The sequence below is a fragment of the Xiphophorus maculatus genome, chromosome 16, assembly GCF_002775205.1.
Source record: "Xiphophorus maculatus strain JP 163 A chromosome 16, X_maculatus-5.0-male, whole genome shotgun sequence".
Classification (NCBI taxonomy): Eukaryota; Metazoa; Chordata; class Actinopteri; order Cyprinodontiformes; family Poeciliidae; genus Xiphophorus; species Xiphophorus maculatus.
In genome coordinates, this window is record NC_036458.1 from 4986136 (window position 1) to 5058224 (window position 72089).

General features: G+C 37.6%; 1 protein-coding gene across 1 annotated transcript; it reads right to left on the reverse strand.

The window, feature by feature from the left end:
- Positions 1-10243: 10243 nt before the first annotated feature.
- LOC102235380 (neurexophilin-1) lies at positions 10244-33308 on the reverse strand. Its single transcript, XM_005796736.3, has 2 exons — positions 32757-33308; positions 10244-13510 (listed from the first exon to the last, which is right to left on the reverse strand). The coding sequence occupies exons 1-2, from the start codon at positions 32811-32813 to the stop codon at positions 12737-12739; spliced, it is 831 nt and encodes a 276-aa protein (XP_005796793.2). The 5' UTR covers positions 32814-33308; the 3' UTR covers positions 10244-12736.
- Positions 33309-72089: the final 38781 nt, after the last annotated feature.

Consider the following 72089-nt stretch of genomic DNA (forward strand, 5'->3'; position numbering starts at 1 on the left):
GCTCAACAACTCTTTCGCACTAATACCTAATTGGGAGTTTATTGCAAATTTTACTCAAAAACTTTCTTAATTGTTTTAAACAGCTGCCTCAGCCTTAATTGATGTTAGATTATAGTCCATAAATAACAAAATGTCGCATTTACCGTCATAAATGAGCGCAAATATCGCAAATATTTCCAAAATAGTACCACAAAATAAGGAGGGACTGAAAAGACGTTCAGTAATATTATTTAAGTTTAAGATTTCATTGATATTTTAAGTTTGTGAACAGGTTTTATAATACATTCTGGCACATCCGGCCCTTTAAGAGCATTCAGGATCTTGATTTGGCCCAAAACAAAAATTATTTTGACACCGCTGGATTACTGCGTTGTGTATTGTCTGCTGCTGAGTCGGCACATCCTTACGATGAACCCGAGCAGCAGATGATGACGAGAGGCCGACGCTCTGGAACAGCAGAGGAGAGATGCAAGGAAGGATAACGAAAGCGCTGGAGCCCCTGGCTGTGTGTTCGACTTCTCAAGCTCCAGCCCTGCAGTGTGTGGACTGGAGTGTCAGCAGAAACAAACCTGCAGAAACGTGTGTGAGTTGGGGCTTGGAGGAGACGAAGAGAAATGCAGCACAGAAGCAAAATTAGCACAAAAAAGAAAGAAGAAGAAACCCAACCGGCTGTGTTTCTGAGAGACAGTTTTTCATCATCCAATCAGCCCTGTGGTTGGTCCTGAGGAGAGAGCTGCTCTCTCAAAGAAATCACAGCCTCTGATTGAAGGCTATAAACACTAAAAATTAAATTGATGTAAGGAGACAAGCTGAGGCGGTGATGGAGCGGTGGAAGCCTAACCTTTCTCGTCTTTTGTTTTCCGTCCTCACAGCCTCACTGAACATCTTTGCTCTCCTCCGAAGACTTTGGCACGCTTACTTCTCAGTTACACGAACGCAGAGAAAAAAGTGTAGCATTTCACACCTCCTGCTCAGCCTCCCTGTTCTCTCTCTCTCTCTCTCTTTCTCTCTCTCTCTCTCTCACACGCGTGCGTGTGCCGATGCCGATGCGGTTCTGGCAAACACGCTCGTGCACGGCCACACGTCCGCACCTGATCGTCTTCTGATGCAGTGAATAATTACTTTGCCAAAGGGCACAACTGTGATCCCTGGCTGGTATTTAAAGCCTTGTCAAAGAGTTTAAATCATCCCTCCTTTCCATCACATCACCTAGATAAGGCCAATACAGAGATTGCAGCCCTTATGTCTGCATAATCTCCATCATAGCCTCCAGCTAGAACCGTAGCTTGAATTTCCATGTCGACATTAACTGATATGCAAACCTTTTCAGCTACCAACTACAATCTAAATACTGTGCTCCAGAAAGCATAAAATGCTACAATTTAGCCACGCTATTTACCTCTTAAAGGGAATATACTATGCATAAAATCACATTTTACATGTTTTTATACTTCTATTTAGGTTTATTTTTGCCAAAACAGTTGGGTTTTTTCAATAAGTTCATGTTTTTTTGGGTCTGGAAAATTTGCCATTTCAAAAACTTCAGGAATGTAATGTCACAAATCACCAGGCACAGCCTGTTACCTAGCAACCCCAGCGGTTTGGTCAGCTGGTTTTACCGCTGTATGTGCTGTACAATGGCTGCTGGAAAAGGCAACAGTCTTGCTGACGACTTTCCATCCAGAAACCACTTTCTACATTCTTGTTGGTCGTGCAGGATTCTCCACTACACTGTAAAACATCTGAAGGTAATGATTTAACTTGAAAATGAAAGTCCACCTGCTGCCTTGAAAATGCAATTAAAGTCAACAGGAAAATTCTTTTGGTTTTAACTGAGAAATTAAAGTTCATGAAGCTGATTTAACAAGCGACAAGTTGTCTAAACGTTGTTTTTTAAGTTCATTAATCTTGAAATATGAGTTTTGACTTAATGCTGGAATTTAAACCAAATAATTATTTAATATGCAAGAAAAGACTGCAATAAACTAGTTAAAGAGCCACATTTCTCTGTTATTTTTACTCATAATATCAAGTTAAAATAACTACTGGTCTAATAATGAATTTTATTAAACATCACAATGAATTCAACTCAAAAACATTTGGTGTAAAAAGGACATAAAAATGAACATTTGCCTTAATAAAATCAAGAGTCAGATCAATGTAACGCATTTCCATACAAAAACATGCCGCTAAGCATTCTGGGAAATAGTTCCCACTTCTGTCTTTTTCTTCTTTCGGTTTTTTAAGTGGACAGACGCCCTAAAACACAAATATCAAATCATTTTGTGTAAAAAATGTGTAAACATGTTTTGTTTTAATCGCCTATAGACGTTTCCTAACCGGTTCTAGGAACATTTAAAGCTTCCCGTTCTCCACACAGTAATGATTTATGCTTTCCAAGAGTTTGTGCTGGCCTAATGGAGGTGAAATTCTGCCTTTCTAATTAGTTTATTCAGCTATTTCTTCCTCTCCCCAACATGTTGTAGCCTAAGGCCATCTGTGCTATTTTCCCCCCAGATTGTTCCCTGAGCCTCTTCAGTGCACAGTAATTTTTCCAGCATCTTTCTGGGTTTCTGTCAATGATTTGTATTCGTTTCGCGCTGAGAATCACAGATCTGGGTTGTAGTTCTCCGTCGTGGAGGAGTCGACAGTCTGATCCTGTATTTGTCCTCGTGTGAGGCAGCACAGACCCGGCCCAGACGCTCGTCCACTCCGGTCCACTCTGGGCCCGGTTCAGGGAAAAGCGTGCAAGCATTAAGATGCTGGAGCATGAAAGTGCTTCAGGTGAAAGTGTGTGTTTCTTTTCATGTGTGCATTTGCATTTATATTTATGAAAGCATGAACTCAGCGTGCTGCATAATATCCAGGAACATGGCTTGAATGCCCTGAAATAATAAACTGCATCAGGATGGAAGCAGCACAGCTGAAAAAATCAGTTTCTAAAACAGCTGCATTGTCCAACACTAATGGGTTTCATCACACACAAAAAACTGAAGCAGATCCTTTATAAAGCTGGAAATGCATTTTGTTCATTTCTCTTTCATTCCTGTTAAGCAACTGAGAAAATAAAATGGATTTAAAATACTAGAGTGCTGCCTTAGTGGAATTTAAACACCAGATACAGCCAATCAAATGCATTGATTAGCTGATCATTGGCAGCATGACCACCTCGCTAATAACAGCTCTACACTCACCGGACAAATTATGAGGTACACCTGTCCAACTGCTCATTAATAAAAGTCAAATCAGCCAATCAGATGGCAGCAACTCGATGCATTTTGGCATGTAGACATGGCCAAGGTGACCTGCTGCACTTCAAACTGAGCATCAGAACGGGGAAGAAACGTGATTTAAGTGACTTTGAATGTGGCGTGGTTGTTGGTGCTGGTCTGAGTATTTCAGAAACTGCTGATCTACTGGGAGAATGGCCGGACTGGTTCAAGCTGATAGAACGGCAACAGTAACTCAAATCGTTACAACCGAGGTCTGCAGAAGAGCATCTCTGAACACACAACACGTTGGACCTTAAGGTGGATGGGCTACACAGGGTGCCAGTCCTGGCAGCTAAGAACAGGAAACTGAGGCTACAATTCACACAGACTCACCAAAACTGAACAATAGAAGATTAGAAAAACGTTGCTTGGTCTGATGAGTCTCGATTTCTGCTGCGACATTTGGACGGTCGGGTCAGAATTTGGCAACAACAACATGAAAGAATGGATCCATCCTGCCTCGTATCAACAGTTCAGGCTGGTGGGGGATATTTTCCTGGCACATTTTGGGCCCATTAGTACCAACTTAGCAGCCTACCTGAGTATTGTTGCTGACCATGTCCATCCCTTCATGGTCACAGTGAACCCATCCTCTCATGGCTACTCCCAGCAGGATAATGTGACTCCCTCGTGAACAACATCAGTTTTCTCAGCAGATATGACTTAGCTTCCTCCGATCATACAAGTTATCCTGGCATTGTTTTGTTTCTTCTGAAATCTTCAGTTTTCCTTTTGTGTGACGCATTTTAAGCCTTTTATTCATTAATATATTTAACAACAATCCTTTGGTAAGCTAACTGTAGCTGCTAATTTAACAAAGCTGTTCTGCAGTACCTTCAGGAATACTAGAGGGCGCCTGCAGACCACAGTTTAAGAGAAAACAAGACATAAAATTTACTAAAAAAGCTGTTGGTGTTATGATGGTTTAGTCAAAGTTCAAGTCATAACTTGAAGCAATAATGTAAAAGGAAATCAGCTATGATTTCTGCTATTATTCTATTTTTCTGTATTTAATTAACCATTTTGGCTTCATTGGAAACAGTTTTCTGCACACTTGAGGTTAGATCTAAGAAGATACATTTTACATACAACAGTAGAACTGAAAGAGGGTTAACTTCTCACCAAGATTTCAATTTGAAGCTTTTCTACTGGTGTGAATCCTCCATTTCCACAATATAGTCATCAAAATTTATAAAACCTTTTCAAAGGATTCCCATTTAGATCTAGCAAAGCTACACCACATGAAAGAAGATTTAAGGACATTTTAAGAAATTATTTACAAAAGGCAAATTTAAAAACAGAAAGACGTCAAGAAGATTAGCCTGATTTCTCTGCTTCGTGAAGCAGAGACCTGGTTCATGCCAGGTAATGAAACCAGACTTTTAATAGAACCTCAGTTGTGAATCAACAAACAGATCCAAGAACCTAATCCCCACTGATGAGTTCAAAGTGTGAAGAAATGAGAGCGCCCTGCTTTTGTTTTGTCTTTGTCAACACTGTCAGTGTGGGATGATGGTGAAGGGTGCAACAAGCTAGAAAACACTCCTCTGTGTGGCGCAGCGTGTCATAAAGGAAAACGGCTGATGATTATTACCCTGCAGGATGGAAACTAATAATCCTGATGTCCAAAACAAAGAGGCGACAAGCATTTTCTGTCATCAACTGATCCCGCTTCTCATTAAACACGGATGAAACCAGATATTTACTGACGTGTCACATCAGTTTTTAACTTTCTGACAGAGAATCAGACTCAATCTGATCTGTATCTTTATTTGATATGTATCAGAATAATAAGAAAAACAGAATTATTTTTAGTTAAAACTTGCTAAATTTATTTGACTAAAAGAGTAGAAGATAGTAGACCACATGTGTCAAACTCGAGGCCCGCGGGCCAAATCCGGCCCGCCGTAGCTTTTTATTTGGCCCTCTAGATTCTAGACTAAACACTAAATGTGCTTAAATATCACGTTATCAATCAAATCAGTGCAGTTTCTATCTGTTTACTGCCAAATTATATCAATCAGTCCCTCCAGTTTCATGAGATTTATCATGGAAATTCACGTAAAATCAAAAAATCCCTGCACTTTTTTGCACTAATACCTAATTGGGAGTTTATTGCATATTTTTCTCAAAAATTTTCTTACTTTTACTAAACAGCTGCCTCAGCCTTAATTGAGGTCAGATTTTAGTCCATGATCTGTATAAAAAGTCGCATTTACCGTCATAAATAACTGAAAACATTGCAAATAATTCCAAATTAGTACCACAAACACTTTGATTTTTATTGCAAAAAATCACAAAAAGTATCACAAAATTGTGGAGAAACTGAAAAGATGTTCAATAGTATTTAAGTTTAAGAATTTGTTGATATTTTAACAGTTTGTGAACAAGTTTTATCAATGCATTTTGGCACAACCGGCCCTTTAAGAGCATTCAGGATCTGGATTTGGCCCAAAACAAAAATGAGTTGACGCTGCTGGTTGAGCAAATTTATTTTCAAAATGTCAAATTGCATAAGTGGATATGTAGCAAACATCTGGAAACTTTCAGAATGACAAAATTTAAATTGTATTTAATATTTTAGCTTATGAGTCTAACTAAAAGAAGAATAGTTTATTTGTTTTTAATAAAAACAAATCATGTTGCACATTTTTGTTTAAAATGTCTGTGTACGTATGAAAAAATCATAAGAGTTTCACTTTTACTCAGGACTCAACTTCTCCAGTCTAAGGTCAGCTGGGGTTAAAGAGCTGCTATTATGTGCTTTCCAGGCACAAAGTGCTCAATTTATATTCAACTGAAATTACAGCCATTATAGGAAAAATCTCTTAGCACTCATCACTCAAAACGACATGTCTTTAAAATTTAAAGCCTCGTTCCTAAGTTCATTTGCACACTGTAATAGGGATTTTCATGGTAAAACGTTCTTCCTTGCTGAGTGACCTTTCAGGTCACACCGGGACTTGACTCATTTCACAGTGAGACGATGATGATGCCCTCTTACAGCTTCAGCTGGTGTGGAGATTTCTTGATTTTACGTGAATTTCTACGATAATTCTCAAGAAACTGGAGGGACTGATTGATATAATTTGGAGGTAAACAGATAAAAACTGCATTGATTTGATTGATAATATAATATTTAAGCACACTTAGTGTTTAGTCTAGAATCCAGAGGGCCACATAAAAAGCTACGGCGGGCCAGATTTGGCCCTCGGGCCTCGAGTTTGACACATGTGGCTCAATAGAAACATGGCAATTTAAAGAAAAATCCTCAATTGTGGTAAAAAGTTTTGGCCCATCTTTCAAAATACTGACAGGCAGCACAGCAATAGGTGGGGGAAGGGCTACACTGCTCCTTCAAGCTAAGAAAACTGTCGTAACTTTTCTACTTTCTCCAGAATGTCATAAAAAATATTATTTTCCTGCATGTTTATTTAAACTTTTGCACCCATATAAGTTAATTTTATCACTCTTTTTAAAAAAAAACAGCACATTTAAATATTTTTGCGCCTCTGTGTGTGACCCAGCACGCTGCTCCCACATATTATTTTAACCTCAATTCTCCTTTATTCTAAATAAAGTTCCATGTCTTTCCCCATTTTGACTCATTTGCTTCCCTTTCATCATCCCAGGCAAGGTTATCCCGAGGCAGGCGAAGCTTTTACGGGAACAAAGCGAGGGTGGAGGTGATGGGGTGGAGGCCCTAGCTTTGCCGCTAGCCATGCCTTAATCGATCGCCTTTAAAGGGAATGTTGTGAGCTGAATGTTTGAACTCATTGCCCCACCTTAGCAGTTGTCTGGGATTTAATTAAAACGTAAAATTAATTTATTGCCAGTTGCATTTGAGAAATAAAAGACGCTGAGAAGTAGCACAACAAAGAAGGAGGGGAGAGGAGAAAAAGGAGGCTAATTAGCATCACTCCACTTGAAACGTTTTCTGTTTCTCTTTCTTTCTCAGCCGTGTTTTCTTCCTCTCTCTCCTCACGTATATCTGCAGCAGCCCTAAGCTAAATTTCCGTCACATCTTTTCTTTGCCACCGGCGCCTGGCACACACAGCATAGCTATGCAAATACCAGAAAACAGAGACTGCAGTGTTGTTGACACACTTCACCTGCACAGGGAGTGAAGCCAGATAGAAGACGGCGGCTCGTTTCTCCGTAGTTTAAGTGTTGTAAGTTCCTCTGCGTACTTTATTGGTTTGTTTTAAATCCATCATTTCATCCGTACAGTTCATCATTCACAGAGAAGCAAAACCATAAGGAACAAAAACATAAAACAGACGACCTTCACAGCATGACCCACATTTAAATACAACTTTATTCAGATCTCAGGACTCTTAGCTTTTATATATATATATATATGTATATATATATATTATTTATATATGTATATTCATGTTTAAACAGTCTTATTTTTGTAATTATTCTGTTCTGAATGGACCACTGCTGCTTGCAGCCTTTAAGGCCAAATGTTCACATGTCTGTTGGCACCAGATGGGTAAATAGTAAGGCTGCTGCTCTAACAACACCTTCCATCCCACAGCAACATGTCCGCCTGCTAACTGCAGTTCAGCAGCCTTTTCTGTTCCCCAGAGAGGCAAGGAGGGTGGCGTCTCACTGAGAGTATTGCTGTATACTTGAGGGGATCAGTAAGGAGAAGAGGACGGAGCTTCTTGTCAACATTTGTCCTTTTTGTCTTTTGTTTTTCTCTATTGTCAGAGTTGCCGAGGGCTTGTGGTTTCCAAGCTTTGATTCGGTGGTGCTTGAGTTTCCAGACGCCCTGCGGGACGGGGATGGGTGGGATGCGGTGTGGTTTTAAGGTTACTGGGGCGTGTTAACATGCTCTCCGGGACGGCGAATGTCCTCCCGATCCAGGAGCTTATGCAAGATGGTTGAACAGGAGGGAGGAAGAAACTAAACAAATACATCTTAAGACTGTGTGTGAACATGATGTTCTATGAAATACAGATGTAGAAATGAATTGTGGGGAGAGATTCGCCGGCTTAAATCGGGAACGTGTGCTGAGGAGGGGGCAACACTGCAAAAACACAAAAAATTACCCAGAATTTTTTGTCTGAGAAATAAGACAAAACTAACTTATGAGTAACTTTTCAGTACAACAGAAGAGCTTGCTTTAAAGCTGCAATATAAAACTTTTATCAAAAAAATATATTTTCCAAGCTATCACTTTGGTGGCTCTTAGTGCTGTCAATCATGCCTGTGTCAGTCATGAATGCTAAGGCTACTTAGCGTAGCCACCTATGAAAATAAATGAAAATTTTTTTTCCTGTAAAAGTGAGTTGTTCCTCCATCATTAGCACATTTAGCAGCACATTTACGAGGATGATTGGCAGCGCTAAGACCCTCCTTCTGGCTCTGATTGGTTGTTTTTGACCGGGAGCGACGCATTTGTTCAGACCGTGATAGTAGATCAGGGAGGAGGTGAAGGTTGATCTTTTTACAGATTATTTTTCTCATGGTGACAGTTTTAGCAAATATGTAAGAAGTATTTTTTTTAAATAAAAGTTACATACTGCACCTTTATGTCAATGATTTCTTATTATTGATGAAAAATTACAAGTTCTACTGACAGATTTTTTCTTTTATAACAAGACAAAACACACCCTGCCTGTGGAACGAGTTCTTTTAAGGAATTATTGACTTAAAACAAGCTCCTGTATCTTGCTGAATAGTTACTTATAAGTCTTATTTTGAGTGTACTAAGAAACTAGACCAAAATAATTTCATAACATTTTGTATTTTTGCAGTGAAAGCAGCGGTGAGGAACTTCACACGGCTGGGTTTGGTTCCAGCAGGATGGAGGTAGAGCGGGTCAAACGTAAACACCAGACTAACATGCAGAAATAAGCCAGAGGACGAGGTTACTAAAGTAAGGAAGAAAGATGCAGTTCAGTCATGCTGGTTGATGCTTTTGAAACACGTAAAACTTTGTATTCAATCCAGCAGTTCAGGAAAAGATCCTTCAAACAGGCATCAGAGATTCAGTTTGAGCTGTTGCCTAACCTGTAATGTTTGCTCCACGAAGACTCTGCGTTTATTTATTATTTCTGAGACGTGAAGCCAGCCAATCTGGTGTTTTCAGATTCCTGTCGCTAATCTTAGTTTGAGGATGAAGAGGCAGACAGATTCACGTGTCAACAAATGATTAAAATACTGTTTCATAAAATCAGCGCCCAGCTAAGAGAGGGCAGAAAAACAACATTCATGATGTCTGCAGGTGAATTTGCTGCGTTGTTCCCTGCAGATATCTTTGTGAACTGCTTATATTTGCTGTAGGGACTCAGAGTGACGAAGATAAGCTTTTTTCCAGTTTTATAAACAATTTAAAAACTTTGATGTGCAGATTTCCATGTCTTTGTTGTTTAAAACTATTCATACCTATTGAGCATTCACACACTCTGTCTTGTTAGAACTTAAATGTAATTTCTTTGGGTTTTGTTTACTATTGACCCTTTGCACATGACGTCACGCTCTCCGAAACTCCGCCCACTCCGCCAATACGCTCCTGGTTATTGTAAAGCCCATCAAAAACACACATCTGGTATCCTCATATTGCGTTTATGCGGTTGATTTCGCAGTAAAAATGGTAACAGGAGGCTGGGCGGTCGGCTGCACAAACAGACAAGGATGGAAACCAAACGTGTAATTTTATTTTATAACTTAATGAGGAAAGTGGCGGTGGCGATGATAGCAGCTGTTAATGACAATGACTGACAGCTCTCGGTGTAACCGCGGATTTGCAGCGATCGCTTTTTACAAAGGTAAGATGATTAACTTTTGCTTAGTAAGTATGCTTATAAACATATCAAATATTTTACTATGGCGAATGTGGTGTCTAACGGTTGGTAACCATGGAGACAGTGTCGCCCCTCATGTAGCCTAGCATGTAAGGAATAAACTGGTTAGCATCTCATCTTTTGTACGTTTTTAATGCTGCCTCGGTTTAAGGGGAAACGCTGTTCATGGAATAGTGACATAAATCATGTGGTGTGAATTCAAGCAAAGTCGGTAATTTGATCAACACGTCAGGAGAGAGAAGGTATGGGTCGGTTTTTAAGCTAGCTAATTCAAACGTCTGTAAATGCCAGCGACTGTGAGCCACAACCAGGTGTGTTACGTTCACAGACAAATTAGCTCGACTCGAACAAGTACAAGCCACGAATAAACGGGAAAAAACAACTTCAGTCGCTCTGTTCAGTACTCCGTCCCTCACTTCCGACGTCCATCATGGCGCCTCGATTTGCAAAGGGTCAATATTTTGTCCAAATGTTGGTATTTGTGCTACGGAGCCTCTAAAGGACATGGAGGATTTGTTTTTCTATTGCATTCTCTCACAATAATGTACTGATCATTTCATCAGTTCAGTTTTGCACCACAGAGTTAAGTATATATAAAGATGTTTTCACTGAGGCTCTCTATAAATGTGTATATATTTGCAGTTTTAACCCTTTCATGCATGAATTATGATCCCTTATGTGAGGATTGTTTCCAAAGTGTGTTTGATTTCTAAGATTTTTTTCATGTGATCAGTTGTAGGTTATTTGGAACATAGGTAAGAAGTATTTTTTTAAAATAAAAGTTACATACTGCACCTTTATGTCAATGAAGGTGCAGTAATACTAATACTACTACATCAGTAGTATTAGTCTTTACTTGACTCCACAGTAGAAGGAGGGATTGGAGGCATGTCTTTTTCTGCCATATTGGATTTACTTTGCAGTAGATGGCCAGTAGTTGGCTGTGTATTGTCTGACACACTAGCGTCCACTTCAGTGGTCTGTGTGCATTAAGTACATAAAAATCCACAGGAAACACAAGGTAGCTGTCCACTGCACTGACTGTTATGCATGAAAGGGTTAAATAAAATTTGTTGTCCTACTTTTGTTTTTTGTGCTGACTCTCTGTAAGTAAAGTGGCACAAAGAAGCAGCTAATGCTCGGGCCCCCACAGGACGGCTTTACATTTCCATCTGGGAACCAGCATGCTGCTTCCGCTCATCTCTGAACTTTATCACCAATGCCACACCACATCGGCATCGAACTGGATATCTGATCTGCTCATTGGCTCCTCACACCTGTCTTGTGAATGTTTCTTGTTAATTAACCAAAAAGTCGTTGTGTCCTCATAACCTTTCAACATGGGAAGATTTAGGCAACTTGATTTATTTCTTGGCTGTGCACTGATATTGTTTGTGTGTGTAACATGAGACGGGCCAGCTAGTGGCCGTTTATCTTAATGAGAGCAGTTAACTCAGGGCTAAACTGTGGCTGCTGGCGCCGTGCGAATACACCCCAACAATCCTCACTGTATATTCTCTTATCCTCCTTCCCACTGACTCGATTTTTAGGAACACATTTTGCGCTCTCATTGAAGCCTTAATTACATCTGAAAGAGATTAAATTATATGTAATTATTATGATAATATTTTCATTTATTCAAGATAACTGGGTTTACTTTGGTGAATGCAGTATTTGTCAGGAGAGAGAGAGAGAGAGCAATCTCCTGCACACAGTCAAAGTTATCAAGGCGTGAAATCAGGAATCCTGACGGCAACAAAATGTAATCTTTTTCATACAGAAGGGACAATAGACGGCGCCGCATACCCCACGTCTCCTTCTCCACTTTAATTAAAACAGCTCTGAATCTCTGCATCTCTCACCCTGCTACCTTGTACTCTCTCTCATCAGTGTGGAGGTTCCAATTCTGCACCGCCGTACAATCTCGTTATTGCCTTCACACCGAGCTTGTCCTAAGCCCTGGACCTGAAATGCTGCAAAGCAATTTCTTTTTATTTATACATGTTATTTGGAGGGGATTTAATTGAGGGATATACTGGGATTCGCTGATGTTTGTGTCAGAAGTTTTGGCATTGTTTTGGCACGAGTTCCCATAAACGTCTGCCCTTTGAAAGGTCTGAGCGTCACTTTAATGACGCTGCGGTTGGCTACACTCCACATTCATCTGCACTTTGTGAGCAAATGAATACTTTATGTTCCCCGTGGTCTGTTTAAATCATCTTTAGAGAGCGCAATGTTAAACACGACATGATAATTATCATAAACGCTGAATCTGTCTGCAGCTCTCTTGTGAATTACCGCACCATTTAAAAGCCCACTTTCAATTCTCGCGACTTTGCAAAGGGCGATTAAGAAGGACACTCAGATAAGATTCAGAAACGACTAAATTGGTTGGATGAATGCTGCGCAGTTGTTCGAGTTTCGAAATGGGACTGAGGTAAAATGTGTTGGTGGTAGTTTCACTGCCAGTCTCGGATGTTTCCTAAATGCATACTGTAGTTTGCATATATGTTTTTACATCTTACAATAGTCAGGCTACATGTTTTATTTTGTTTTAAGGTGTCTTGCTGACATTTTCCGCCCTAGTTTCCTCCTCACATGTTCAGTCACCCCCACTTTTCCTCTCTCCTACCCCTCATGCTTCCTCTAGCCTGAAGGCAGGTAGGGCATCTCATTGTGGTAGTTGTAGTCCGGGCAAACCTTCTGCACTAGGCGGTAGTCCGTACTGTAGAAGGAAATGTAGATACAGATGACTTTGAAAGGCTTGGAGCAAATCCAGGACACGTGGCTCTGGATCTGCTCCTGAAAGCAGGTCTTGGATGGATCGTAGTTGCACTCCGAGATGCGCTTGCTCCGATCCACCTTCTCGTAGTCCACGCGGCAGTTAAATATCTTGGAGTCTTTTGGGTAGACGACACTCTGGCGCTCCAGGTCAAACTCCACGGCCTTGACGGGCGGGACCAGGCTGACTGAGATGTTGCCCTGACCCGTCGAGTTGTGGCGAAAGTATACGCTGAAAGTGCCGTTGCCGTGATCCACAATCTTGCCGCTGATGAGCAAGTTGAGCCTCACCGTTTTGATGTTGGAGTAGAAGTCTCCCCAGCCGAACATCTTCTTGAACTTGCCGGTCTTAACGATCGGCCGGCGCTTGACCCTGGAGCTGGCGGCGTCTGGTTTGAGCGGGTCGCTGCCCAACATCTCCCAGAACTCTTGTTTGGGGAACTCCTGCTTGGAGAAAGGGACTGGGGAGCGGTAAGGCAGCTCCAGGGAGGTGGAGTTAGCAGCTCTGTTTTTACTGTGCTGCATCCATCGGCTCAGAGGCGAGTGAGAGGCTTGTCCGTTCAGAAGGCCCACCGTCTTGGAGGAGGCGTCCGAGGAGCTCTTGGAGTTGGAGGAGTCATCTTCTTGACCCATCACCACCTTGTGGTAGTTGGTGAAGATGGGGAGAAAATACAGAAGCCATTAGTGATTTTAAAAGGAACATAAAAGACTGCAAATTAAGAACAGAATATATGTACTTGATTACTGTAATTAAAGGGTCAGTATTATGTGTTTTCCAGCGATATAGTGGCATTTTGTACTGCAATGACTTTGTAATTTGACACCCTAAAATTGGGCCTCTGTTTCTTTAACAACTTTGCTTTCAAAAAGTCATCACAACATGGCTCCTCTATTAACCCTTTAACAACATTTTTACCAGCGTTTCACTGAGAAGTAGCTCCTATGACGAGCTCAGCATCTGCGTAGTTCCACCAGATGTTTGCTAATTGCCCCTGGCTAGTCTGAAGGAGCACAGACCTTTATTTTTTAAGATACTTAAAGAAACATATGCCTAAGACAAATATTACCCCTTTGACTGAACTATATTTCTATGATGCTTGTCGTCACTCGTTCCTTTTGGCTTTTGTTGTCCATTGTTGCTGTTATTCTTTACCGAAACATAATTGGCCACAAGCTACGCTCCTCAAAAGGAGACCCAATCACAGTCGCCGTTCACATCTGGGATTTGGAGATGGCGGACGGCCAGAATAGAACGGAAAAGAGAAATGGTCCAAACAAAGGCGGTGTGGGATGTAAAATTCACTTTATGACGTTCTGTTATGAAATATAAACACTCAACAAGCTTCTTAAGTTTCACCTTAATAGTGGTAGAGCAGAGTCAACTTCTCTAAAAAAAATTAGGTATTTGCTACAAAGGTGAGCAAAGTATGCCAGAAAAATTTAAAAAGTTGATTTTTCTGCGTTATTTAAATTTTTCTCTTCATGGAGAAAAGTTTAAACATTTCTTCTAGAGCAACCACGGACAGTACGTCTATGATCGTCTCTGTTCACATATTTTATTATTTTTATCTCCTATTTATCTACTCAGCAACTTAAGAAGTTTCTTTTGTTACATTTTATTAAAAAACACACAATTTTCTGTTTATTCAGTCAACATTTAATACAGGTAACACTAAATAATTGTCTGTTTTTTTAATTTAAATTCAGGATATGATGAAAAATTTTTGTTACAGAAAGATATTCAGCTCTGTTGGTACATGCAAAACCTCAGGTTTTTAAGACACTTTAGATTCAGTCATTAATTAATTGATAACTTGTCATACATTCAAAAACAATAATGTATGTTTATTGTTTTTGTCTTACTAAATCTTAAGATCTTACTAAAAACACTTAGTAAGATGTTAGTAAAAAACATCTTACTAAGTGTTTTTGATCTATATTTTAGTGCAAGTATCTTGAAATAATTGACTTGAAATAAGACAAACTATTTAATAGAACATGTATTTTTCATCAATATTAAGAATTATTTACTTGAAACAAGCAATTATGTCCTGCTAAAAAGTTAGTTTGTTTTATTTCAAGTCTACTGAGATATCTGCACTAAAAACCAGACCAAAATTACTTGGTAAGAGTTTGTGTTTTTGCAGTGCACTATGAAGATGTGTGTAACTTTGTGCACTTACCCAGAACACATTGTTCTTTTTAACTATTTTTATACCCCCAATTGTTTTGCGTTGTCACACAAACCGTCGTGTGTATTTCAGTCTCTTTTTACGTCAAACCCTCAAATTTCGCCATGTACTCTGGAGAGTTTCTTCTGCTTCTTACGCACTGCGATCAGAGAATCAGAGAGTTGGAGGAAGGGGAGATGGGCTGGCAGGAGAGCCCGAGAATAAAGTGTAATGTCCAATTACGACTTCCAGTGGTCTAATTAAAGAAAAAAAAACCTATTGGCGCACAAACAAAGCTGTCAGACGTCAACATCAGCTGGGGGGAGGAGGAGAGGAGATGGTGCTGCTGCACTCAGCAGTAGCTTTGTGAGGAATGTGTAAATGTGTGAGCGACATAATGGATAATTATTCAGTGGTAATGATCTATTAGCAGGTAGCTTCAGTCTAATGTCGCAGAGACGTTCTCAGCATTGTGGCAGCCTTTTGATTTGGAGAACGAACACACACACACACACACACATGCATTGTGAATTCTGATTTGTGTAAATGCAAACAATAAGTGATGCAAATGTAATATGTGTGTGCGCTTCACTTGAGTGGATTTTACAGAGATACATAATGCATGCATCGCTGTCTGTGCTCTGATCCAGTGACTGTCTTGACTGCCAGGGCTTCCTTATACAGGCTTAGTCAGGATTATTATGTCTGACTCATTTCTATTCCATTTTCTGCAGCTTTTTCAGCCTCAGTCGTATTTGTTAACTTGCAGCACAGTCAGTCAGTAGTATTGATTTTCTGTCGCTGTAAAAACATGTATTTCTTTTCATAAAGATAGGTATCACATTTCAAGTTCCACAAAAGGATTCCTGGTGATGTGGTTGTGGTCTCGTGTTTGGACTCAACTGAGAGGATTCACGTTTTTTTTTTTTGTTTTCTTAATCTGGCTTTATTCCTGAGGGAGCTCTGCAGGCCAGACGGTCTCTGCTCTGGCTACCTGCCTGCTGCTGCTGCGCTACACTGCCGCTGGGTTCCTTCAGATTCCCCACAGAAACCTGTAACAACCCCGACAACGACTACTTCCTGTTCAGTCAGAGGGGTTTGGTGCTTTATTTGAAGAAAAGTTGTTTTTTGAGAATATTTTTAACAGAAAAAGGAGCCCAAAAAATAATACTTTGATGAAACATCATTGCCATTTATGGAAGAGGATTAGGGCCACTGAAAAAAAAAATATATATTTTTTTACTTTCACTCACTAAAAGTCTGACTAGAAAAAAAGTAAAAATTCTGAGAAAAATTTAACTTTTCCCCAAAATTCTGACTTTTTTCACAATATTCAGACTTATATATATATATATATATATATATATATATATATATATATATATATATATATATATATATATATATATATATATATATTTTAAAAATTTCTGAAAATTCTGACTTTTTTACACATTTTTTCACTTTGTTCTTCTGAGATCAAAACTCAGAATTTTGAGGAAAAAAATCAGAATTCTGAGAAAAATTTTACTTTTTTCCCCAGAATTCTCAAAATTCTGGACTTAATCTAAAAATGCAGATCAAAACTCAGAATTTTGCTAAAAAAGTCAGGATTAAAAAAAGGTGAGGATTCTGAGATTAAAGTCAGAATTCTGAGAACAATTTGACTTTTTTTCAGGATTGTGACGTTTTTCCCAAAATTCAGAATTTCTTTTCCTACATTTTTTACTTTATTCTTCTGAGATCAAAACTCAAAGTTCTGAGAAAAAAAGTACATTTTTTTCTGCAAAATACTGACTTTAATCTCAAAATTCTGGCTTTTTTCTCAATAGAAAAAAAGTCAGAATCTTTTTTTCCAGTGCCTCTAATCTTTTTTCATAGCCACGGCTTCCATTGATGCACTACTTTATGTTTGATTTGTTGTTTGCAATAACTGCACTTAACTCCTACTGTTTCCAACAAAATTTCCTTCTGCAGTCGTAGAAGCTGCTTGATTTCTCTCAAACTGACCATTACATTTTGGGCCATTTTGTAATTATCGTGTTGGCCTGCGCGGTCGCTTTCCCTTCAAGCCGTCCTCAGCGTGGAGCCGGAGGAGCTGAGGACGTGGAGCGATGCAGTGAGTGTTGTGCTGTTGCTGAACAGAAGAGACTTAAGTGTCTGGCACCACTGGAGGCGTCGGATTCAGAACGCAGCATCTTTGTAAAAGACAAATGTTATCCTGAGCTTATTACGGCTGATAGAAAACCCTGAGCTGCTGCAGTAACGATTACTGCAAAAAAAAACAACCCAAAAATATTTGTTTCTACAGTCAAATTGGATTTTATGTTTTAGCTGCATGTTTGTATGTTTATGGTGAAAGATGTGGGATTATGTGCCATTTCTGTGCAAAAACAGTTTTCTTCTGTTAATATTTTAACAAGCTCTGCTGCTTTTACTCCACTCAGGGAAAACTGCATACTGCTACAACTCTTTTGCCTCCCTGCATTTAACTAGTAAAGTATATGAGCTGTGGTATCACTATCAGCAGTCCTCCAACTTTTGCTCTGTAAGCAAATTGAGATGGTAAAGAATAACCTCAGAGTTTAGTCTTCTTTTATTAGGGCAAAAGATTAATGCATTTCTTCACTTTAACAGAATGTTTTAAAGTGCATACGCACACATTATTTTAATCATCAAACCTTAAAGTTGTCTGATTTGCAGGGCCAGCCCTAGCCTTTTTGGGGCCCCAAGCGGCCCCCTCCATACCTGCATGGTTTATCATTCCTAAGTTATTCTATGCTGTCAGTAGCATCATTTGTAATTAGCTTATATCATGACAGTATTGTTATGACTGCTGATTTTAACCTTACAAGAGCAGAAAACCTTTTTTAAAAAGTGTTACGTTTGCCATATTATTTTAATTTTTGTGAAAGTAACATCAGCTGATTTACAGAAAACACGTTAAGAAGTTTGATCTCTTATATTTCCCCAGCAGTTGCAGCAGCCAAGAACAGGAAGAGATTAATCTATTATTTCTCTACCAACAATAAAACAATATAGAAATCATTTTCAATGTTTAATAGCATTTAGTTTACATTATTCAATGTTATTTCATGTAGCATTGATATATAGTCAAATATACAGCTCTAGAAAATTTAAAACCTCATGGTCATTAATAATAATATTTCTGAACTCTTCCTGAGTTAAAACATTAGTATTATTGTTTCTAAATGAATATGAACTTGTTTTCTTTGATTTATTTCAGACCTGAAAGCGCTGCATCTTTTTCATTATTTTGACCATTTCTTAATTTCTGCAAATAAATAAAAATGTTTTGCTCTGAATTAGGAGACGTGTTCTTAGTAGTTCATAGGATAAAAGAACAATGTTCATTTTACTAAAACATAAACCTATAAAAAGTTAAATCAGAGAAACTGATCATTTTAAGTGGTCTCTTATTGTTTTCCAGAGATGTATATATAAAATCATGCTACTCATGCTAACTTGGTGTTCTTGGGGGCCCCACGGTGGTTTGAAAGGTTAACTCACATATGCCTTGGGCCGGCCCTGCTGATTTGGGTATTTATATCACTCAAACAGGACGCAGCAAGTCATCCTTCAATGACAAATCAGCCAGACACATGGTGGAATGGCACTTTGGAAATGCCAGCGCAAATTCCTGTCAGCAGCGCAAGTTTGCTGCGTTTCATGGTCTTTGCTGGTGAGACTTATCCGGGCTTTAAGTACTGCAGGCGAAGTGTGGGCGACGGGCAGTCGGGCTCAGAGCGGGGGCGGAGGTTCGGGGTGATTCTGTCATTTGTCATGTGCGCTAAGTGAGTCAGGGGAACGGCTGGAGAGGAGGGGAGGTGACTGTGGCTCCGTCGCTGTGGTAATTGTGAGTCACTCAGGCTGAGTGAGCGCGGGCCGCGGGCCTTTCTCCCAGCAGGAAGTTCAGGAGGAGAGCCATCCTCATAAGCCGTCCTGCTCCACTGGCAATGATCTGCCTGTTGAAGTGACAGGTACTCGGCTTTAACGCTTTTTCCCTTTCTCGACCGATGCACACTGTTGATATACAGTAGCGCAGAAATCAGAGGCTGAATTAACCAATATATGTCCGATTAGTTTTACAGAGTCTGGTGACAGACAGACATAAAACATAAGGGAGATTAAATGTTGTCATTTACTTATATTTTGCTTTCAAGGAAATACATTTTTTTGTTTAGCTCCTAAAAAATCCTTTTTTGCAGTTTTCTGTGTTGTAGATTCTGTGTTGTCCAGGAAGTTTAAATAAAAAATATATTTTTTATATATATATATTTCATCAGACTTTCAAGTTCTTTCAAGTTTTACAAACTTTTCAAACCCTTTCAGTTTGTATTTAGCAAATTATGCATTGCTAATGTAATACAATAGTTGTTAGCTTGATCAAACTACTGAGCCTTTTTAAAGGGATGATATCATGTATTTTCCAGGCTCTTTGTGCCATTTTGTAATGCAATCAAGTAATTATGTTGTATTCAGTTATCAAAGCTCTCCATATAAAAACATTTAGAGATTGAAGCTCTAACTTTTGTGAAAATAGGTTTCCAGCTTTGTGAGAGGAAGCATTTATGCACAGCTGAATTTAGGGATCTATCAAACATGCATGACAGGATCAAAACAACACTGTATTTGATGAGGGAGTAACATTATAAAATGAGATAAAGCTCAAAGAAATCGATTTTACATAATACTCACACTTTGTTTCTTTACAATATACAGTATATGTATATATTCTGTGTGTTTCCAAGGTTTCCCTGGAGTAAAGAAATATTCCTGAGAAGTCTCTCATATTTATCCCAGTGGGCAAACCCAGACCATGCAGAGTTTCCTCCAGTCTGAGTTGGATGCACACGATGTTTACCCAGCGTGTCTTGACACATCACATGTGAAGCTAGCACAGAGTTTGGCACTGCAAAAACACAAAATCTTACCGAGTATCTTTGGTCTATTTTCTTGTATAGATACCTTAGTGCACTTGAAGTAGGACAAAACTAACTTACAAGCAACTATTAAGCAAGATAAAGGATTTTGTTTAAAATCTATAATTCATTTATATGGAAGAAAAAGTCATAATTCCACTGACAGATTATTTCACTTCTAACATGAGAAACAAGTCTTGCCACAAGTGAAATAATCTGCCGATGGAATTAGTACTTTTTAATTGGTTTATTTTAAGTTTGGCAAGTTTTTCTATTTATATCAGAGATTGTTTTCTTATAAACCATTTAACATTTAGCTATGAATCATTCAGACAAACAAAGTCTCCTAAACTCAACTGATGTACAATTAATGCGACAAATCACAGCCTAGCAAAAGGGTTAGGGCTAACCCTTGTAATGATGTGAGGAAACATTTTCTTCTCACACTACCTACCCACTAAAACCAGTTGACCATCGTTAAATTACCACGGCTTTCCTGAATATTGATGCTAACTACATCTGTCCCTTTAGGGCAGCGGTGTTAAACTCATCTTCGTTTTGTGCCAAATCAAGATCCTGAATGCTCTTAAAGGGCCGGTTGTGCCAGAATGTATTGATAAAACCTGTTCACAAACTGTTCAAAATATCAATAAATTCTTAAAATTAAATATTATTGAACATCTTTTCAGTCCCTCCAGCATTTCGTGATTTTTTTTTTTGCAAGAAAAATCAAAGTTTTTGTTGTACTAATTTGGAAATATTTGCGCTTATTTATGACGGCAAATGTGACTTTTTATATAGATCATGGACTATAATCTGACACCATTTAAGGATCAGGCAGCTGTTTAGTACAAGTGAGAAGGTTTATTGTCAATTTTTGAGAAAAATTGCAGTAAACTCCCAATTATGCATTAGTGCAAAAAAGTGCTGGGATTTGTTGATTTTTTTTTGGTGAATTTCCACGATAATTCTCAAGAAACTGGAGGGACTGATTGATATATTTGCCGGAAATTGATAAAAACTGCATTGATTCGATTGATAATATAATATTTAAGCACACTTTTTGGCCAGATTTGGCTCACGGACCTTAAGTTTCACACATGTGCTTCTTTGTGGTTTTTGTGGCTGTTTTTTCAGAGTAGAAACCAAAATTGAAGGACAAAAATGTGAATTTTGCATAATCTCTTTAAAAGATATAAATAATTATCCAAAGTCTGATTTTATGTTCCATATTTTTTATTAATTTGACATCAAGCTGATAACTGATGTCAATGAAAGTTTTGTTGATCATGACTGATTTGTAAAAGCAATAAAAACGGTAAACCATCCAGGATGGAGAATATTTAGCAGTGTAACTTTCCAGAGTGAACGTGTTTGACGGCGGCAGGTTGCTGTTTCTCATCCTGTCTACTGGGCACAGAGTGACAGACAGACAGACGACGCTGGTGATCAAAGTGGAGCGTTTACAAGCAGCAGTTCAAGAGCACGACGCCTCCCTGCGTCTCCACTACAGGAATCAAAGCTACAGCTGCAGAAAAACAGTGAATATTTGACGTCATGGCACCATCACCGCATTTTAAAAATGTATTATAGTAAAATGAAACATGATAGTCTGAAGGTTTTCCCACCCACTGTAAAACATTTGAGCTGCATTTAGTTGTGTTTACTGTCTTCTGCTTTTAAAGGCAAATAAATTTAGCCAGTTCTACGTTTTGTGAGTTTGTGAGAAATAAACTTACAGTAGTAAGTTGTGTTAACTTTTTGTTAGAGTTGAATTTTAAAAAAACCGAAAGAAGAAAAAGACTATTTCCCAGAATGCTTTGCGGCATGTTTTTGTATGCTGAGATGGATGTGCGTTACATTGATCTGACTCTTGTGTTTTATTAAGGAAAAATGTTTATTTTAATGTCCTGCTCACACCAAATGTTTTTGAGCTGTATTCATTGTGATGTTTAATAAAATTCATTATTAGATCAGTAATTTTGTTCACGCAATTTGAAACAAATTAAAATTATTCTAAAGTAAAATAAGTTATTTTAATTTGATGATAGAGAAATGTGTGATCTTTAACTAGTTTTTTCTTGCATTTTGTGAAATAATTATTTGGTTTAATTGCACCATTAAGTTAAAACTTAATGAATTTAAAAAAAACAATGTTTAGGAAACTTCTTGTTAAATCAACTTTATAAACTTTAATTTCAGAGTTAAAAGCGAAACAATTTTCTTGTCGACTTTAATTGCATTTTTAAGGCAGCAGGTGGACTTTCATTTTCAAGTTAAATCACCTTCATATGTTTTACAGTGTGGTTGTGATATGTCAGTTGTTCCTTTTATTGTTTTTCAAAAAACACTTGGAGTCAGGTTAAATGATTTATGAACACACAACAAATGCCTGGGCTGTGTACCGACACGTTCAATAACCGCTCCACTTTCCTCCTAAAGGCTTCATCTTTTAAATGACATTAATTTTTTATTAAAACACAAGCAGCTAAGGTTTTTGTGTCTATCACTGCCTCGTTCTTTACACCTCTCACCCCCTCCAGACGTAATATGCTCACTGCAGGAGGTTTCTCCGTTGCATGATTAAAGTCTGAAAGTGGCAGTGGCCTAATTATTCCGCCGGCTTGTGTAGATCTAAGAAGAGGTTATTGAGAGAAAGGTAATTTCTCCAGAAACAAGCCATTTGACTCAATGAATAATTTACTCTCGCTTCTTGAGGTCACGGGAGCTTAAGGTCTGCCGTGGGTGACTTGAGTCTTTTTATTTGAAACTCTTCCCCCCGATCCATCCAGTCTTTATGCATCCTCAACCCTTTCGCCCGGCTTATTCTGCACACGCTCAGTCGGTGTGCGGCTCCCCGGGGAGCCGAGCTCATTTCGTATGTTCAGAATGAAGCCGGGCTTTGAATTGCCTATCAAATTTTTACATTATATGAAATCGACAAGTTGGCGGTGTGAGGAGGAAGGAGAGTGGCGGCAGGGGACGCTTTCGCCCCGACTCTTTACTGCAAAGTCCAGGGCAAAGCAGAGTCTGATTGAACTCACTTGATTAAAGCCATTAATGTAATATTAACACCAGTAATATATCCAGAAATAAAACTAAAGATGTGCAATAAGACATTCAGCTCAGAAGACAAGGTTCACCAAATTTTGCCAAGTTTCTTTTGTCTAGTTTAGTGCAAATATCTTAGTACAATAGAAATAAAACAAAACTGACTCATAAGTAACTTAGCAAGATGTGGATGCTTGTTTTAAGTTAATAATCACTTAATATTTCACTTATATGATTGGAAAAATGTCTTGTTGTAGGTGAAATAATCTGAAAGATGCTAAGAGTAGGTGAATCTTTCTAATATTGTTTATTATGCTTCAAAAATACAAAATATTACCAATTACCATATTGGACTTGTATGTAAAAAGATGGTCAAATCAATTAATATTTTGTGTAGAGTTTATTTTAACTGTTCTTGTATGTTATATATTGAAATAGTGTTTGTGACGCTACAAGTCAATCCATAAGATTGTATTATTTTAAAAGAAATGTCTAAGAATAATAAATTGTTCAAATTGGCTCTTCATTTGATCTTGATTATATTTGTGAACTTTTGTTGTATATCTTTATTTGTAAGTTGTGACTTATTTACACTTATATGTATAATTTACATAATTATTATTATTCACTGAGTTTAACACGATCGTTCATAATTACAAAAACGTGACGTGAAACATATTTAAGCGCAAACCATGTTGTATTTTGGAGAGAGGAAGTCTTTTATTTTGAAGAACGCTTAACAGGATATGGTTTTGTCTTTCGTCGCTATCTTTCTGCCTTCCGTGGAATTCGGTTGCTAGGTAACGAGCAGCCGTTGCCGTTAGCAGTTGTCGCCGTTGTTTGAACAGACAATATTCAGCGAAGACACCCGAGCCTCCATTACGATTGAAGAAACTTTCACTCGGTAATAATGTTGATTATATTTATATTTAATGTGAACTTTTATGTGCAGATACTGTATGTACATTCAGCTAATGATTTGATAACAGTTTTTCAAAGATTTTTTTGCTAACTATTCTGATATCAAAACTTATTCAACAAGTCGCTGTTGAGACTTTTATTTACAATTACGCAGAACAGCAATGAAGCAAAACGCTCTTAAATATAGAGGTGATTCACTTTGTAATAACCTTAAGAAAACATTCAAAAATTATGCAAATTTTTAAAGGTATGTGGTTTTGATCGCTTCTTATAAATTTGTGTTGTATTTGACATTTTTATTCTGGCTTAATATTAATTTTTCCATTTCATAGTGGATGTGGGCTGATTTCTTCATCTGCAAAGCTGCTCTTTTAAAACCTATCTTATGGTTTTTGCATTGTTGGTATGCAGGGTTGTGTGGTAACTAGTTACATTTACTCAATTATCATCTACTTGAGCAACTTTTTTTGGAAAAAATTTACTTTTAGGAGTATCTTTACTACGCTGTACTTTGAGTAATTTTATTATGAAGTATTTTTGCTCATACTTGAGTAAAATTTCTGGATTTTCTACCTACCAAACATGTTTTAGCCAAAAATGTACCACACCTGCAGTTTTAGTTAAAGTTTCATAAATTTTTTTATTGGAAAAAAAAAAAGAGATTTGGAAAAATTTATTTTGCCTGATTTTAATTTTTGTTACTTATATGGATTTTTGTCATTTTGGTTCTTATCAAAAAAAATTCCACTTAACTTTATAATTTGGTCCATCTGATGATGTAATTCTTAAATATTAAATGGTAAGTTAATCAGTTACTCAGTACTTTTTACCAAATACTTTTTACTCTTATGTGAGTAAAATTTCTGGATACTCTACCCTACTCTGTTTGCGCAAATACAATATTATGTTCTAAAATATTCTAAATTATAGCTTCAACTCGCTGTAAAGTGGGAATCTTGGTATAAACCAAAGTTTTTTGGTTCTTTTAATTTTGGGGGTAATTGCTCCCCTTCACTCTGCAGTGGTCCATTCTCAGCTCAGTTAAGAAATCAATGTTAAAATTTGTGCACTCAGCCAAAATCCTCGCACTCTCTCTGTGGCTGTGCTCTGCTTTTTTAATTGAAATCCCCTGGACGTTCCCTCTGCAGGTCAGTTCTTGACATCTACACCGCTCTGACCCTGAAAACCAGTGTAGCGTCGCCGGCCGGCCAGCCGGCGCGCTGGTGAACAGCACGCTCTGGGTCCATCCATGCAGAACTGACTGTTTACAGATTGTCAGAGAATTGAGAATATAAATGGGCTCTCGCTTGCTGCTCTAGCTGTGGTGTGGTATCAAACGGTCGTGGTCACACTGAGAGGAGGCCGGCGTGTGCCTGGGCGCCTGCGGCATCAGGAACACTTCGGTTTCCCTCCCCTCCGACCACTGACAGCCCGGCGTTCCCCCTTCAATAAACCCGCATCCCCTGATCCCAAAGCGCCGTTTCTAATATCGTCGAGTTGCCAAAACATCTTGAAACAACGAAAAGTTTATTTAATATCGACTCCCTCTGAATCTTCACGAAACATTTACACGATTTCTGCTCTTCTCAGCTCCAGCTGAAGCGCTCTGAAATTAAAATGAGGATTTTCCTGTTTGTTCTTCTTCATCTCCGTGTGAAAGTCAAACGCATGTTTATTCGGATCCCCAGGGAGTCCCACCTACTCGTTCCACCGCTTTCCTTTAAGCTGCGCACTGTAACCGCCAACCTACGGATATCCTTCCACTGCTTTGTCTCCCAGGGAGCATTGCCACAATAAATCATAAACGTTTTCTATCTGAGGACGGCTTGCTGCTTCCAGCTGTCAGAGTTTTCTGCAGCTGGACGGCTGCAAGCCGGAGGGAGGGTCCGACTCGGCGGTCCAGGAGGGATGAAGTGACCCTCTGGGGTCACACCTGCTGTGGTTCTGAATAAGTCCAGCTGTTTTACCCTCCCAGGCAGGTGGTTCAACCACTTTGCTATGTTTATATTTTGTTTCTGGGAGTGCTTAGTTTGTGTACATGAAAGAAAAAGACAAGAACATGTTCAAGAACCATATATTGTGACCAGATGTCAACAAATCCTCCTTGTTTAGGGGTAAATTAAATTTTAGGATTATTTTTTTTATTTTTTAGGGCGTTGTTTATCTAAAATTATGCCTTTTTTGGAAATTATGTGGATAAAATTAACAATTGTAATCCAATATATGTACAGAAGAGGATCAGGGCCATTGGAAAAGAAAATAAAAAATTCAGATTTTTTTTTTCTCAAAAAAAGAGTACATTTCTGCCAAATAATCCAGAAATTTTGAGATTAATCTAGGACATTTTTATAGAAAAAACAAGAAAATTCTAAAATTTGATAGAAAAAAAGCTCAGAAATTTTGAGATTAATCCCAGAAATTGTCTAAAAAAACCCTAAAAATTTCTGAGTTTTAAAGTAAAAAAATTTCCACTTTTAAATTCCAACTTTTTTTTTCTCACAAATTTCTGAGATTTTTTTTCTCACAAGCACAGAAATTCTTTTGTAATTTTTTTAAATAGAAAATTTCTGAGATTAAACTCGAAGTTACTCCTCCTTTCCACCCACAGAGGCACTCATACGCCATTGACTTTAAAATTAGACTCAAAATTGTTTATGCATCATCAGGCAAATCTAGTATTAAAACTCATATCTGATTTGATTTACTTTCTAAGAACTGTAACAGACTTAGGAAAGTTAGGAAGGAGAAGGAAACTTTTATGTTCTGTATATATACAGTATATATATATGTAAGTATATATGGGAAAAAGACTTTCTCTTTAATCTACTTACAGTTTCAGTTTGCAATAAAAACAATCAGAGATGAGACTGATGCAGATGAATTTGTTTTACCGATAAAAATAATTTCTAAATTTCCAATTTGTGCACAACCTGCATTAGTAAATCCAAATGCTGTTCAGCAGGAAATCCCAGACTGCTGCAAATGTTGCTTATACTTTTGGCCTGTTCTGACTCATACAACCTCATTTGAAGCTTAAATCCAACATTTACCATGAAAATGAACAAAACACTTGTCGGTTAATTTATAGCTGTGACAGTGATGCATGAAAATAAAAGGACTGCAAAATTATCTCTAGATATGCATCAACGTATGTGGTCAAACTTGGTTTTTCTACTAAAGTTAATACATTTAAAGGCTGGAAAGAACTGGAAATGTTAGTTTTGATGATTTTATTTAACTTTAGCTGATTACCTGATTACAGCCAATGAAGGGAAAATTGACCTATTGATTATTGCATTACTTGCTTAAATGAAGTTTTTACATTTGTTTTTTAGTACTTTTTAACCGAAACAAGAATCCTCACCGCAAAAGCACAAAATCTTACCAAGAGTTTTTTGTCTGGTTTCTTGTGCAAATATCTTGGTACACTTGAAATAAAAGAAAACTAACTTAAGTAACTTATATTTAAGTCAATAATTCCTTAATATTGCAGAACCAGAACTTTTTCATCAATATCAAGAAATATTTACTTAAAACAAGCCTCTATATCCTTCTCATAAGTTACTTTTAAGTTAGTTTTGTCTAAACTGTGTATTGTGTGTTTGATAGCCCTTGTTGATTCCTTCATGTCGTTCTGTAAACAAATCCGGTTCATATGTGATCATTATCTGGTCGTAAGTTGTGCGTTTAAAACCGGACTGTTGATGTTTTCATGTCTCAGCTTTGACATTTCTAAATATTTTTCTTCTCTGTTACATTCATCTAAAACGTGTCAAACTGGAGGCCCGTGGGCCAAATCCGGCCCGCCATATCTTTTTATGTGGCCCTCTAGATTCCAGACTAAACACTAAGTGTGCTTAAATGTTGTTAGTCAGTCAATGTAATCAGTCAAATCATTGCAGTTTTTATCTGTTTATTGCCAAATTATATCAATCAGTCCTTCCAGTTTCTTGAGAATTATCGCAGACATTCACACAAAATCAACAACTTTTTTGCGCTAATATCTAATTCGCGCAAAAAATTGGGGGTTTATTGCAGGTTTTTCTCAAAAATTGTCAAAAACGTTCTCACTTGTACTAAATAGCTGCCTTAGCCTTAATTCATGTCAGATTATAGTCGATAAATAATAAAAAGTCACATTTATCTTCACAAATAAGCGCATATATTTCCAAATTATAACAACAAACACTTTGATTTTAGTATAACGAAATCCTGGAGGGACTGAAAAGATGTTCAATAATAAGATAAGATAAGATTTATTTGTCATTGTCATCAACAGATTACGAGATTGAGATTTGCTCGACTCGAGTTAAGATGCAGGTTATGTGTATATACGTAATATACAAAGATAAAGAAATAAATAGTACAAAATGAGAAATAAATAGACATCAGAAGATGGTTGCAGCGCCTGGAGGTGTCGCACTAATGTGTAATTTTAAGAATTCATTGATATTTTAACAGTTTGTGAACAGGTTTCATCAATACATTCTGGCACAGCCGACCCTTTAAGAGCATTCAGGATCTGGATTTGGCCCAAAACCAACACGAGTTTGACACCGATGCTCTAAAACAAAGGCTGATCCCACGTCAGCGCATCTCGTCGTTTATTTTAGAGATGACTCACGTCAGATGGTTTTCTGCCAGATAAATGTTTCATTGTGCAGCAGCATGTCCAGAATCTGAGCGGAAATGCCTCTTGAATGATTGTTGTTTTCCTTTGAGCATCTGTGTGGGACATACGGCGGAGACAGGAGGTTCATGAGCTTTGACAGCAGAGCAGCGACCCGGCGCAGGATTAGCGTTAACGGAGAAGGTTTGGTTTTCTCTGGATTGGGATGATTTTTCTGCTTGTGTGGGACGTATCTGTAAGGACAAGGTGGCTGACCCCTCCAGGAGGACTGGCGTGAATCTGAGAGTTTGTGACAGTTCAGAACGGAGAGGCGAGTCCGATGTGGTTAGAGTCATCGTCCATCTGCTTCTGCGTTTTAACCTCACACACAAATCTGAAGGTACACCCAGTGTGTAGCTCTGCTTTGCGAACTGTATGCAAACTGTTATCAATTAATCAATCAATCACTAACCACTCACTGTCAACAAGTCAAAAGGAAACAGGAAGAAGAAAAATCTGCCACTTTCTCAATAATTACAACATGAACTTTCAGGGCTGCATGCATTAAATTAACAATATAATTTGTAAACAACATTATTAACTCAAAATTGCATCAAACTTAATATTTTTTCTTATAACGTGTTTTAAATTGATTTATAGTATTGCATTTTTCAACTCCTCTTCCAAACTCCACCAACATGCTTTTGTTTTAAAGCAGTTTCGCTTTTGAAATCGTGTTTCCTCCTGTTATTTCTGTCATTCAAACATAACATAAATAATATTTCTAAATTAACCAAATCTCTTCGTTTCAAGATGTTTGATTTAATAAACTTTATTCAATTCTAGCTCCAGAGTATTCAGCATCTGAACATTACTTATTTAATGATGCATTATGATAAATAAAACGGTTCTAGTGCAAGTTCCTAAAGGTCTTATGTGTTGTCTGGATACCAAATACCTACAGCTCTGAAAAAACTAAGAGACGACTTTAAATGACCAGTTCCTCTGATTTTACTCTTTATAGGTTTATGTGTGAGTAAAATGAACATTGTTCTTTTATTCTATGAACTACTGACAACATGTCTCTGACATTCCAAGCATAAATTTAGTATTTATTTTCAGAAAATGAGAAATGGTCAAAATAATGAAAAAGATGCAAATAATGCAAAGAAAGCAAATTCATATTTGTTTAGAAACAACAATACTAATGTTTTTACTCAGGAAAAGTTCAGAGATCAATATTAGGTGCGATAACCAGGAGGCTTTCAGTGCAGTGGGCTCTTAGTTTCTCCAGAGCTGGATATAAAAATGTTGCATTATGACCTTCAGGTTTGTTGAAACACAGAAATCCAGATTTTATTAGGATGAAATGTAGCAAGCAGAAAGCAGACGCAGAACAAAGCAGCTCTGACTCTCACGGCCACAGCGAGGCAACCTGATGCTCCTTTCCACAACATTTTATTCCTCATTGTGCTCAGAATGGACGCAGAAAGAGCCGCCGGGTCTGAAGGTTATGTTCCTCTGCTGCAGGGTTTCTACTCCTGTTAACGTGTTTGATTAAAACATTTTAAACTGCCGTGCTGAGTAGGAGGAGGACTGCATCTCAAGGCAAAGAGGAGCAATCTTGAAATAATTGCAGGTAGAAACGGCCTGTTTTCCCCAGCAGAGTTCAGTGTCCTGTTTGAGGGCACTTCATCCTTTTATTGGTAGATGCTCATTTTGTTGAGAAAGAGTCGCATTCAATTAACCTCATCCATCCCAAATCCCATGAACCGCTCTGCACTCTGCTGTGCATGCAGCACTCGGCTACCAACTGTTTCCCAGGAGCTTTTCCACAGGTTTAGATGTAGAAACCTTCCTGTTTTCACCCATTCTCCTGTTCTTTCTGCTCATCTCTACATCTGCACCGGATTACAAGCTGTGCGTTTCTGGTTTAACTCCACAGCTGCTTAACAGACAAACCAGAAGTTTGTTTTTTTTTTTTAAGAAATGCACCGATCAACCGGATCAGATAGTTTGGATAACCAATTTTTAAAAATATAATTAACTCGATGTACCTCACTAGTCTTACCAAACAAGGGGAAGCAACATTTAGTTTTATCAGAACAAGATTCCTACTAGTTTATAAATTATTCTTATTAAACATGGGGATGCAGTTTTATACTTTTACTTTTCTGTTTATCCAGAGAAACTCCTATTAGTTTATAAATTGTGGAGTACTTTTTGTTTTTCTTTTATTTTGTTTGCATTTCCTCTAATTCATGTAAAGCACTTTGAATAGCCTTGTTGCTGAAAATGGGCTACATAAATAAAATTACCTTACTTTAACTCTGATCACTGAACTGCAGGCCAAAGACGTTCTTATGACTTCTGTTCATTTCAGAATCAGCAAAACAGCTGCAACTGTTTTCTATTTTTTTAAAAACTGGATGAAAATTAGAGCTTTATATAATTTCCTTCAGCGTCTGTTGGATTCAAAACATCAGACAATAAAAAACAAAGGCCAAACCTCAAAGTAAACTAAAACAAGGCCTGGTAAAGCCCTATTGATCTAGTGTTTAATGACTATTGCATTCTGTGATATGAACAGAAAGTGTAAATTAAGCTGGAAACTTTTCATAGTAAATGTGAAATGCTTGCTTTGTGTTTGGAGCTGCTAAATATCCAACTGTCATCCCAAATCTTCCACAGATTATCATCTTCATATATGCACATCGGCGCTCCAAATCCAGACAGCTCACTGATGAAGAATAACACAAAACGCTGCCAAAAATAAACAATTTCTCAAGTAGTCAATTATACAACTCAGATGGTTTGGATTATTCATAACCCTCCATTCAAACAGGGAGAATTAGCATTTGAAACACATCATTAATCATATAAACAACAAGCGGAGTGGCACCTTGTATTAATAGACGTCGCTCGCGAAGGATCCCTGGAGACCCAGCCTGTCTGGGAATTACTACAGAAAATAATCCAAATCAGAATTTTTAATGCAGAGTGGGTTTATGTGATTATATTATTAAGTGCTCCTCTGCTGCATAAAAAAAGGAATTACTTAATATATTAATTCCTTCCTAATTTATCAATGTCACAGCTAATGAATTAGTGCAGATCTCCTGCTGGGAGACGTCATGTTTTCAGTCAGAAACACGGTCTGGCAGGGCGGAGAGGAAAAAGCCCAGAAATTAAAGATGACAAGAGCACAAAGCTCGTCACTTTACTGGGAGAAAGGCAGCAGACAAAGGGAAATACTTCCCAGATTTTCAGGGAGCGGGAAAAACTTTCTTACTGCTGCAAGTCAGAAGAATCTCAATCACAAGGTGATGATGAGCGAACGGAGCAGATCCTTCATCAGCTTCTCCAGAGTCTGCAGGCAGCCCAGGGGTTTCCCAACACAGCCATGGTTTTCAAGTTTCCTCCAGTGGATCCAGAACTGTGGTCTCATTAGAAAGCTGCGTTTGAATCCCTCAGCATGAAAGAGGAGTGGGCGATTTAAATTTGATTGCAGGTTATGTAAGGATGGCAGCGTTTATTCTGAGTTCAGCGCTGCAGGTTTTGCCCTTTTGGATTCAGACAGTTTGGGTCTTTGTTCATCAGTCACACTGTATGATTATGATGCTGCAATTAGTTTGAATTAAAATGTGTATTTTTTTTTCTTTTGTTTACAAAGAGGTAAGTTGATCATCTTGGCAACACTTTGGTAAATAAAACGTGCGTCCTTATAATCTGTGTTTTTCATTAAAAGTTCTCCATTTTCACCTTCGTTTTGCACTTTATTTGACTATATTACAATGTGTCGCCGCTCTGTTAAAGAGCGCAAACATCAGAATGGATGACAGGTTGGGACCCAAAACGCGCCCGGCACCGTAATCCTCCTGGGAATAATGTCAGCGCAGCTGCCCGTCCGGAGCCGAACTCAGCCCTGCTTTCTGCCTAATTAGAAAAATAACATGAAAATCAGCATTTTCAGCATCCAACAAAACAAACAATGACTCCGTTTGCATCTTGGCACAAAGAAACAGCTGCACGTTTCACGCAAATCTGTCATGTTCGAATAAGTTGTGAAGTTTTTGTGGATTCAAATCGAAACGAAGCAGCTCACGGTGCGCGCGCCACGCATGGGGGGACAGCGAAAGGTGCGTGGAAAGCAAAGTGTGACTTTCTGCCCACTCCCACTCTTTTCTTACCAAACAAGCGGTTCCGTTGAGGAGGAGCAGGATGAAGCCGCGGTTGGGACGCATCATTCCGGCGAGTAAATCTCAAAGCCGCCCCTCTCTTGAGAGAATAATTAAAATCAAAGAAGAAGAAGAAGAAAACCCAGCAGAGGGTCTTTTTCCTGCTTCAGGAGGACGCGCTTCCCACGGCACCGGATCCGGATCCCGCTGGGCTGCCGCACGGTCCCATATCCAAGGCACAATGAAGTGCTGCTCCCGCAAACAAACAACACAAGAAGCGGACTTGCAGCGCCCTGGTCTGTCTGATCTCTCCCCCCGCCTCTCCAGATCCCGTGTCTGAACTCAAATTAGTTCAGCTGCGAGAAATCCAGTTATATACGGTTGGCTGTTGTCATCCATTTACCAAAAAAAAAAAAAAAAAAAAAAAAAAGGAAGAAAAGAAGAAGAAATCATGAAGTGATCCCAGCTGAGAGTGATGCTGGTAGAGATCCTGGAGGAAGGAGCTGCAGCCTCCTGCACAAACTGAGCGATGCTGAGACTGGCAACAGAGAACAGACGCTTTAGCAGTTTCTTTTCTCCCTCTCTCCCTGTGTGTGTGTGTGTGTGTGTGTGCATATCCCCCTCTTCATCAGATGCCTTTTCTCCCTCCCTCCCTTGTCTCAATTACTCTCCTCCCATCTCAGTCTTCACCTTTTCCAGGTACTTTATTTCCATCTCTTACTTATTCCAGTCAATAGTGAAAGAATTTGCTCTCCTTTCTGAACTGCTTCTCTATTCCAGCAGTTGTTTAACCCAAAGGTGCCCTCTTCTGTAGTTTCCTGCATACATTTCCGTCAGTGAATACATTACGTTTCGCAAAAGTATAAGTAGCGTTCAGCACATGAATAAACATTGAAGTAAACAATTTCATTTCAGCTGTGTGGGGTGAAAGGTCAGCCTGCACTTCTCTCTGGAGTCTTTTGCAAACATATTTTATTGCATTTAGCTCTGTTCATCAGCCTCCCTGTCTCTGCTAAATCCCCACAGCATGATTCCACTACCACCATGTCGAGGAGTGTGTTTCTGGGTGATGTGAAGTGTTAATTATTTGCTTCTTCCACATGTTGTCTCTTTAACGGTGAAACAGAACAATATAATAAAAATAATTACAATAAAGCGATGTGGCGTTGGTGCGTATTTTTTATTTTTTGTCTGTAACAGTCTGATGAATTTTCTTTCTGTGTGAATAGGGAGCAGATATTATTGACCCTTTGCACGTGACGTCACTCTCTTCGAAACTCCGCCCACTCCGCCATGACGGGCGCCAAAACAACCTTTGCGCTCCTGTAAAGCCCGTCAAAAAACGCACATCTGGCGGCCTAATGTCGCTTTTATTAAGTTGATTTGGCATTAAAAAAGGTCACAGGATGCTGCGCGGTCGGCTGCAGAGAAAAGAAATCACATGTTGCATTGCGACTAGACATTGGTAACCATGGAGACAGTGCCGTCATGTAGCCTAGCATGTATGGAAAAAACTGGTTAGCATCTCGTGTTCTGTGCGTTTTTAATGCCGCTCCGGTGTGAAGGGAAACGTTGTTTATGACATAATAATATAAATCATGTGGTGTGAATTCAGGTAAAGTCAGTAATTTGATCAACACGTCAGTAGAGAGGAGGTTTGGGTCGGTTCCTCAGTTAGCTGTTTCAAACTTTTGTAAATGCCACCAACTGTGAGCCCCAACCAGGTGTGTTACTTTAAAGGACAAATTATCTGGACTCCAACAAGTAGAAGCCAAGAATAAACTGGTAAAAAAAAAAATTTGGAAAACAATTTCAGTTGCTCTGTTCAATACTCCCGATCCTCACTTCAGACCTCCGTCACGGCGCATTGAACGATTAAATACAAATGGTCAATAAGTTTTAGTTGGTACATGAATTATTCCATATTTAGTGTTAATGAAATTAAAAATAAAAGTGACTGTTTTTCCTGTTAATCCTGACATCAGTTTAGGTGTACGCCGATGTCTTGGTAGGTTTTGCCAGACAGATTTTTGGACGATGACACGATTTTGAGTAGTTAAAAGCTTGGGTTGTGATTTTATAAACTAACTTTGAGTCAAACTTCTTATAAACCTTCTTGTTTCTCGGTCTTCATGATCCATTTTGTTCTCTACAAACCTCTGAAGATTTGACAGAACAGCTGGGTTTAAAGTTGGGTATACATTACAGACACTATTGCTTACATTAGGTTATATTCAGTGGTGTACAACACACTTTTCAGATTTTTATTAGCATAAAATTGAATAGCATGCATCCTTTTCCTTTGTGTTGTGTTGGTCCACAAGATCCCAATAAGACTCTTGCAGTAGCAAAATAAAATCCATAGAAATCACAAAGTCTTGAGTATTTTCTTCCTCATCAACCTCCAGGCTGATTTCCACACATTGTCACAACGTGCATCTAATAATCAGGCTGTCTGTCGTCGTTTCAGGGCAGCCATTGATCCAGAGCTCTGCTGAAGAGGATATTGACAAACGTGGCAGACTCAGATGAGCCGCTGTCCGCCACCTCAGTCAGGTGTGATTAATAAAGACATTCATTAAGGATATTTAATGAACTGAAATGTGAGATACCACTACGCAGGTTGGTTATTTCTCAACAGTTAAATTTCTGCTTAATTAAACACTAGATGAGGGTTGTTTTTACACTTTGTTTTCAGGAAGAACTGAATGTTTCAACTTGTTTTTGCTCTTTATTGATGCTATCCTGTTGAGGTGCAGAGCATGGGTTAATTGATCTCAGATCAGGGGTTAATTGGTTCCTCGGGGGTCATACCAGGGGAGCTGACCTCTGAGGCTGCAGATGGCCGCCCTGCCAATCCAGACTGACCAAGACATCAAGGGTTTTGAAACAGGAAGCTTTCAGAGACTCGTCCTTTTCAATCCTGCCTGCATGCAGACGCATCAACCCGCAGCTCATCAGCATGCAGGAGATGTTGATGAAATATGAGGCTAAGAAGCTTTCTTAATCTCCACCCCTCGTTTTGTTTCTGTTATTATTATTTTTCTTTTGCTAAACGTGTCTTTGTATAATTCGAATCAGCCTCTTCAGCCTGCTCGGGCGTGGAGGAAACGGTAACCCATAAAGGGAGATCCAGTCCCAAATCCACAATCTGAGGAAACAGCAACCCTAGTAAAACTCCTTTTAAAACAGATCACGTTCATTTATACACACACACTTTCACTCCTGCACATAATTATAGGGCAATAACTCAGTCTGGATGCTCTCTGGGGATCAACCAGACAAGGAAATGCTATTTCTTTTTTTTTTTACTTTGGTTAAAAAAAGAAATCTTTATAAAACCAGGAAGAAGTGTGGATGGTAAGATGCCCATCATTTGACACCAAGGATCGACTTATCTTAATGTGGTTTCACAGACGACTCACATCAGCGTGACAAACAGGAAATCCATGTTTGTGTATTTCCTTTTTATTCCTTGATGCTGCCAAAGCACAACAATTGTGCTCAATCATTGCATTGCTTGACACGTAATCCTATTTCACAGTGTGATTCTGTTTGAATGAGGGGCTGCAGGCAACAGACAGCTTGGCGAAATGATGCAGGCTGAGGTTGCATAGTTAATAGATGAGAGTTGGCTGCCCTCTAGTGTCTACTCAACTCTGTATGGGAGAAAATCATGCAAGCTGAGATAAAACGCCTCTAAATATGGAAAAATACTCACATTTTTATATTGCTACAAAGCCCAAAGTTGGGATGGTTTTAGAAAAATCTGCCTTCAATTTGGGTACGTTTGTTGATTGGCTAAAACAATCTCCATAATAAGAACTCAATCTGACAAAAAAAAGTGAGATTTCTGTTTAAAGTGTCACATATTCCCTCAGATTTAATAACTCCAGACACTCAAACAGGCCCGCAGCATCACTGACTACATGCTCGTCTTGGAAGTGCACTGCAAAAACACAAAAACTTATCAAATATTTTTGTTCAGTTTCTAGTGCAAATATCTTAGTACACTTGAAATAATAAGTACACTCCTATAAACTAACCTACAAGTAGCTTTTCAGCAAGATATGGGAGCTTGTTTTAAGTAAATCATTCCTTAGTATTCATGTAAAAGTACTAATTCCACTGGCAGCTTATTTCAGTTATAACGTGTCGAATTTTTTACTGCAATTTTTTCTTAAAATTGGCCAAAAATATTTGGTTTTAAGTGACTTCTGCCTCAGATTTACCTGATGTGAAGCCATAATCCACGATCGATACAGCAAGTAATAAAAAGTCACATTTAGCATCATACATTAGCGCAAATATCATAAAAACTCTATATTTCTAAATTAGCAACACAAAATCTCTAATTTTGACTGCAAAATCTGAGATTGGCTGGCCAGTGTGGAAAATGTTAAATATTATTACATTTTAATTTTAAGAAATGCTGAAACAAACGGCAACTCGTTGATATTTTAACAGTTTAGTGGGTTTTATCAATGCATTCTGGCATTAAAACATTTTATAATATGGGAAAATGTCTGCCAATGGAATAAATACTTTTAAAAAAATCAATATTAAGAAATTATTGATTTAAAACAAACTCCTATGTGTTGCTGAAAAGTTACTTGAGTTAGTTTTGTCTTATTTCAAGAGTAATAGGATATTTGCACTAGAAACTGGACAAAAATACTTGGTAAGATTTAGTGTGTGATTTTGTGTTCCCCTGCACAAGACGGGATATTTACGGGAAAATATTAATGCGGGAGCACGACTGGAGCGGAGGTCACATCTGGTAGTTTCCCGGAAAAAACGCGAGACTTGACAGGTTGGGTGTGGTTCAGTCCAAGAACTAATAAGACGTTCCCAGGACTCCGGGGAAGGTTTTTGCCTGCGCACACCTGCTGGGAGAGGTGAGTGTATGGAAGTAAATATGTGCCATCAGAATTTGAATAAAAAATGCCTCTGAAATTTGAATGTTGAATATTAGTGCTTACTTTTTCAGTGTTAAAATAAATTCAGAATATATTTTTAACCTAAAAAAAAATTCAGTGTCATTATTTGTACATGATTGCAATTTTCATTTATTAAAAAGATTCACATTCCTATTTCAAAGTGATCAAATTTTCAATAAACATATTTTTCACAGTTTAAATTTTCAGTGTTAAAAAATTCAGCATATAAAAACTTTCAACTTTTCAAAATTCGAATGCAATATTTTCAGTGTCCTCCAATTCAACTTGCTCAAATTCGCTGTCTCAAATTCAGCGTCTAAAAATTCGCTGTAAAAATGGCGAGGTTACTTCAGGTCACAGACATTAGCAATGGATGTCAGATTCCAGGACCCAGCTAATCACGTGACGCAACCGTCATATTGAAGAAATACCAGCGTCACCGAGGCTGGCGACCATGGAGGCGACCGCAAACCCAACGGTGAGTTTAATGCTTTCATATTTATGTAGTATATTTTATTTTGCATATGAAGTTTGATACATTACCTTAAATCTTGATTTAAAACACGGGTTGGGCCGTTGTTAATCTTACACCATGTAGTGCTAGCATATTACTTCTCGCTACCTACTAGCCCCCCCAGCCCCTCCCCGCTGCCCCACACCCAATTTACCCCGTTTTATTTCTAGAAGAAATACCACTTGCGCCAAGTCTAGAATCTTGAAAGAGAACTGATGGGTGGCGACTTTCTGGGTTGTTTGATGTTGTCTTAGGTGAGACGGAGACAGGCAGTCTTAGTAAAGTGTAATTTTTCAGGAGATGCTACTGCTAATGTACTAAGCTAATATGGCTGCCTTGTATGCTTCAAGGAGGGGCTGTGAACACTTCCGACATTAATTATAACCACAACCGCATTCTGTTCAGCTACTGTATTGTTCAGATGACTTCATTTATGAATTAATTAAGAAATTTATTGTCAGTATAACATCATCCAAAATACTGCTTTTCTTATCTGACAAGTGTTGATATACAATATTAATTTACATTCTTTTTACTTTGTGGTATAAAACCTCGTTCTGTTACCTAGCAACACTATAAACAACTCCCTTTGTTTTTTCAATTGATTTTACCTCATTTTCAAGAAAAATATATGCTTGTAAGTACATTTGTTAACTTATTTTAGATTAAATATCATAATTTAATTTATATTACTGTGATTTCTCAATACTGACCTACTGATTTGAAAGTACTTTTTTAATTTACTGACAATTTTTTTGACATGTTTTTTTGTTTTTTCTCTTTTCAAGGAACTTTTGCTGGATCATATTTTTGATAGACTCCGTGATCATTTGGAGTATGTTCTTGAACGTATGCCCCTGGATCTGGATCTCCTGGACTTTATCTGCACTCAAGAACTAGTTTTTTCAAATCCAGAATCAGTTAGGATCACCACCACAGCTAGAGGATCGGACTGACGTTTCCTTCTGTGCAGTCCCGTTCTGTTTAGGATCCTGCTCAGAGTGTGCATGCTATTATTGGTTTCAACCACAGTGCAAAGCAGCATCCGTATCTCCGTGTTTTAGGCTAAACATGAAGGGAAACTCGACCAAGTCCTGTTAGCCACTGTACTAGCCTAGCATAATACCGCCACTTCCTGGACATAAAATTATCATGTTTATACAAGATGCATATCATGTTTTAACAGGATAACTATCACGTTTCAATAAGATACGTATGACGTTATAACGTGATAGCGCTTGATTTTTTCCCCCTGGATTATAGCAATAAGCTTCCGTACCAGTTTCAAAATTCACCATTTATGAAATGTAAAGCAAAATGCTGATCATGTTACCACAAAGGTGAATTTTAGTGTCTTTATGGTAGACATGTTTAAGAACTAAAATGTTCTAAATTTGTAATTTGATTGTTTTTTCTTTACTCAAAAGGAACCTAGTAGGTACATTTGTACATTGTTCTAGGACTTTAAATTTCTTGCATTACAAGAATCAGAAAAAAGTTTTGTTTGTCTTATGTAATTTATTTTCTAATACTTCAAGCATATATGAACTCATCTAAGTACATTCAATAAAATTTTGCATAAAAAACAATTTCAGTTTCATATTTAAAACTGCATGTACAAACAGTACTGACTCAGAGAAATGAAATACCTACTCTGAACATTGTCACTCTAGTTCCTCTAGTTTTGAATGTGACAAAACTAGAGGAACTAGAGTAACACGGTACTCTAATGAGTAATACATATGATTACTATGTATCATATGTATTACATAGTAATCATTCATTCATATGAATACATTCAATGTATTCATATGAATGAATACATTCATATGTATCGAATTCATATTCAATACATATGAATATGAATTCAATACATTCATATGTATTGAATCACATGTTCAATACATATGATTATATGTAATCATCTGACAAAATCAGAAAATTGAATTGATTCTACATTTCAACAAAACTTTCATTTTAACAAAGCTGCTTCACAAACAAAGAACTGCTACAGCTTAAATGTAGAGTTTTTTTTTTTTAATAGGTCGATCATTCAAAGCAAGCCAAAGCCAGTTTGCGTAGAGCAAATACATGCTAACAACTCATCACTGAAAGATTTGTAACTCCTGTAGTGACAAGGAATTCTTAGCGTTTCGTAGCAAGTGGCAGCTGTTGGGTATTTTCCATGAACAATCTCCACAGACAGACTTGACGGCAGATTTTCCTATCCGGTCCAGAATTTGATCATGTCTTTCAGTTCAGGTGGTGTGGCTTTGGAAGAGAACAAAGCCACAATCACATTTTCAATTCTAATTTATCATACATCCGCAACATATGGATAACTTAGTATGTTTGTAAGACTAAAGTAACTGGAAATATTCAAGACAGTTTTACTTTTTATTAAAATCCACATCAGTTCTGGAACCACATGTTGAGATAGAGCTAGACTGCACAGAGAGAACACACAAACATGCATGCAATTCAACTGTTTGAATTTTGAGCTAAGATTAAAACTGAATTGTGAGGTACCACTGCAAGCAACTAAGAAAAGAATTCTCCTACAGCAGGGGTGTCAAACTCCAGGCCTCGAGGGTCGCAGTCCTGCAGTTTTTAGATGTGCCACAGGTACAAAACACTGGAATGAAATGGCTGAATAACCTCCTCCTTGTGTAGATCAGTTTTCCAGAGCCTTAATGACCTAATTATTCTGTTCAGGTGTAGTGCAGCAGAGGCACATCTAAAAGTTGCAGGACTGCAGCCCTCGAGGACTGGAGTTTGTGACCCCTGTCCTACAGGGATGTTTCATTGAAAAGTTATCTGAAAATCTCCAATCAGACACTGGTAACATTACCATTTGCAATTAACTGTTTCAGATATCCTGAAATGTGGCATCTGGTTTCCTTTGAGCAGTCGTCATCTTCATCACTTCAGTCATCTGTTTCTGGCCAAGTGATATGCTGAAGTACCACCTAAGTTTAGTAGAAAAAACTAATTGCGTTGTGTTTAACAGAAGTTTGCAAAGAAAATGTTTTATATAAAAGGCATTTCATTAAAACAATAACAGATGCAACACCATAATTCCAGTTATTTAAATATACCTCTGGACACAGGGAGGCTTCCTCCCTTGGAAAAAGCAGCGGTACAGCAACAGGCCGCCGAGTTTCCAGTGACCATATTGGGGTTTCTTTCAAGCCTCGTCTAAGCTGCTTTATTTGTCTTGCGACGCGTCCAAGAACCTATTTTATAAAATGGTAATAGTTTATTTCTAAACAACTCATTTCATTACAGTCATTGTGCTGCTCTGGTAATCGAAACTAATAACAGGGATCAAAGCAGTATACAGTAAAACACAATGTGTATAAAAAAATGTAATTCATGTGACACTGAAGATATGACAATCTTTACAATTAACAACTAATGTAAAAAGATTAATCTTTAAAAGTGAATCACTTGAGTTTTGCAAGACCTCAGAGAAAGTATGAGACTGTTCCTCAGGATAGGAGCGTAAGCTTAAAAAGCTGTCATTTGTCTGTGAGGCAATCTAAAGAAATTGAAATAAAACAATTTGTTTGAAAGATTCTACCTCTTACCTTTGATTGTTTATAGAAAACACTTAAGATAAATTGGTGCCAGACTATTTCAAAAATGTTAAAACAATGGTAAACCTGCACAATTCTTTATCCTTCTGTGTATCAAAATTGGATTTTAAATAAAATGTCATTTAAAACATAAGTTAAAGAAAAAAATACATGCAGTAGAAATGAATGCTGACTCACTGCATGAAGTAACAGCTTCTCAAAAAGCCACTTCCTATTGTTCTCTGTGGGGCAAAGAAGGTCCCATGAATATGCCAAGCTCTGTACTCTTTCCATTTGAGTATCAGAGAGCCTGGATTCTCCTTCGAGCTGCAAAAGACATCACAAATGACTCAGAGGGGAAAAAAGCAAGAAAGAAAATAATGTAAATTAATATTGTATATCAAGAGAAGCAGTGTTTTGGATGATGTTATACTGACAATAAATTTCTTAATTAATTCATAAATGAAGTCATCTGAACAATACAGTAGCTGAACAGAATGCGGTTGTGGTTATAATTAATGTCGGAAGTGTTCACAGCCCCTCCTTGAAGCATACAAGGCAGCCATATTAGCTTAGTACGTTAGCGGTAGCATCTCCTGAAAAATTACACTTTACTAAGACTGCCTGTCTCCGTCTCACCTAAGACAACATCAAACAACCCAGAAAGTCGCCACCCATCAGTTCTCTTTCAAGATTCTAGACTTGGCGCAAGTGGTATTTCTTCTAGAAATAAAACGGGGTAAATTGGGTGTGGGGCAGCGGGGAGGGGCTGGGGGGGCTAGTAGGTAGCGAGAAGTAATATGCTAGCACTACATGGTGTAAGATTAACAACGGCCCAACCCGTGTTTTAAATCAAGATTTAAGGTAATGTATCAAACTTCATGCGCAAAATAAAATATAATACATAAATATGAAAGCATTAAACTCACCGTTGGATTTGCGGTCGCCTCCATGGTCGCCAGCCTCGGTGACGCTGGTATTTCTTCAATATGACGGTTGCGTCACGTGATTAGCTGGGAGCTGGAATCTGACATCCATTGCTAATGTCTGTGACCTGAAGTAACCTCGCCACTTTTACAGCGAATTTTTAGACGCTGAATTTGAGACAGCGAATTTGAGCAAGTTGAATTGGAGGACACTGAAAATATTGCATTCGAATTTTGAAAAGTTGAAATTTTTTATATGCTGAATTTTTTAACACTGAAAATTTAAACTGTGAAAAATATGTTTATTGAAAATTTGATCACTTTGAAATAGGAATGTGAATCTTTTTAATAAATGAAAATTGCAATCATGTACAAATAATGACACAGAATTTTTTTTAGGTTAAAAATATATTCTGAATTTATTTTAACACTGAAAACGTAAGCACTAATATACAACATTCAAATTTCAGAGGCATTTTTTATTCAAATTCTGATGGCACATATTTACTTCCATATGAGTGTTCACAACGACCTGACCTTTTAAGTTTTACTTGCTTAATATGTTTTTATTTTATGTTACGTTAAGTTAATAATTGTATCTTTTTACAGAAAAAGCCCAGATGAGGCCTGTTAAAAAAGCAAACCCAAACAAAACTCCTGCGTTCAAAATGACCAAAATTAAATTTCACATTTATTTTGCATCCGGTGTGAAAGGACAGTTTGCTGCTGGACAAACCTCCGGTCATCCTGTGAACTGTGGGGCTGCATGCAGTGAGTCCTGATAAATCCCCAAAAGTGTTGAGGTTTTATTTTTGTCTACGTTCAAAAATCCTGTCATTTCCGGTGGCTGTAGATTTATCTGTAGTGGTTGATTGTATATTGATCCAAATTCCATAAAATAAAACAAAACTTTTACATTGAACTGTCTGTCATTTATTTTTTTCTCATGAGATATAAAAAATCTAAACATTCCCTGAAAGTAAAAATGTTTAATTTTACGCCAGTTAGTGAAAAACCGGATCAGTTTATAATTTTACAAAATTCTATTACAGATTTTATTTTATTTTTTTAGTATTTCTGTCATGATCCTTAGGATTTATTTTTATGCTTTGATCATTCTGCGTTTTGATTTACTTTTGACTGCTGTATTTTTATTTTTATTTTTGAAGGTTATTTTCTCTTGACCGCTGGATGTGTCACCTTTTGGTTTGATATTTTGAGATATTCTTTGGATTTTTGTCCTGCTTAACATTTGTTGCATTCAGAAATTTCTTAAATTAAGTCTAGCTCCGTCTTCCCCCACAGCTGCGATCATTAAATGATCAGTCACCTGATCCTGATTGATGCATCTCCTCCTCATTTACTGTTAGTTTCTCTGCTGTTTTTAGCCCTTTATCCTTTGCTTATTTTTCTTCCAGAGCTTTGGAGTTTTCTCTTTCTTTCATTCCAGATTTTGCTACTCTGATGTTTTGGTTATTTTATATTTGGACTGTTTTCATTAAGCCTCCACTCCTCCAGTTTGGGCTCCTGCCATAAATGCTAAAACAAAGATGACATTTAAAATAAAGAGGGTAAATTTCAGGAGAATGTATATTTAAAAAATGTGATATAGTGTAACATTCACAATCCTCTAATGTGATACAGCTGAGTGGCACCTTTCATTTCTGTTTTTGCTAAAAACAGAAATGAAATTGTCTATTTGTCCTGGATTTTTGTATTTAAATGATAATGTTTGATCTAATTAGTTTACTGTTCTTGCTGCTTCCATTTCAGATATTTTAACATTTTATATTGATTAAGCAGAAAATGCCTTGACTGAGAATATCTTGTAAAAAATATTGCTTTTATTCAGAATTTGAAAAGCGAACTGAACAGAAATTAAGGCAAAATTTCAACTTTCATGTAAGAAACGTTTCAGTTTTCAGTCCATTTCAAGCTTGTAAAGCATCTTAGACATTTATTGGATATTTGATATTTTAACTGGAGCGGATGGCCATATTTCACCAAAACACAAAACTAACTTCAATAATAATTTACTAATGATAATATTAAATTATATCAATCAATACTCATATGTTTATGTGATAATTTGAACAGTTTTATGCTTGTTTAAGTTTAATATTCTGTTTTCTCCACAGTTTGTCTTCTCTCACTGATGCAAGTTTTCTATGTGTATTCAATTAGCATATTTTAAATTTAATTCCCCTGTTAACTTATAAATGTTCTTGGTTTTTAACAATTTTTGAATGTTTTCCAGTAATAGTTTATTTTTGGCTTTGTAAACAATTACAAACTTTAATAATTTAGATTTTGTGTGTGTTTTGTTTTAATTATCCGGCCTTATGGATTATTTTTATTTCTCTTTTTTGTAGTCTTGTATTGTTTTTAGTGTAGTTTTGTAATTATTTCTCCAGATTTCTGCACAATAACTTAAAATCGCTAAGATTAGTGAATGTAATGTTTTTGTGTTATGATTCATTTTTACATTTACAACGCTTTGCCTAAACTTAGAAACATAATTGATCTAATTTAAGACGTTTGTTGAACTGCATAATGTAAAAATATAAATATCCCGGTGAGATTTAGAGGCGAGCAGCACCATCAGCCACTGGGAGGCGCTGTAACCAAACTTAATACATCATAACCGTTAAGCTGCTGTTGCTCCATTGATTTAATTTCCCTTAAAATCAGCAAATATTTGTTTCTATCGTCTTCCAGTCCAACCGCATACAGTAGGTTATAGCAACGTGGCTGTAGGAAGAACATAATGTGAAAATCCAGAATTATTTCCTGCTTTTGCCTCTTGCTCAGCTCTTTGCACACCGTTTTCCTGCCCGGCTGTGAACTTGGAGCTGCAGAGATATAAATATATGAGGCACTTGAAGCTAACAATAGACCGATTGATCCGTGTGAGCGGCTCGGTGACAGGCCAGGCCGTCGCCGTGTCCCCCTGCTGATCCATAACTTTCTGTAGGAGAGGAACGCTGCCTGAAAACAGAAACGAATAAACTTCATGGGATCACAGATGAAAATATCCTACATGTAGATAAAGAGAGGTTTAAAATTTAGCATCTTTCAGGACAAGGATCCCCGTTTTCTTCCAATTTCTTTTTCTTTTTACTAAAATGGTCTTTTGTTTTTAAAGTTTTTTGCATTTCAAAGCTTACGTATGTTTTTAATTCCCCAAGTTAAAGGGCGTTCCTCCATCTTTATCCCACTAGGGTTAATTGAGTTTCAGAAAGGAAGTGCAACACATATTGTAATTTTGCTCTTCTTTTTTCTTCCTGCCTCATTAAAGAGCTGACAGAGAGACTCGTGTGGATGGAGCTCTGCTCCACCCAAACCGTTTTAGCCTCGCTTGTGACGCAGCAGCAGGGAAGGTTTCCCGCCGCTCTCCATCAGCTTCGCTGTCTATCTAAGCTACCGTAGTTTAGATAGCTTTATATAAACTGAGATTTAGATAACACGTCTAAAATATGTCATGTTTATTGTGATGCTAACTTCCTGTTAACATCTGGCGATGGATTAAAAGAATTTTTGAACATTAAAGGAATTAATAATCCAGCTTTACTCTTTAATTTATGGAGGAGGGTTGGAGCCACTGAAAAATGTTATGAGAATTCTGACATTAATCTGGGAATTCTCACTTTTCTCAGATTTTAGAATGTAATCTCACATTTCTCACTTTAATCTCACAACTCCGACTTTAATCTGAGAATTCTCACTTTTATCAATTTTGATTTTAATCTGAGAATTCTCACATTTTTCCTCACTTTCACCTCAAAATTTTCACTTTTTCTCTCAGAATTCACTTTAATCTTCTGAGATCAGAAGTCGTAATTCTGAGAAGTTTTTTTTCAGTGTCTATAATCCTCTTCTTTACACAACCCTTAACCAAACCATTAAAAATGTTTTAGACTCATTATTTGCTTATCTTTTGATATTATTATTGTACATGTTTGTGACAGAGGCAGTAAATTAAGGTGACATCTGATCGGTTTCTGCTCCGGTTCTTCATCATGATCAGCTCATCTGCTTCTGATCAGTTGAGTCGTGCCAGCTGACCTCTGCTCAACCTTTTGCTTACGTCCAAAGGTGTTAGGCACCAAGTTGTTGCATTCCTGTTTATTTGGGTTTGACGAGCTGATCGGCGGGAGATCCGGTTGATTTTAACACCTCTGCAGTTCAGCTGTGCCACTTTCCCTCTAATACCATTAATAAACATCTCAGGGTTTCCCACTGAGAGCCATGACATTCACCTTTAGTCTTTGTCGAAGGGCGTAGCTTAAACTAGAGTGACTTTTTGTGTAACCTTTGACCTCAGGCGGGCTGGTTGGTCCGCTCTCAAACATTTCCTGGGCGGTTGTAGCTGGGGGCCTCGGGGGGCCGAGCCTGAATGCATTTGTACTTTTGTCAAAGGTCCTTCTGGCTGAAATCTGTTACGACTGCAGTTCATCCAATCAGCATGAGCGATGACCGTCAGAGCGTCAGTAAAGAAATCGAAGTGGTGTCAAAAGGTCACGCTCCACCGTTTACTAATGACGGTGCTTTCTGGTGGCTTGGGTTGTTTTTCGAATCCGTCTCCTGGAAAGTGAGAGTTTAGCAGAGAACCTTATTGGTATTTAGGGCTTTGGGTAATTAACCCGCTGGTCTGGTCTTTATCCAGTCAACACTACTGGAAGAAAAATCTAATTTTCATGCATAATGGAGGTGAGGAAGTGTTTTTTTTCTTCTGAATTAGGAAAGTACCTCCACTTCAGCCAACCAGAAAATCAATAAAAACACTAAAAAAACACAAATAATCCATAGGTTTTCACATAATGGAAGTCATTCATTTAAAGGATCATTCGCCAAACGCTTTCAAGTGCAGAACAGAGAACAAGACAAGCTTTGTTGCCTCCATTTTTGGTCCTCTAAGCTGATAACAGACAACATGTCCATATGCTTTAAGTGCTTCGTTTTAAAGGCCGGGGCCACAGCAGGTTGTTCCATATGGTTTATACGGCTGGGCTGAAGGAAGTGCCGTGGTTCTGATGTGGTTTTCTCGGGTTGCACTTCAAAGTGGGAGCGCCATCAGCTCGGATGCTCTGAGGGTCAGGGACACACAGGAAAGGCCATCAGCGGTTGTCTGCTGGGAAGGTGTCAGACTTCAAGGCCTTTCAGGCGGGCCTGTGTCACAAACCGCCGCGATGCCGACCCGTTGGTGGCAGCGCCGGGGGCGGCGAGCAGCAGGATCCCCCCCAGGGATGAGACTGACAGGGACTCTTTGAAGTGGGGAGGGTTGCGGCTCCGCAGAACCCCACCCGGCCGCTCCGCATCACATATGGACGTGTTTGAAAAGCGCCGCGGCTCCCAGGCCAGGGCAGCGTAACCTGAGAGCAGCTCTAGCAGCATGTCAGACCCCCCATTGGTCCAAACAGGAAGCCAGCGTGACCCCTGGGTTTCTGGGGTCAAACACGTCTTTATGAACAGTGACAATTAGATTAGGGTCTCATGTAGGCCAGACGCTGTTGGCATCCCATACCTGCATGATGCGTTCATGCAGGTAGAACTGGCAGGGGAGCGTTTAAACCTCTACATGTGAAAACACCAGAGGTGTGAACGAAAGTCAGACTGAGGTCACAAATTTAGACTTGACTTTGACTTTAAAGGTGACTTGTTACACTTCCTTGAACAGGTTAGGATTCGGTCTCTGGGTTAAAACATGTTCCTTGCATTTTTTGCACAAAAATCATTCTAATTAGATTTTACTCTGGTCAGTTCTCCTTTCAGAATGAGCTGCTTTACTTTAAATCCAAATAAGCTGCTGGCTGTGATTTGAAGGGAACTCAATATTTAAACTCGCACGTGAAAATGTCTGCAAACTGATGTGCAATTATACAGACGTACATCTTTGAAAAGCAGAAGTGGAGCCTCCTGCACAACCAACAAGAATGCAGCAAGTGATTTCTGGATTGTATGTCAACAAAAAACACTTCACTTCTCCAGCAGCCATTGTACAGCTCATACAAAACAAGTTGACCAAACGTGGTGGAGCTTAGTGTGGGTTGCTAGGTTACAACAGGGCTTTACAGGGGTTGCTAGGTAACGGGCTAAGCTTGATTTGTGACTTTTATTTTATTTAACAAACATTTTATTTCCAAAAACCGATTGTGTTTTTTTAAGCATTTCAGCTGATTTTAGAAGCAGTTGAAACCAAATGGAAGTACAAAAACATACAAAATGTGATTTAAAAAAAAAATCTTTTTTACCATTTAGACATAATTGTTTCTGACTTTTGAAGCACAGAAATTTCAAAGTTTATTTCAAGAACATTTGAGATAAGTCCAGCCAATTTTCAAACTTAAAATTTTCAAGTTTTTTTTTTTTTTTTAACATTTCTGAAATTGGTGTCAAAATTGGCAGAAATTTATTCCTCCTTTTTTCCCCCCTGACTACAATGTCCCTAATACTCTGCTGTAGTTTTTCCTACAGGTTATTCTGTTGGAAAATAACACTTTAAGTCAAGTTATCTCTCAAACGTAGTTTATCTGATTAAGTTACATATTTGTTCAAATGGGATATTTAAGTTATTAGTGAATGACTTTGGATTTGACTTGTGACTTGCAGAACAGTGACTGGATCCCACCACTGCTGAATCCATTTTACTTTAACAGCTTGGCTTTTATGCGGTCAGACTCACTCCAGATTTCCTTTTGACTGTTTTTATGACAGCGAATCAACACTTTAAAGCGTACTTATCTGTTTTACTGACGGAGGCATCCGTCCTGCCGGTTAGCTCCTCTATATTTAGCCTCACTTCTTCGGTTTTTGATGAGAACAATCCAGCAGCAGACACACACCTCGGCTGTAGGCCTGCATGGAAACAGTGTTTTATTGCTTTGCTCGTCGCTGCCCTTTATCTCCCTCCGTCTTCTGCTCTCCTTCATTTTCCTTCCTCTCTTCTCTGCTCTGTTCTTGCAGCTCTTCAACCTAAATGACACCAGACTTTGGAAAACGCGATTAAAAAGATTTAATGCCACTGGAGCCAGTTTGGTTGTCTGGTTGGGGCATTTAGGACCGAACGCTATCTCTTGTGATTGTATTTGTGTGTACTCTATATGCATGTGTGCCTGCGGTTGCATAAATGCATGTAAGCCAGCATGTGGCTGGCTCATAGGGGCAGTGGTAGATACTCTGTAAGAGCTTTAATGGCTGCCGTAATTAAAAAAGCTTTTAAAGGAGGGCGGACCAGTGAAGAGGCTGGAGAAGAAGAGATATTGTACGTGTGTGTGTGTGTGTGTGTGTGTGCGGGTTTATCCTTTTGGCAAATACGAGTGTGTGACTGGATTTTTTTAAAAATGAAAACACACATGAAAAATAATAAACTGGAACTTTACTCACATTGATGCCAAGATTTTACACAGAACTTTTACTTTTCTTGAGGAAAACAAATACAGAGCTTTAATTTTTATAGATTTAATGGTAAAAAGTCACTAAGTTAAAATTCAGTTTGCTGCAAATTGGATTGGAATCGATCCGAGTTATTCCACAAACTATTCCCATTCAGTTGGAGCATTTGAATTCAAACACAGAACATCAAATTCAGCAATTTATAAAAGTTGATTGAAAAAATAAACAGCAACAGTTCTCAAAACAAAAGACCCAACAACATTGATCCATGAGTATTTTTTATTTAGAAATGAAAAACATGAAATGTACATAAATTCAATTGCAGCATCTCTGACTTTCTACATCAAACTCATTTTCGTTTGTGGCCAAATCAAGATCCTGAGAGATCTTAAAGGGCCGGTTGTGCCAGAAAGTATTGATAAAACCTGATCGCAAACTGTTAAAATATCAATGAATTCCTGAAACTAATTATTAATGAACGTCTTTTCAGTCCCTCCAGGATTTTTAAAATCCTTTTTGTAATTTTTTGCAATGAAAATCAAAGTGTTTGTGGTACTAATTTGGAAATATTTGCTCTTATTTCTGACAATAAATGTGATTTTTTTTGTATAGATTATGGACAATAATCTGACATCAATTAGTTCATAATTTGTACTAATTATGTGTTGGTACAAAAAAGTGTTGATTTTGTGTGAATTCCCACGATAATTCTCAAGAAACTGGAGGGACTGATTGATATAATGTGGCAGTAAACAGATAAAAACTGCATTGATTTGATTGAAAACATAATATATGAGCACATTTAGAATCTAGAGGGCCACATAAAAAGCTACGGTGGGCCGGATTTGGCCCACGGGCCTCGAGTTTGACACACATTCTTCATGAAAGAGACAGAGAAAGCTAAAAGCATCAGTTTAATGCCAGGGGTATTTTCTCTGAGAAAGAAAAACAAAATTAGTGTACAAAGTAAGAAGCAGTAATAGTTTCAACAATGGTTTTGTCCAGAAAAAAGACACGGCTAAACACTTAGCGACTGACGCATCCTTTATAGAAAACGGTTAATATGAGCAAAAACGACACATGATACCTAAAAGAAGGATAAACGTCTCAGTGAAGAAAAGTGTTGACTGATGGAGAACGTCAGGGAGCTAATAATGACTTTCGTTTTGGAGTTTTTCATTTCCTTCCATTTAATTTTAGTCTAGAAAAAAAACCTTTTTTTTAAAATTCAAGCCACTGTTGGGTTTTCATTTCCCATGAAAACGGCTCCTTTCTGTTGCCAACAGTAATAGGCCTATAATTCCAGCTGAGAATGAGCTGGAACAGCTTTTGGGCCCAGCGATGAAGTGTAAATCCTTATTATCACAACAACACACTAATACTCAAAGGCATTAATTTTCACAGTGTTCACAAACATGGTTATTTAAAAAAACACACAAAGATCATGGGAATTAGAAGGTGCTTTTGACATCCAACAGTTTGGCACAAAGGTTGCTTTACATTTGGCTTCAAAACTGCAAATGCCTGAAAAAACCCATCAATGACTGCTGTGGGTTTTTTGTATGGTGCAAAAAACAATAAAAACATCTTGAATACGCGATGGAGAAGAGATTATCAGTTTGTTTATGGTAAAATAATTGCCTTTTTAAGAGTTTAGAAGAGCCGCTTTGAAAACCACATATATAACTTCAGAATTTAAGGTTTAAAATAATAATTTACAGCCTGAAGACAGAATTATAAACAGCTTAAATAGGACAGCAGTAGAAAAAAGTGGGAAAATCACTTCTCCATGGGTCTGTTTTCACTTAGTTTTATTTTTTTAACATAAAATGCTTGGGGACAGTCAGGAAATGTATTCCTATATATAAGTGCAATGGGGAAAAAAAGCATTTACAGAAATGCCTCCAGCTGTCCACATGTGAGTTAAAAAATGTAACTGTGGTGGCATCTCCTGTCCACTTGTGCATAATTAAGTTAGCACTGACCATAATGCTTATTGTCCACATCGTTAGGATACTGCATGTTTTTATTGGTTGGTTAGATTTCATGTTTCTTATTGACACCAACTAATGTGTTCACAGATTTAAAAAACTTTTACTCTTCTAGCAAAGCTGTGTAACAGCAATGACCATTTATGGAAACGTTTACATCTTTCAGACGTGTTTCTAGTTATTGACCTTTTGCACGTGACGTCACGTTCTCCAGATTCCGCCATGATGGACGTCAAAACAACCAATGCGCTCCTTTAAAGCTGGACTAAGAACAGACATCTGTTATCTAATATCGCTTCTGTTTTGTTGATTTCACTTTGAAAATGGCCACAGGACGCTGCGCGTTCTGCTGCACAAACGGACAAGGATAGAAACCAAACTTGTCATTTTATGTTATAACTTTTAATGAGGAAAAATACTGCGGCTTCGGTTTCTGAGCTAGCTATTTCTAATTTTTTACCACCTTCTTTGAGCTCCAACAAGGTGTATTATGTTCACAGACTCAAACAAGTAGGAGCCATGAATAAACTGGAAAAAAAAACAACTTGGAAAACAATTGCAGTTGCTCTGTTCAAAACTCCTGTCCCTAATTAAAAAAATAAAACTCCTGTCCCTAATTAAAAAAATAAAACTCCTGTCCCTCACTTCCGGACGTCCATCATGGCGCCTCGAATGATTAAGTGACATAGTTGCAAAGGGTAAACAGTAACGGTGTATATGTAACCCGGTTTTATTTTAACATTATAGATGTGAAATTTGCCAAAAATTTGTTCAATTATTCTTTCTCCAGACTTTTGTTGGTTTATTCAGTTCTGCTACGTTGCTCTGACAGCAACGCCATTTTTTCTGTTGCCCTCGGTAACTGTGCCGTTTGCTTTTAGGAGTATTATATTTTAACATACATTTCAGACATATACAGTTGTTCTGTTAGTATTTTTTCAGTTTTTTGGTGTGTTTTTAGCCGTTATCATTATTAACGTTGCGCATTTTAGCTATGTTTAATTTTACAATTTTATAATTGTACTGTTTGAGTTAGGATGTTCAAAATGCTTATAATGCAACGCATTGCGGTGCAGCTTTACAGAAAAGCTCTGAAAATTGAATGTGATAAAATCAGGTTTAATGTTTTGGTTGCGTGGAGATTTTTTTTGTTGGTTCAGTGCGTCGGTGTTTGATCAGCAGGTTGAGGGTTTTAGACGTGTGGTTGTGATTATTAAGGTCTGCTGATGCCAACCCCCCCATCTCATTCCTTTAAGTTGTGAAAACATTCAAAAAGACAAAGTTTTTTCTTTGTCTGGAAATAAAGAGCGTCCAGATTGTCAACATCTCACCGCTTTCTACGAAGGTAAGCGGTGGTGCTGACCCTTACTGAAGTCCAGCAGAGATGACCTGTGTTGCTGTGCCCTCTGGGGTCATATTAGAAAGGTCACAGAGTTAAACAGCTCTGAGCCGGCTGCACAACTACTGTCTCCCACAGTCTATCTCCTCTGGAGCGATTGAATATCACAGAGGAAAGGGAAATATCCATTTGTTTACAGATTTTCTCGGGGGTGAGCTTGGCTACATGGGAGGAAAGATGCAGGTTCAGAAATGGGTCAAAAGTTAAAAAAAAACATCAAAAGTGAAAGTTTGACTGTTCTTGAAATTACAGCCTAATTTTATATTTTTTAAAATGGAAATTTATAGCTTACCTTCTAGAAGTTATTTGGTGCTTTCTGAGAAAATTCTTTCATGTTCAATAATTTAAATGTTGCTGTCCGAACAGTGTTTTTTATGGCATTTGTTGAGCATTGTTTTGATTTTAATATGGCCGGCTGTGTGTATTAATGGTTTCCTGTGAACCAATGTGGTTATGAATTACAAATGTAATATCTATTGCTTTAAAAGTATTTCTCCCTGCCAATTAGCACATCGTTTATTTTGAGCAGTCTGATTTGCTTCAGCCTGTTTAACTTTAAACTTATTGGCAGTAAAAGTTCAAACTCACTCACTACTCTGCTGCTGCACATAGTTTTGTTTATTTTTCTCTCTCATTATCGCTGCTGCAGCCTCCATGATTCCCAGTGGAGATCATTAAATATTAATTTGAACTGATGTTACAAAGTGTTTGGCATGAAGCTGACGGGTCGTACCAGAGAAGCATTGTCATGTCCAAACTGAGTTTTCTGGACTTACAGCTGTGCATTATGGAGAAGTGATGGGGCTGCAGGGTATTTACTTGTTCTGCAGGAAAAGCAGCATAACAGGGAAAGAGTTTTAAAAGTTTTTCAAAGGTCATAACTTTAAATTGTGTCCTAGCTTGCTGTGAGTGAGTCCTGCAGGAGGCAGAAAGGACACGTCCTCCATCTGCCTGTGAAATCTACTGGACCCAACATACTACTGGCAGCCGACCAGTGGTGGGATGAGTGACTTTAGTTCCCAGTTTACCTTTAAAAATGAAGCATAGATTGAGTAAACGCTGTAATATCGCTTGCTTGTTAAAGTTAACTTATTGACGTCATTAAAATGTAAACATGAAAGTAAAACTATATATTTTCAGCTTTCATTTCTTGTTGTTTTGGTGATTATTGTTTATAGCTAAATGAAATTAGAATATCACATTTTCTAATTTTCAATTTTAGAATAAAGTGCTCCAAAATTTAGAGGTAGACTCAAACAAATAAAATGTAAAATTAAATAATATGAAAGGAGGAGCAACAGACCAGTTCTTCTTTTTGTTTTAGTTCAGATGCTTCTGCTTTTCTTTCAGTTCAAGGAATCCAATAATAGAATCCGATATCTTGGATAAAGCTTTGTGTTGTGGTTCTCGAATAACCAACTCCAGTAATGACTTTTTCCTTCCCCTCATTGTTGGCTGCACTTACTGGTTTTATCTTCTTATTTCCTAAGAACTTTGGCACTGATCCTTTCCTTCTTGCTTAATCACTTAACTTTATAAAGCGCCACCTTTCCACTTTTCCTATTTTTGGCAACCATTTGATACTTTTCAATAACATTGAAGAGCAAGAAGGACACAAAGAGTGTGTGAAAAAGCAGCCAAAGTTGAAATGAAAGCTTTGAGAGACCACCAGGAAGAATGGAGATTTGACAAATACTGCAATAGGAAAATACAAGAAGGTTGGTGTTGTTATGCTAAGGTTTGCTAAAGTAGTCAATATTATTTGGGTATCGCTAGCATAGTGGCTAACATTGACTTACTCCATTTATCCTGCAAGCAATGTTGTATAATCTCAAATTAGCTCACATGTAAATGTTAGCTAGCTTACATGCCATTACTAGCATGTTGACTGTGACTTACTTAACTCAGTTTCACAATTTAATTTCTATTTTGGACCAATAAAGTATATTTTTATGTAATTTGTTTTAATCTGTTGTTCTAAACATTAGTGAATAAGTTAAAATTAGCTAGAATGTTAAGATTAGCTCAAATACCAGTAGCATGTGGGGTATCACTAGCATGTTGAGTATCATTGACTTACTCCATCTATCGTGCAAGCAATATTATATATTAATCAAGTTTATTTTTACAGCATATTTCAGCACATTTCAAAGTGCTTTACATCATAAAAAGACAAAGATACAAAGTCATAGAACAAACAGCCAACAATTAAAGTATTACATTTTGTCAGTTGCTGTCATTACACATCTAAATGTTGATTCATTTATAATGTTTCAAAAGCAACTCTAAACAGGTGGGATTTTGGTCTAGATTTTTAAAGGAAATCTGCGTTTAGGCTGTTTTACAATTTTCCAGAAGCTTCTTCCAGATTTGTGGTGCATAGACAGGGTTTCCCCCGAGTGTATTTTAAGCCTGGCGGGCCACCAGGCTTTACTAGTGCTCCCACCAGGCATGGCATTGCTTATTTATTTGTTTTGTTTTTTATGTTTGCATGTTTTAAGACTTTATAGTTGGTGTTTTAGTTTGGTTTTTAGTATTATACTGCAACATGGATGTTAAAAATCGAATCAAAATAAAGCACACAGTTAATTCAGTGCTACAGGAAAAGTTAGATGGCTGTCCTGTCATCACTATTTTCAGCATGGTCATATTTCCACCCACGGTCTTCCCCCAGAATGCAAATGATGTGCGTTTCTGGCAGCTATTTTAAAGTCTAAACACCAGTAATCCAGTCCTCACGCTGCTGCAGAGGACACAGAATCAATGCAGCCAAGTGTAGGAGTATTTCCCCCCAACATTACGAGGTGTTTATGTTTATGATTTGCACCATTCACAGGATTTCCACAGGGAAACTGTATCTACCTCTGACGACAAGTCAGGGATGAGAAAAGCAAAGCATGATGCCACATCCTGCAGAGATTCACTCGTGAAGGTGCCCAGTACTAGATTACAGCTGAGGTACCTGCAGTGCAGCACGACAGGTTATGAAATGCCTCATGTTTTAATAACATCATGGTGTCATTCCAATGATATTGATGTGTGTTTTGATTATTAGCACCTCTGTCAGTGGAAAATCAGTTAGGCCTTCTCCATGGGGAGTAAGACGCGTTAATGCATTTACACTGCAGCATTACTCACTAAACCATTCTTGTGAGGCATCTAATGAAAAAGTTGAACGTGAGTCGCTGTGTAATTGTAGCTGAAGTTGTTATCAAGGCACTTTGTCACTTTGCTGAAGCTCATTAGGTTCTTATGACGTGATGGTGACTCACAAGGATGATTGATTAATCCTCATAGCAAAAAAAAAAATGAACTGCAGTTTGTTCAAACAGCATGAAGAGGCTCTGGAGTCTGATTGCTTTCGGGATACGGAGGCGGCGTGTTGCTGCAGAACGGCCTCACCAACAAAATGCTCTCGCTTTGGCAGGATTTGTGTCACATGGGCCACAGTTTGCCAGTTTCTGTCACAACTTTTCATCTTCTCGTAGCAAATTTACATAATTTTACTCAGAACATGATATTCTCAAACAGAGATGGGAACACAAACCACAAAACGTATACACCTGATTGTGTTACATAAAAAGTAATGGATGATTAATGCTATAGTCTTGATAATATTAAACACAATTTATGGCTCACGATTTTTGTATTTCTGAACTAAACATTGGAGATACTGCCAGGTTTTAATCATCTTACCAAATGCCATATTTTCTTAAATAAAAAAATATGTTTTAACTCAACAATTCCTTAATATTGTTACAAAAGATTATTTCACTTAAGGGGAAAATGTCTCGTAATAAGGGAAATAATCTGCCACACTGCAAGTAATTTCTAGTTCAAATATCTCAGCACACTTGAAATAAGACAAAACTGACTTCAAAGTAACTTTTTACCAAGTTACCTTTGAGTTAGTATTAGAAACTAGACCAACTATAATTTGTAGGCCTTGTAATTGTAAGCCTTTATAACTAATTATTGTAATATTTGTTTGCTTAAATCTAAAATTAATTTGCAAAAAGCTGTTTTGTTTTTTGTTTTTCTTAAATTTTGCCTAAATGCACTGGAGATGATGTTTGGAAAAATGCGGAGGCTTGTTAAAGTGCAGTCAAAACAAAGTTTTTTGAGAAAGCAGCAGATTAAATTTACTCTATAAAGATTAAGTAACATATTTGGGAAATAATTATCTGAAATTAAAGCGACCAGTTTTATTTAAAAAAAAATAAAAACCTTCACTGCCAATTTCATGTTAAACTGTGGATAAAAGTTCTTAGTTAACTTCGTTTCTGAGTGCATGTGACGCCCCCAAAGCCAAACCACCCTGGGTGGAGAGCCATATTGCCTACTGGATGATCACTCCTCTATGAAAATGTACAACTTTTTTAATGTTACCCTTTAAACCTCTGTAGCACCATGAAGTGAGCAGTAATTTTGGTGACTGACCTGATGAGATGCTCACTAGGCTTGGTCCAATTAAAGACTTTATTACGGTGCTTATGATTCTGATATTATGATTGTGACCAAACATTTGACTTGGAATGTTCCTGATGTTTTTCTGATTTGAAACTCGAAAATTTACAAATCTAACTTCAGTTGGAACACAATATATCCGTCTTTAAACTTTGTAATCCATTGAAATGAAATATTTGAAACAATTTTCAATAAACTGATTAAAAGTGACAATATTTATCTTTTCCTTAAACTAAAATCTGCTGTCCAGTCTGTTTTAGGTTAGGATGGCTTTTAGTTTAAATCCTATAATGACTGCTGACTTTAATCGTTATTTGATTTGTTAATATGAAATTAACTTTGATCGGCTCCATAAATAGAGCGTATGAAGAAAAGAAATGTGAATAATGAAAATCCACTCCAGATGATTCCTGTTTGGAATTACTCAGATTTGTGCCTTGTCGTTTTAATCTAAATTACAATTTATGACTTGGAAGGAAAGCCTGAAAAAACTTTAGTTTTATCATTAAAAAATAGATTAATTAAATGATATGCTAACTCATGTCAGTAAATCACTAGATGTTTCTTACATTAGAGCACAAACTGATTGTAGCAGCTGTTTTATTACAGCCAATAAATAAATCAATCAGTGATATTTACTGTCTCTCTTAGAGAAATGAGTTAAAGCAATGAGACATGTTGGTTTGAAAGAAATAATCTGAGTAGTGAAGTTTTGCTTACCTTGCAAAAGCACAAAATCTTAGTATTTTGGGGCTACTTTCTAGTACAAATATCTTAGTACATTTGAAATAAGGCAAAAGCAACTTACAAGTAACTTTTCTGCAACATATAGGAGGTTGTTTTAAGTCAATAATTCCTTAATATTGATTTTAAAAAGTACTAGTTCCACTGGTGCTGTTACCTAGCAAGGCCAGCCAGTTACCTAGCAACCCCAGGCAAGCCCAGCCAGTTACTTAGCAACCCCAGGCAAGCCCAGCCGGTTACCTAGCAACCCGGCTTTAGTTCCATTGGCAGAAAAATGTCTTGTAGTTAGTGAAATAATCTGCCACACTCAAAAACACAAAGTAATTTTAGTCTAGTTTATAGCGCAAATATTTTAGCACACTTGAAATAAGACTAAACTGACTTCGAAGTAACTTGTTTGTAGTAAATAATTAGTTAATTTTGATTAAAAAGTACTAGTCTATTTGCAAATAAATTAACTTATAACATGGAAACGAAATCTTGGTAGAAGTGAAATAATCTGCCTGTATAACTAGAACGTTTTCATCAATATTAATGAATTATTTACTTAAAACAAACTTGTATATCTTGAAAAGTTACTTTTAAGTAATTTTTATCTTATTTCAAGTGTACTAAGCTATTTGCACTAGAAACTAGATTAAAGATACTTGTTAATGTTTTGTGTGTAAACCCTTGTCCAGCTTTTCCTTCACGGTGATTCATCATGACCAGGATTTGCCTTATCAGTTGTTATTGTGGTCGGGGTCTTTGCTCGACTCCAGCAGCTGTGATGGATCGTCCAGAGGTGCAGAGGCTGTGATCCACAGAAACACAGAAACCTTTCTGAAGGAAACCTCCTGCTCCTCCGGCGCCACAGATCTGCAGCAGCACCACTCAGATTTGCGACTCTCGCTCCTGTTGGTAGAGATTGGAAGTAACACAAGCTCTCGCTACTTTATTTAGATTCCTTATTTCAGATGTAAGGCAGATTGGCCTGGAGCTTACAATTTGTCTCTGTCACATCTGTAATGTCTTAGAGCACCTGTGTCAAACTCGAGGCCCGAGGGCCAAATCCGGCCCGCCGTAGCTTTTTATGAGGCCCTCTAGATTCTAGGCTAAACACTAAATGTGCTTAAATATTGTGTTATCAATCAAATCAATGCAGGTTTTATCTGTTTACTGCCAAATTATATCAATCAGTCCCTCCAGTTTCTTGAGAATTATCGTGGAAATTCACGTAAAATCAACAAATCCCTGCACTTTTTTACGCTAATATATAGCTGGGAGTTTACTGAAGATTTTTCTCAAAAATTGTCAAGAACTTTCTTCCTTGTACTAAACAACTGCGTAATTGATGTCAGATTATAGTCCATAAATAATAGAAAGTTGCATTTGCCGTCATAAATAACCGCAAATATTTCCAAATTAGAACCACAAACACTTTTATTGCAAAAAATAACAAAAACTATCACAGAATCCTGGATGTTCAATAATATTATTTAATTTTAAGAATTCATTGATATTTTAACAGTTTGTGAACAAGTTTTATCAATATATTGTGGCGCAACCGGCCCTTTAAGAGCATTCAGGATTTGGATTTGGCCCAAAACGAAAATGACTTTTACACCCCTAGTTTAGAGTTTTTAAGATTTTACTCAAGCAAATAAGAGCAAGGAACTCAGCTAACTGGCTACCATCAATGTTCAGTTGGATTCCTATTGTTTATTTTCACATTCTGATTTATAAGCTCAGCTGTTTGTTTTTCCTCCATTTAAACAGGTTTGCATAGCCTTGACACAAAGCTGCCGAGCTGAGGGTGGCCTCGGCACCAAGATTTGTTTACTGAACTCGGGAACAGAGTTTCTTAGGTTTGTGAAAGTACAGAGGCTCTAATTTGTCTGCATAATGCTGCTAATCCTGCTGCTGGAGATCATCTGAGGGCTCTAATGCCTTCCAGGCTCCCGTCAGCAGCAGGACAAAAGTATTTTTATTAATCTGTTTTTAAAACCTCACAAGTTTCTGGAGCAGAGTGAGCGATGATCAGGCAGAAACAATAGGTTTAAGATGTGCATCGGCGTGCCTAATGGCCCGCTCCATCTCTCTAGGAAACACACACACACACACACACACACACACACACACACACACACCTGAACTAAAACACACAGAGCGCATATGAACCACACATGCACTGGCTCAGTTTTTCTCAGCCATGTGTGAAAGATTTTCTGTCGGCGTTGGATTGCAGATGATTAAAAAAAGACGAGTCAGAAAAGGACATTAGATGACTTTCATTTCAAACGTCTTTGTTAATCCGAAAGCAGCCAGGTTCAGTTACAGGCTGCTGTTTCTGTCCTGACCTTAACTCAACACAGAAAGAAAGAAGAAAGGAACGAGAAGCAAAGAAAGAGAGAAAGAACTATTTCTTATGTTTGAAACATGACCTAAGCTCAGTTCTCAACAAAACAGACTTGATAAAGTATTTAAACCCCTTTTGGTACATTAAACAACACACAGGTTTTTATCGTTCTTAATTTTATTATATTTTATCTTTACAAAAAACATTAAATGTAGTCTGCAGTTTAATTCACACAGCATGATGCTGCCACCACCGTGTTTTCCAGTGAACGTGCTGTATTCAGGGTGAGCAGTGTTCGTGGTTTTAAGTCATTTCACATCGAGGCCAAAACATTCTGTTTTCTGATCTGAACAAAAAACATTTTCCCATCTGTCCTTCCGCTGCGGGAACAAGAAAATACTCTCTAACCAGAACAGGATTCATACTATGGTTAAATTTATACAGCTCTGGAAAAAGATCAGTTTCTCTGATTTTACTTCTTACAGGTTTATGTTAGAATAAATGAACATTGTTTTTTATTCTATGATCTACTGACAACATGTCTCTGAAATTACAAGTGACATTTTTTTATTTATTTGCAGAAAATGAGAAAAAGAGGCAGGGCTTTCAGACTTCAAATAATGGAAAGAAAACAAGTTCATATTGATTTCTAAACAACAATACTAATGTTTTAACTCAGGAAGAGTTAAGAAATCAATATTTGTTGGAAAAACCAGGAGGTATTAAGTAGAGTTCAGTGCAGTGCGCTCTTAGTTTTAGTTTTTCAGAACTGTATACAATAAGAATCTATTAACAGAGTTTAGAAATTCAAAACTTTCTTTAAGGACCTGAATACAAATGCACTTTATCACAGTTTTTAAGGTTGCAAGCCCCCAGAAACGAGCGTTTACCATGTTGTAATCGTATGAATATTTCACAAATTTGTGTTATTTTCATTTTCAGAAGAACCAGAAAATGCTGGAAAGAAATTTTATAATCTGGCAGTAAAACTATCAATCCACTAGTACAGTGGTTTCCAAAGATTTTGTGGGCCCCTCTATGGATTACAATAAAATCCCCCCCAAAAAAGAAAAGAAAATCAACGTGGCTCACATGTCGTTCAACCAGATATAAACCTAAACACATATTTTGTTTTCAAACTCCACTGAAGTTTATTTCACACTTCAGGTTGCAACAGAACAAACTACAAACCATCTTTACAGTGAAACATTTTTGTGTAACTGTTTTTATTTTTCATTCATCCATACCGCTTCCCGCGCTCCCCCTGCAATGGCACTGCGCTCCTCCAGGGGGCGCGCCCCACCCTTTGGGAACCACTGCACTACTACAGTAGGTATTGCAGCTCCTGCAGCAAACAATGCTTTGTAGCTAATAAGAACTGAACCACAAGTACTTCACTCAAAAGCGTAACATCAGCTTAATACTGGCAATCCTGATACGAACCACCCATCAGGCCCAGTTGGATTTCCTGCTGTATTGCAAAGAAAACAATAAACCGACTGAACTAATAAAATGTAGAAAAATCTGATCTTTTTTTTTTTTTTTAATTACCCGGTCAGCGCACTACAAACTTGTAACAGCTGAAACAGGGAAATGGGAAAAAGCTCAAAAGATTTTACAAGGCATTTTAAAGAGCCGTTTTTATCCAATACCAAGTTCTGTTCAGGAATGTTGTGTTCTGGATTGATTTAGGTCTATTTTTTACACAATAACACATTCAACAACTCTGTTTTAATTTTCTGGTATTTTCTTTTTATTGATTTTAACATTGGATTAACAGCTTTGTTTATTTACGGACGTCCAGACAAAGAGGATTAAGAACATTCTGATCACTGATTATGGCTGATTATCTGACTTTAATCTCGTCTTGTTTCTGCAGATTTAACCAAACTGTTTGCTTTCCTCGCAGAGCAAGTTGTACGTTTGTCACAGGAAATAATCAGAAGATGGCTTTGATTCGCTCAAGCCTCCGCCCACCTGTGTCGCCTCGCCTCCGTTCCCCTTATGCTTTCACTTTCCCCTCATAATGTAAGGAGTGATTTACTGTCGAACACATTCCTAGCGCCACTCATCTATCCCAACACATGTGTTTTATTTCTCAATTTTCTTGCATTCTTTCTTTTGTTTGCCTCAGCGGAACATTAAATCTTTCATTTCCTTTGTTTTTCGTGCAAACCTCTTCATCGGGGTGTGTATAGTTATGAGCAATTGTTACTTCCTGCAAATTACATATGTGGGAAATTTATGAATCTTCAGAACAAATAACTTTGATTTTTTTTTCTTTTTATTAGATGAATTACTGCAACACAACACAGTCTCATATTTCTACACTACATGCATTAATTATCTTAAAGCTTTTTATTTGATTTGTCCACCAATAAATCTCTTTCCCTCCATCCAAATCAGAAACATCCTCCTCACGGTTCCATGTTGACAAAGCCACAGCTGGTTTGGGTCCACATGTGGGTCCATTCACCTCTTTCCTCTGGTTCTGCAGCCACGTTCTGGGCCAGATGGCTGCAGCGTTCGCTTGGACTTGGCCATTGTACCCCCCATAATTGGCACTTGGAAGCAAGTGGCTCGTTAATTATGCAGAGGAGACTGTTTTTATGCAAAGCGAGCTGGTTTTACTGAAGTGTAATACTAATCAAGTGAGTGCTTTGCTGCATAATGCATAAGCAAATTTGATTTATTTTAATTGTGGGCTTGTGAGGAAATTGTTTTGGAGGTCTGACGTATGTAGGTAAGAAAGAAATGAATGAGCGGTGTTGCTTATCTGTGTCCTTCAGACGCCTTTGAGCCTTTTTTTCCTGATGTGTCATTTCTTTCCCCTGTCTGTCTGTTCAGTTTATTACTTTTAGAAACTGTGGAGTACTTATTACTTTGGACCAGCGGTGTTAAACTCTTTTTTTTTTTTGGGCCAAATCAAGATCATGAATGCTCTTAAAGGGCCGGTTGTGTCAGAATGTATTGATAAAACCTGATCACAAACTGTTAAAATATCAATTAATTCTTAAAATTAACTGACATTACTGAACATCTTTTCAGTCCCACCAGGATTTTGTGATACTTTATGTGATTTTGTGCAGTAAAAATTAAAGTGTTGGTGGTACTAATTTGGAAAATGTGCAATATTTGCCATAAAAACTGCTTAGTTAATTTCTTTTATGAACTGTGCAGTACTTATTACTGTAAACCAACATTTAGCTTTATGCCTTTAATATCGGAGCAAGACCTAGAGAAACTTGTGTTAGGTTACAAATCTGGAACAAACTTTAAAAGTACCACCTGCTTAACAACCCAGAACAACTGGAACCAACATCTGGTTTGATCAGAACAAGAATCCAGAGAAACCCCTACTAGTTTATAAATTATGGAGTACTTATTCTTATTAAACATTGGGAACCAATATGTAGTTTAGTAGTTTTACCTTTTCGTCTTTTGTTTGTATTTCCTTCTAATTCATGTAAAGCACTTTGAACTGCCATGTTGCTGAAAATGTGCTATATAAATAACATTACCTCAAGTTTTGAGAAAAGTGTTTTAGAAGTATAATGTGATTAAAAAAAAACATAAACTTTGGGTTCATGCCTAGAGAAATATTTAATGTTACAAAGAAAATTATTTTTAATCAGTTATATAAAGATCTTTGTCTTGGATTTTGCTCCAAGGATGTAGAAAACAAATGACTAACTTTGCAAAGCCAAAATAATAAAATACTACTAATAAAATTCAGAGATCTGTGTTTGTGGTGGATCGGTGACCAGGCTGACTGCTGTTGCCACTGCATGTTTTTGAGACATGTAACGTTAAAATAAAGCTGCAAATATATAATTTAGAACTGGATTTCATTTTACCTTATTTTCTAGATCCAGCAGACATATTGGATTTGACAAGAAGTCTTCAAATTCTGACTTCATAGTTTCAGATTTTTGAGCATAACCACGAGAGTTTGGGAGTTTCCCACCTCTGTTTGGATAATCATAAACTACATGAACGTTTAACTACCAGATAGTCAAAGTGCGGGAAGTTCTACATCAGGTTTTCCCATAATAAATCTACAACTCTTCTCAAAAGTGGCTGTTATTATAGATGTTTAAACAGAATCGCTTTTAGGTCCCATAAAATCTCAGGCATTTTCTGTTTTACAGCTCAAGTCTCACGTCAAACTTTCTTGCAAATAAACCATTCAACTCAACAGTTGAATGATTTAAATGTTTATAAACATAAGTTACATCGATCGTTATTAAGCGTTTGAGTTGAGAGTTGGTTCAAGCTACTTCCATCACAGATCCAGTTTTCTCTTTAAACTGAGACAAATCCTGTCTGCCACACAGTTAAAGCGAAGGGCTCAAAACATGCACAGAAGTCATCAAAAAAGCAAAGTGCAGGAATTAACTGAAGTTACTCACAACCGCAGTGACCAAGAGCCAATAAAGACGTGACGGAGACACCAAAAACAGCAGGTTTTCTGACTTTGAGGGAAGAAACACAGACGCAGGGCAGCCGTGGTCATTGGTAAATGAGGCACAGCTGTGACAAGACAGACCAACAACCAGACAACAAATCACTGAATGACAATCACAAATCCAACAAAGGGACCAAAAGTATAACAGGAATTACACTCTGACAGCAAAATACTAAATCCAGTTTATGAAATAACCAAAATTCACAATATGTGTTGACAATCCACTGCAGCTAGACACTGCTACAAAAATCAGATAAACCAGTCAAGTCATTTCAAGTTTAAAACCATTAAAAATGTCTCCATGAGGTCAGAAAACCGTCTAAAACCCTTAATGTGCTCAATTTTCAAAGGATGATTCATTCTTAGCGTCATGGACCAACCGGTTCCACGGGTATTGTTCTTTACTGGTCAACACAACAGTCTGCCATCCAATTGGAACATGTGTGTTTGATTTCTCAGCCAATTTGACTGCATCGTAAACAACTGCCATTCACTGCTTCAAGGGTTACGACCAAGTTTTAAATCACTGCAGTTCAGGACAGAAACAAAACTTCAATCTGGACTGGAGCAGTCAGCTCTGCTGTAAGGTGGTGGACTCTTGTTGTTCACCTGTGGTAATTAGATTAATCTGGGCTGCAGTAAACCTGTGGAACCTGAACGTCAGCGGTGTTAAACTCATCTTCGTTTTGGGCCAAATCAAGATCATGAATGCTCTTAAAGGGCCGGTTGTGCCAGAATGTACTGATAAAACCTGATCACAAATTGTTAGAATATCAATTAATTCTTAAAATTAAATATTACTGAACATCTTTTCAGTACCTCCAGGATTTCGTGATACTTTTAGGGATATTTTTGTAATAAAAATCAATGTGCACTAATTTGGAGATATTTTTGCTTATTTACGATGGCAAATGCAACTTTATACAGATCATGGACTATAATCTGACACCAATTAAGGCTGAAGCAGCTGTTTAGTACAAGTAAGAAAATTTTTGAACATTTTTGAGAAAAATCTGCAATAAACTCCCAATTATGTATTGGTGTAAAAAATGCGGGGATTTGTTGATTGTGTGTATTTCCACAATAAATCTCAATAAACTGGAGGGACTGATTGATATAATTTGACAGTAAACAGATAAAAACTGCATTGATTTGATTGATAACATAAAATTTAAGCACATTTAGAATCTAGAGGGCCACATAAAAAGCTATAATGGGCCAGATTTAGCCCACAGGCCTTGAGTTTGACACGTGCGTTATGTCAGTCAGACAACAGCTCAACTAAGCCTTGCTGTTATATCTTCATTTAACCCAGGTGTGATGCTGGGGGTGTATTAGACCCTGCTAGGCATAACATGGCCTGCTGACATGCTGTTATGGTGGTGGTGTTAATTCATAACAACAAGGAACAGGTTTGCTTCCTCTGTGGTACAGACAGGATGGTGGAGCTAGCTAACTGTCTTCACTCGGCTTCATTCCGGCATTTAGCATTAGTTAACCTTTTATGACTTCTGGAAACATTTCTTAATATCTTTAAAATGACAGCAGCACAAACAAAAACATTTTCTGCACAAACGTTTGAGACCAATTTCGTTAGATTTGAAGAAAGTGGGGGTAATTTCACTCAGGTGCTGTTACAATGGCTGCTGGAAAAGACAAATGTTATGTTGTTGACTTACCATTTAGAGACCGCTTGCTGAATTTTTGTTGGTTGTGCAGGAGGTTCCACTTCTGCTTTTCAAAGATGTGTTTGTTTAACTGCGCATCTGTTTGCAGCCATTTTTAGGTGCGAGTGTAAACGTGGGAGGTGGGAAGTCGAGGCCAGCAGCAGCTTATTTGGATTTAAAGTGACAAGAAGCCCTAAAATCTCATTATCCAAGAAGGATTTTGTACAAAAAATTTAATGAACATGTTTTGTAAAACCCGTAGCTCTATCCTATCGTAGGATAGAAAGTTCAGAGAAAATACCTGCCCCCCTTTTGTTTTTTTTGGTCACATTTTAATGTGTCAGATCATAAAACTAAATTCATTAGCGAACAAAAACCCCATAAGTAATTAAATGCTGCTAATGTTTTCTTTAATAAGGGGAAAAAGCTATGCAAACCAACCTGGCACTACATGCAAATGTAATTGCCCCCTAAACATAATAACTGGTTGTTCCACCCTTGGCAGCAACAACTGGCATCAGTTATTACGTTTATGACACCTGGCAACGAGCTTGTGCAGGAATTTCGCCTCGTTTCTTTGCTGAATAGTTTTGATTCGGCCACATCTGAAGGTTATAGAGCAGAAATGGTCTGATTAAGGTCACGCCAAAGCAACATAAAGCTCAGACTTTGAATAGGCCTCTCCCAACCATCCGTTTTATCTCTTTTTAGACTTTTAACCTGAAAGGGCATCAAATCATTGCAAGAGCCAAGAGAGCTTGGGCTTAACTTGGTTGGGTTGACCTTTTTGGTTTTGTTTATTACTGAACTTGCTCAGATACTGAAGCACTAAAGGAGACCCAAGCAATCATACCGCCACCACCATGTTTGACTGACAGTTTGATCGTGTTAGTTTTACGACAGATGTGGAAACTTTCTGAAAGGTTTTTCTCATCAGGAAGCAGAATATTTTACTTATTGTTGCACCATAATTACTGTCTTTAACTGAAGCAAGTGAGGCTTGCAGTGTTATTTATGGTTCTTTTATTACTTCCTGGATGATCCGTCAACTCGCTTTGGAGCCAGTTGTGGTCAAATGTATTGATAAAACCCAGAAACAAACCTCTAAAATTTTAGTAAATAGCTGCCCCTGCATCCCATGAATACTTCTTATAGGTAAATAATGCTGAACATCTTTTCACATTGATGTAATTTGGCAAAACTACGGAGGAAGATTACTGCCACTGGAAAGAAAAACTCTGGCTTTTATCTCCTGTGATCAAAAGTCAAAATTCTAAGAAAAGGTAAAGATTTTGACTTTTTTTCCCCAGAATTTTGAAATTTCTTCTCAGAATTTTGACTTTTGATCGTAGAAGAAAGATTAGAGTCATAATAATTCTAGTAAATTCAGAGGAAAAAAAAAAAACTTTTGTGGTCCTAATCTTCTGTTCAAAACTGCTTTAATTTGATTGATAAAATTTTATTTAATGATACAAGGGTTATTTTCAAGGCTGTATTTACATGTCTCTCTGGGCCACTTAAAACTTTATGGCGGATCGGATTTGGCCCTCAGGCCTCGAGTTTGACACACGTGCTGTTATGAAGGCAGAAATGTTTCTCACCAGTGGAACCAGTACTATTTAATCAATAATCAGGAATTATTTACTAAATACAAGCTTCTTTATCTTGTTGAACATTTATTTTTGCCTCATACTAATATATTTAAACTGGAAACTAGGCAACAAATACTTGGTGACATTGTGCTGCAGTGTGCAGGCTGAGCTGATTTTATGATTCACATAGTTCTTTTATATCGCTTCTTAAGCAATGAATGCATATTTTGTAAACAGCTTTTTGTGTTTGTTAAAATCTATTTGTCTATAATTCAAACGTTCTATAATCTGAAACATCCAAATGTGACAAAATTCTGCAAAAAATAAACAAGAGATCAGTAGTTTTCAGTTCTACTTCAGTCAGTTTATTATTATTTGAGAAACTGTAATTTTGCTGAGATATAAATGCTGAATGATGTGTAGCTGCATGGCGCATTCAGCCGTTTCGGATTTCCACTTACACATTCGCAGGCTGATGGTGGTGAACGACATTGCAGCCACAGCAGACTGCGAGAAGCGATATAATTGCTACTATGTGTGTCCATCTCATTAAAAAGCCATACTTAGGGGATCAAGGAGTAAAGTTTGTGTTTAGGTTGTGTGGTTGTTGGAGCGTTTCTCAGTGTGTGTGGGACAGTGAGTTTATTACAGCATCCTGGCCCAATTAGTACCATGAAGGCGTCAACGTGAGAGACTGTTTGCCTGATCAGGCTCTAAATCTGCTAAAACGGCTGACTGCGATGGTTCAGGTCTGCTTCATGACAAACATTAGGACCCTGATCGAATAGCAATGCATTTCTGTTTTATGTGATCAGATAGGATAGATTATCTATTGCTTATTCCATAAATAAGCATTGAAGCATAAAGTGTTGGCATTTTAAAGATAAAACTGTTTACACTGAATAAAACTTTTAAAATGTTTCTAAGAGCATCGGAGTCAAACTCATTTTCATTTTGGGCCAAATCAAGAGCCTGAATGCTCTTAAAGGGCCGGTTGTGCCAGAATGTATTGATAAAAATTTGTTCACAAGCTGTTAAAATATCAATTAATTCTTAAAATTAAATAATTTTATTTAACATCTTTTCAGTCTCTGCACCATTTCATGATACTTTGTGACTTTTGCAATAAAAATACTAATTTTGAAAAATGTAAGCTTACTTATGACAGTAAATGCGACTTTTTATTTCCATGGCATCTATTTATTTATGTGGCCTCTAGATTCTAGACTAAACACTAAATGTGCTTAAATATCATGTCATCAATCAAATCAATGCAGTTTCTATCTGTTTACTGCCAAATTATATCAGTCAGTCCCTCCAGTTTCTTGAGAATTATCGTGGAAATTCACGCAAAATCAGCAAATCCCTGCACTTTTTTGTAGTAATAGTAACAGAGAGTTTATTGCAGATTTTTCCCATAAATTGTCAAAAACCTTCGTGATCTATGCAGCGAGTATAAAAAGTCTCACTTACTGTCATAAATAAGTGCAAATATTTCCAAATTAGTAACACACAAAAAAAGATTTTTTTTGCAAATATCACAAAAAGTATCACAAAACCCTGGAGGGACTGAAAAGATGTTCAATAATATTAATTTTAAGAATGTATTGATATTTTAACAGTTTGTGAACGGGTTTTATCAATACATTCTGGCTCAACCGGCCCTTTAAGAGCATTCAGGATCTTGATTTGGCCCAAAATAAAAGAGTTTGACATCGCTGTTCTAGGTAGTTTAGGCGTCCAGGTTTGCTGTTGCTTGTGATCTTGTTTTCTACCCTAACCCAGCCGTAAACTTCTCCACGTTTTTATCTCTTACCACCACCTCACTGGTGCTGAAGGCTGCTTGTGTGTGAAACGTGTTTTGTGTATTTGAGCCACGCGTTGCCATGGCGAAAGCATTACTGACATATTAGAATGATTTTGTATTTTGTAACCCCAGGTATAATCACACCTGCGATGCAACGCGTGTGAGCCGGCCTGACAGCCGCAGTAATCTGAAGCAGAACAATGGCCTGCACGTCGTTTTTCAGGGTCACGGTGAACCGGCGTCTTAAAGAGCCTTCAATCTGTGATCCAAAGCTGGTTCTGGACTGGTTTCCTGCTGCGCTGCAACTTCTTCCACTGATTGCATTCAGCCTTCTTTCTGCAAAATCTTGTACCTTTCAGCTGAAAAATAAGGCGAAATTGCTCTTTCTCATACCTTTACGTTTTCATGAAAGATTATATGCTTTAATGTACATGTGCTACACAAATATTAGTATATAAAAACAAAAGAAGAACCTCTTCAACCTCTTTCTGCAGCCTGACTCATCCCTGCCTTCATGTCTCCTTATAAAGCAGCTCTAATACGGTCATGAATGAGGTGTTATATTATCAACGTTGTTCTGAAAAACGAGGAAAGTAGGATGATCATAAAAAGGAGAACTTTTTAAGTCTTCTTGCACTTCTTTCTCTGTGCAGGTAGTGACAAATATGTCCGTTTCACCAGGCCACATAATAACACGGTTTGATGAAACAAACATCTCTAATGATGATTACTTTAATTACAGCTCAATTTGTCTGTTTTCTGCCGTCCACAAACTTTCTGTGAGTTTTCTCATGCAATTATAAAAATAAAAGTGTTATTGGTCGCCATGATGAGCTTCTAAGACAAACATGGCAGGATATGATAGTGGAGTGGCTTATTGATTCGAGAGATTTAAAGGTCGCTCTCATAATGTGTCCATCTTTGACCTTTGACTCGTCTTTATGTTCTCTGACGACGCAGACGGTTGAGGCTGAGCAGGGGAGACTGGCGTTTCTCCTCCCGCTGCTGACAGATCGTCTCCCCCTCAGCTCACTCAAACCTCAACTATTCTGCACAGTCGCTGTGTATTAACGCACCAATCTGAGTTCATGTGAACTGAAAATTGTGGAAGATCTTTTGAAATATTGTACTTTGGGTCAGGAAATGCATAAAATGGCACATTGCAGATTAATGCTAATTATAAGCTAATTTTAGACTAGCTAAAACATAATTAATAAACATAATTAGACTAATAGAAGCTCTAATTATGTTTTTTGCCTGATTTATTTGGCAGAATTATTTTAAAAACCTAGATTTTGACATATTTAGAGGGCTTGGGGCTTATTTTAGATAATGTTTCTGCAAGGATTCTTCTAGAATAAATTCACTAAATTGAGAATTGCACTAAATCTGCTGTCCAGATTCTGAACTCTAAACCTTCAAATCCATTTCACTCAATATGAACCAAAAGAGAATTGCTGAGAAATTTGATTTCTCAACAATTGTACTAATATGCTACACTAAATAACATTTTTTATTTTGT

Excerpts from the sequence above, each read along its gene's own strand:
- LOC102235380 (XM_005796736.3), bottom strand. The coding sequence starts at position 32,813 with ATGATGCGTCCCAACCGCGGCTTCATCCTGCTCCTCCTCAACGGAACC. Across the intron at positions 13,511-32,756 it reads TCAACGGAACCGCTTGTTTG|GTGGTGATGGGTCAAGAAGA; the intron begins GTAAGAAAAGAG and ends AACTACCACAAG.